The sequence below is a fragment of the Rana temporaria genome, chromosome 11 (assembly GCF_905171775.1).
Source record: "Rana temporaria chromosome 11, aRanTem1.1, whole genome shotgun sequence".
NCBI lineage: Eukaryota > Metazoa > Chordata > Amphibia > Anura > Ranidae > Rana > Rana temporaria.
The window spans coordinates 65,074,762-65,146,850 of NC_053499.1; positions in this window are offsets into that span (position 1 = coordinate 65,074,762).

Here is a 72,089-nt window from a genome sequence, read left to right on the forward strand (position 1 = left end):
TCTTCAGATTCAGCCCTACTGCCATCCTGGAATTAACCACAACCTTGAAAGATGACATCACCAGCCAGACACATCGCTCACATGCAGTGGAGCCACTGGTCAAGGTACTGGCAACACTCCATTTCCTTGCCAGTGGCTCGTTGAAAGGGTTAAACATCCCAGAGAAAAGGTCACAGGTCTTGTCCGCATTCTCCAAGCATAAAGTCCAGTTCCTCTTCCTCCAAGAGATCCATTTCAGATCAGATTCTGTACCCAAACTTAGGTGATTACCTGTACCAGACAGTAATCCATTCAACTAACGCCTCAGTAAAAAATAAGGGAGTATCCATTCTGATTACCAAATATGCCCATTTCAGTATGAAAGATTACCTCATAGTTCCAGAGTAGATTTCTATTCATCAAAGGCCAATTCACTTCCAAACCAGTAACACTAGCCAACATATATTGTCCAAATGAACACCAAGTTTCATTTATAAAGAAGGCATGCAATCTACGATCTACCTTTAAAGAGGGAGTAATCATCCTGGGAGGGGACTTCAATGTGTCACTGAACCCTGACATAGACACTTCTTCAGGTACTTCCAATTTGACATACAGGGCCTTATGTCAGATCAAATTGCAACTCCAGAATTTAACTTTGCACGATACATGGCACACATTATTCCCATCAGAAAGAAATTACACGTTCTATTCTACCACCTTCCAAAAATATTCTAGAATAGATTATTTTTTCCTAGAGAGATCTAACCTATCTCACACAGGCAATGATAGAGCCAATGTTTTTATCGGATTACCCCCCGATCTCTTGCACTTTGACCTTCCCTGAAACAGTGTGCAGAACTAAAACCTGGATATTAAATCCTTCCTTACTAAAAGACCCTGACAATTTTTTTAGACTCAAATCGCAAATTCAGCAGTACTTTATGGAAAATAACACACCTGATATCTCCCCAACCTTGCTATGGGAGGCTCACAAGTGTGTGATCTGGGGAGAAGTTTAGCAGCAGATGCTAAACGAAAACACCAGGAAATGGTCCAGACACTAATAGACATAATTCATAGACTAGAAACTCTCCACAAACACTTGCATTATCAAAAAGTGTTTCAGGACCTACTACTTACTCACTCCCTCTTGCTAGAAAAACTGGGGAAATGTACAAAATGTATATATGTTCCGTCAAAAAGTATTCTACGAGCACAGTAATAAAAGTGGAAGACTCCTAGGAAGGGCGGTGCAAGCTTCGAGAGCATCTCTCACAATTCACAACATATGAGACCGACATGGTACATTGCACACAACTAATGAGGACATGGCTAAAAGTTTTGAACGTTACTATTCTGGGCTTTATAACTTACGTTCAGAAGCCACAAACCCAATATCCCCGGAATCGAAGAGGGAAGAAAGTGAGGGGTTTTTAAGCCAATTTGACCCACAAGCAATTACTAAACAGGCTGAGGAGATGGAGAGCCCTTTTCCAAACAGGAACTACAGACCGACGTGAAACAGATGAAACCGGGCAAGAGCCCAGGCCCTGATGGGCTCTCATTACAATATTATAAGTGTTTCATGGATGTCTTGTCTTCCAGGATGCTTTTTTACCTTTAATGCCCTCTCAGTACTTAATACATTCACAGGACACATGTTAGATGCATATATAACGGTCCTCCCTAAGGAAGGTAAAGATGCCATGCAAGTATCAAATTATAGACCCAATTCCTTGCTTAACGTGGACATAAAACTATACGTGAAGATCCTGGCCAATAGACTGCTACCCCTTCTTCCCGGACCCATCTCTTTAGACTAGGTGGGTTTTGTCCCAGGTAGAGAGGCCAGGGACAACAATATACAAGCATTAAATGTCCACCATTGGATGACATCATCTAAAAGCCTGGGTTTCTTTTTGTTGTCAGATTTGTACAAATGCAATTTTCATGTAACGTTGAACAAAACAAAATGAGATCTAAAGGATTGGGCAGGCTTAAATGTCTCCTGGTTTGGCCGTTCGGCCTTGCTTAAAATGACTATTCTCCCACGCTTTCTTTACTTGATGCAGACCATCCCAATACATCTCCCAACAGCCGTCTTCACAACACACAGACAGGCCTGTTCAACGTTCATTTGGAAGAACTCTCCACCGCATATCAAATATACTCGACTGACCCGTGCTAAGACTTGGGGAGGAATAGGCTTACCTGATCTTTATAAATATTATTTGGCTTGTCATCTCACTAGAATAGTCGACTGGAATATTCACAATGATAAAAAGTTATGGGCATGTGTAAAAAACTCTTTCACATAATTCCCAGTCAAAAGTCTCCTCTTGCTCTTGCCTAGACACTGACACATCCACTTATACACCCATCCCTGGTGGTCTTCACACGGGCAGCTAAATCTACAGTCCTTTCCTCTGTTCCGGGGCCCTTAAACGGAAACCCTGATTTCCCACCAGGCAATGTAGGCCGAACGGCCCTACAAAGATATGAGGATGCAACACTTCTTCTTGAAAGGTGACCCCTGCTCTTATGACAACCTGGTTGACATTTCATTAACCAAATCTTTCCCCTTATGGATGTTTAGACAGATACAAAATTCCCTGTCTACACAAGCACCACAATCAACATGGACAAGACAGCTCTCACCATTTGAATCCTTTTGTACAAGAAAAATGCCACAAAGGCATTTAATATCCCTCATTTACACAATGTTACTGGAAGAGCCTAACATCAACAGAGATCGTGCATGCTTCGCATGGGGTAGAGAACTTCAGATTTGCTTATCCGATGAGGAGTGGGAAACTATACACAAATACGCACACAAGGGCTCCATGAACGTAGCTATTCAGGAAAATTGCAATTAAATCAAAACACGGTGATACAGAACTCCCTCCCTACTCCACAAATTCTCACCATCCATACCTAACACGTGCTGGAGATGTGGTAAAGCAGAAGGCCCTATGTTCCATGTCTGGTAGGACTGTGACTCCATCCAGCCTTTCTGGAAAAAGGTACATGATATCATCTCACATGTCACCATGTATACCTTAAATTATACTCCAGCGCAATATTTATTGCATCACACAACATTGTCTAAAAGTGCTTATTACAAATCCCTAGCTATGAAAATGGTGAATGCGGCTAGACTGTGTGTTCCGATACATTGCCGATCTAATACCCAACCATCTGTTAGAGAATGGTTCGCCAAGCTTTCCGAACTAGAAGAGATGGAGGAATTGATACACGTCTCCCAAGAACGGATACATGGGCATGCTGGACCCACTTTAAAACGACCGATCACTTACAAATTGCTAATTCCTAGACAAGGTGTTGATTTGTGCACTACACATAAACCTTATGATTATTTAATCAAAAAGGATATGGCTGGGGGGGTGGGGGAGAAGATGCATACTCCATTTTCCAGTGTCCCTCCTTCCCCTTTCTTTCCCCTTCCCTGTTTCCACCCCTCCCTTTTTTTCTTCTCTCTTTCTCTCTAATTTCACCCTCTGTTCAGCCTTTATGTCTATTTCCTTTCTCATTTCTTCCCGTTTTCGAAATCGGGCCCCTGATATTATTAACGTACCAGACATAGCAGGGTTGCTGACCATGTACATATAGCAATGGTTAGATATGTCACCAATGTGCCAAATGGAGATTGTTGTGCATTCTGATTATTTCTCTGGTACATAAGAATACCTGAAAGACATTTGTAGTTCACAATATTTTTGGAGGAAAAATAAAGTGGATGGGTCTTAATTCGCACCTGAGCCAGACCGCACTGCTCAGAAAACTGACAGAACTCTTTTTCAATTCAGGCACAATAGAAAGCAATGTTCTTTCACATGTCATGCGAATTGGATGCGGTTCAAAACACATCCACGTCGCAAATGTGTGAACCTAGCCTCAAAGAGAAAAAAAAATACTTACCGTATATATTTACTCACTTGAAGGTTTACCCCCTTCATGACCAGGCCATTTTTTGCTACTTTAACTGGCGATTGCGTGGTCATGCTACAATGTAAAAAATGTTATCATATTTTTTAATACAAATAGAGCTTTCTTTTGGTGGTATTTAATCATCACTGGGTTTTTAAAAAATATATATTTTGCCATATGAATGAAAAAATACCAAACATTTAAAAAAAAAAAAGTTTTTCTTAGTTTTTGTTATAAATATTTGCAAACAAATACAATAATCTTTCTACATACATGTAGGACATACAGTAATGTATTCTACTACACCTCTTGGGTAAAAATAACCCAAGTCAGTGTTTATTATTTAGTCTGTGCAAAAGTCTACAAATTTGATATACAATATATATATATTTGAAAATTGATCTACTGTAGATGGCCTCATTTCTCATCTTATTTCTTGAGGCCATAAAATGCCAGGACAAAACAAATACCCTCCAAATGACCCCTTTTTGGATAATAGACAGTCTGAGATATTTAGTAAGAGGTATGGCAAATGTTTTGAAGTTGGAATTTTTTTTTGTCCTAATTGATTGGTAAATGAAGAAATTAAATATAATTTTTTTTTTGTTTTTTTCGCACTTTATTTTACATACCATCACGAGTGCTTACATGGTGACAGAATGTAAATACAAATAAAATAATGTTTTGTACAATTAAAATTGTTTTTACTATTCTTTTTACATCCAGTCATCAGAGTAGTTCAGGGTCACTGTAGTGAACACTGAACACTAGTAGTTCAGCATATTTGTTAGGTGTCCAACAATTTTAGCTTTTTAAGGCTTTTCATTGTATAACAGCACATCACTTTTGAGAGAGTGGGTAACCGCTCAAAGAGAACCAGGAAATCTGATTCCTGTGGTCCGAGCCAAGGGTGCAGGCAGTGCAATCAAAATGCAGGTTAGGATGAAGGAAAAAAGCTGGGACAGCCGCACTCCAAAAAAACTCCTCCTTTAATTAAAAATCACAAAATACATGCCACAGCAAAAAACAGCACAACAAAAGAAAAGCTGACGTTTCGCACTATGCCTTAGTGCTTCTTCATAGCTATGAAGAAGCACTAAGGCATAGTGCGAAACGTCAGCTTTTCTTTTGTTGTGCTGTTTTTTGCTGTGGCATGTATTTTGTGATTTTTAATTAAAGGAGGAGTTTTTTTGGAGTGCGGCTGTCCCAGCTTTTTTCCTTCATCCTAACCAGCACATCACTTTTGCTGGTATTGCACTTAGCAGGGGAAGTTATGTTAGCAAGAAGCAAAAGAGAAGAAATATGTAATCACCCAGTGCCCTAATTTAGCCATTAATGGAAAAGTCACCAGCTCTGCAGGCTCTTTACTTAAAGTGATTGTAAAGTCTTGTTTTTTTTTCCTTTTAAAACAACAAACATGTTATACTTACCTGAACTGTGCAGTAGTTTTGCACAGAGGAGCCCAGATCCTCCTCTTCCCTGATCCCTGGCTGGAGCTCCTGGCTACCCCCTCCTGCCAAGTGCCTCCGCAGCAAACAGCTTTCTATGGGGGCACAGAGCTGAAGCGCAGCTCCGTGTATCCATTCAGAGCCACGGTTCCGCCCCAGACCCTCTGTCCCCTGATTGGCTAACAGAGTTTGACAACAGTGGGAGCCAATGGTGCCACTGCTGTGTCTCAGTCAATCAGAAGGGAGTGTCCTGGATGGCCAAGGCACTCATGGACCGAGAGGGGGCTCAGGAAAGTATTAAGAGGGCAGGGGGGGGGGGCTGCTGCACACAGAAGGCTTTTTATCTTAAAAGGGTTGTAAAGGTTCATGTTTTTTCTCTTTAATGCATCCTATGCATCAAGGTGAAAAAACATTCGGCAATTGCAGGCCCCCTGTTTACTTACCTGAGCCCTCAAAAGCCCTGTGTCGAGAACGCGTTTGATGTCGGCCCAGTCTTCTCGGCTGTTCTCTAATCTCTTCTTTTGATAGATTGATAGCAGCACAGCCATTGGCTCGTGCTGCTGTCAATCAACTCCAATGACACAAGGGCCAGTTTGCGTGGCCGCGTCCTGTAGTCGGCGGCTTATGGATGCCGGATACAGGACTCGGGAGCACGCCCGCAAGCTAACCCTCTTGGGAGAGTGCTTACCAGAGGGGATTAGCTGATGCGGGGAGGCGCCAAGACAGCCGCCGAGGGTCCCCAGAAGATGTGAATCTATGCCACTCTGTGCAAAACGAGCTGCACAGCGGAGGTAAGTATGACATGTTTGTTATTTTTCTTTAAAAGGTGAAGCTTTACAACCACTTTAATGCATAGAATGCATTAAGATAAAAAAATAAATAAAACAAACTTCTGCCTTTACAACCACTTTAAGAAGTCATAAATAGTTTGGATGATATCATTTATGTAAGCAAAAGGGTTCTCAAAGGATGGCACAGTGAACTATTGTTTTCATAGTTGGATTTGCTGGTGAAAACATGACAACAGTTTATGTGGATTATAACACCATAAGGGTTATAACTGAAAAATGTGTATTGTATATGAAAATGATTGAGCTTTCAGTGACAGTTGATAAAAATAAATCATAGTGTCAAATAAGTATTTTCTGGTAATTAATTACAGAAAAACTCACTTTGTTACAATAAATGTTTCAATGAGTTTAAAAATGTTAGTGCACTGTCTGTGAATCTGCAACACATAAAAAGCAAGAAGGTCTGCATAAAGTAATTGTATAAAATGCAAATCTCCTATGGTACATGTAAATATTGTATTTTAGAATGGTGTAGATACATACCACAATTATTATACTTGGTGTATGTATAACTTATAAAGTATACAACAAAAGACTATTTATGTTTTACCATAGTAAACTTTTCAACACCAACTGGAAGTTACATGTTTACTCAGAAAAGACATTCAAAACTCATAAGTGCTTGAAAAAAGTGCTATAACAATTGTTTGTGAATATTCGTGGGTAGACCTTACATAAATTGAGCACAAATTCTCGAGAAAGCTATAGTTTCTGCTTCCACCATTGCTACTGCCACTTTGCACATACTGAAATCACATACTCATTACTTTTAGCCATTTAAAATTATATACTCCCAATAAAGTATAAAAAAAGCATGTATTGTATGGAAAAATTGTGTACCTAAAAGGTCCTGGAAAATTTTCTGAACTATTGTTGGTCAAATAAAGGATTCATCATCTTAAAAGTTGCTGATTGCCAAGTACTCTTCTGTTCAAATCTATGAATAAAATTAATCTTTTAGGTAGACTCGGATAAAGTGTGAGCTAAGTTGATGCTATACACAGAAAAGTATGCTTAATTAAAGACTACTATATTTTTATAAAATTATCATTGGTTTATATGTGTCTATTAGGTTCTAACTTGCTGCATACATATGTAGTGTATACAATGAGAAGGTTCATGCTGTATTTGATTATGTCCGTAAAAAAAGTAATGGCCACTGTAAACTGCTTGGTAGCTACAAGCACAATAGGCTAAAACATGTAACAAGATCAAATATAAGCAATGATCATATAATACATACAACTGAAGATTCCCTTGTAACTTGCATAAGGTACTTGTCATCCTTAAAGTGGATGTAAACCCTCCATACACCCAGTGAAGTGAACAGACTCAGATGATACACAGAGATGAACCATATCTCCCTACATAGATTTTACATTAATATCTTCCATCTTCATATTTATATACTGTTTAGAAAGTTCAGATTGTGTTAGGAAATGTTATCTTCCTTTTTAACACAGAGTGTGATGTCTGGGCATACAGCCAAGATAGCTAAAATTGCTGATTGAAGGAAAGGCACACTCTCCACATAGGCAGAGACTCTCAGAGGTATTTTGTAACAGGGCCAGCTTCCTGCTAATCTATTTATAGCAACCTCCGCAGACAGAAATGTCAGGCTGCTTTTACTGATTGATTGATTGTTGAGCTTAGTTAGGCGCCAAATGCCCACTGTCAAGTGAGCGTCTAAGCGCCGCTGGTGAGATGTTACTTTGAATCAATCCGTGGTGAGGAAGAGAGAGAGAAAAGGGAAGAGAGGGCGGTGAAAGGAAAAGGTATCCAGCCCTTAGGGGAGCAAGAGGAAAGAGCCGTGAAGTATGAGAGAAAAATAGAAAAGAAAAAAGGAACAGTGGGGATACTAGAGGAGGGGTAGAAGACATCATAGTTATTAGAGAGGCAAGTGGCCCCTTCAATGAGGGGGAAAAAAAATTATCCATAAGCCTGGACAAACAGCTCCGTCTTCAGTTTTTTTCTGAAGAGGAGCAGGTTAGGTGTCATCTTAAGTTCCAAGGAGAGGGCATTCCACAGCATGGCACCCCTACTCTGGAGACGTTTGCCTCCTATGGAAGAAAGTTTAGATGGAATAACTGTGGCTAAATGTTGGGTCTTGGATCTTAATAGGTGCGAGGGTTCATAGTGCACCGCCAAGCTGTGTAAATACTTGGGACCCTGTCCCCAGTATGCACGGAAGAAGATACAGAGCGTTTTAAAGATCACTCTCTGCTCGATAGGGAGCCAATGAAGTGATCTCCTGGCCAGGCTAATATGGTCTTGTCTCGCTAGACCAAGTACAAAGCGAGCAGTGTGGTTCTGAACCACCTGGAGCTTATGGGCCCATTTCTGCGGGGCACCCAATAGGAATACATTTGCCCCGTCTAACCGGGAATGGATAAAAGCCTGGGCAAGTAGTGATCTGTTATTTTGCGTGAATAGATGTTTTACTTTTCTGAGGAGCCTTAGATGGTAATTGGCATTCCGCAGGATGTTTCTAAAGTGGGGCACAAACGAGAGGGTGTCATCAATTATGACTCCTAGGTTTTTTACCTGCTTGGCTGGAATGGGTGCAGGTCCGAAAGATGGAGGCCAAGCAGCCAGCAATAGGGGGCTAGTAGGACCAATTGATAGAACTTCAGTTTTGGCTGCGTTCAGTCCAAGCTTATTGCCAGCCACCCAGTCCTGTATTTCTACCAGGCATTTTGCCAGCTGAACTGGCTGCTGAGGTCCTCTTGCTGAATCAACCAGAATTTGTGTGTCATCGGCATAAAGCTGGCACTCCAAGTTATTGTTCTGGATGATGTCAGCAAGAGGCCGAACATAGCAGTTAAAGAGGAGTGGCAATAGAGCACTCCCCTTTGGAAATCCGCATGTCAGAGGTCTTGGGGTAGACCGGTGTGTTCCCATCTTGACATATTGTGTTCTCTCATGGAGAAACAAGCGTATCCAGCTCAGGACCACCCCGTTAAGACCAAAAAGATTTTTTAATCTGTCCAACAGTATATCATAGTCGACAGTGTCGAATGCTGCAGAGAGGTCTAGCAGAATCAGGGCTGCTGACCCCCCTGCGTCACGGATTGTCAGTAATCTTTCTCGCATGGCCAGCACAAATATCTCGGTTCCTCTTCCCGGGCGAAACCACCGACTGGGTGTCATGGAAGAGGTTTCCCCCCTCAAAATAGTTTTGTAGCTGCCTGAAGACTACTTGCTCTAGGATTTTTGCCAGGAAGGGGATGCGGAGATGGGCCTGAAATTGAGCGAGTCATTTATGTCTAGGCCCATATTTTTCAGAAGGGGTGTTACTATGGCATGCTTCATTTTTCCTGGGACGATGCCTAATTGCAGAGAAAGGTTAATAACTTTGCAGATGTCCGGGGCCAATGTTTTTGCATTGGTCTTCATGAGCCATCCGGGACAGATATCATCCGGATATGATGATGCTTTTAAGTCTCTCATAATTTTCAGTATCTCACCAGGGGTAGTATCTGTAAATTGCATAAGACCTGAATGGAAGCCAGATGATATTGGTTGGTCTAAGGGTCGCACAGCCTGGATGTCCGGATTTTCTGTACTTTGGCTTCAAATGACAGAAGAAGGCTGGAGCACATTTTATCTGAGGATGGTATGGAAGAAAAGTATTTTTTGTTGTTAAAGAGGCTGGATGTGATTTTGAATAGTTCAGCCTCTTTATTAATTGCTTGGGCTATTTGGGCATTATAATAGCTTGTTTTTTGGAATTTTACGTGCTTGCTATACACTCTGCACCGGTTCCTATAGGCCAATTTGTCCTGCGGGTGGTTAGTTCTGATCCATTTTATCTGATGTTTCTGAGAATTTGACAGAAGTTATCAGGGTGATAACAGAGGAACTGGTCACGAGAGAGCTACGGGACTTAGCTCTTTGAAGAGAGATAACAAAATACTGCATATATATGTGCCCAGCTCAAATTTCATGTTTTGGGTTTACATCCACTTTAAACCCCTTGTGCCTTGAATGTTTGCACATGTGTGTACCCATTTTGGCACAGCCTTCAGAGACCACAATCACTGTCAGAGCTGCCAAGCTCACTGCAAATATCTTTCCCAAATAAAATTGTATTTTGCCACACACATGGGGCCAAATTCTCAAAAAGCTGTGCAAATTTAGTATTACCTAACTTATGTCATTTAAGTTACGGCGCCCTAAGTTGGTGTCGTAAGTGCCGTATCCACAGCGCATTTGCGCACAAAATTGCGCCATCCGTAACCTAAATTCCGAGGCGTAAGGCGTGGTTATGGCAAGTGGGAAGGAAGTGGGCGTGCTTCATTGTAATGAGCCGTGACCCCATGCAAATGAAGGGCCGGCCGTACTGCGCATGCGCGCACGAATCTGGACCTCACTGGGCATGTGCAGAACTTTGCTCATCGCAATCAGTGAGATAGGTAAAAGGTCAAGCGTACTTAGTTTGAGGATCGCCCTGTGTCTAAATAGCCCCAGTCAAACACACTTCCCTTGCAAAAGTATTTCCCTGTGTTCCCTTCCTAAAGCAAGTTGCTTCTGCTTTGAACGTTTGTCAGTGTTTGTTGGTAAGATTTGTTTGTGAGAAAAGTTGTTGAGGAGTTGTAGAGTATAGTTGGTGTTTGTTTTTGATAATTTGTTATTTGTTTTGATTTTTTGCCTGTTTGTTTTTTGGTGTGTGATTGTTTTTTGTTTCCGTTTTTTGCCTGTTTGTTTTTGAATTTATAGTAGCTGTCTGTTTGTGTTTTATTTTAGTTTTTGCTGTGATTTTTTTTCTTTGTTGTGTGTGTATTGTTGATTGTTTTTTGGGTGAGTTTCCTGTTGCTGGGTGGTGTCTGTGATGGCCACCAAGCGCAGGAAGCTAAATTTTTCAGTGGCAGAGAAGCATATTCTTGCTCAGGGCATCATAAAATATGGTCGTTTTCTACATGTCCCTGAGAGCCAGAACACCACCCCGGCCAGGAGGAAGGAGATCCTTAAAAAGATCACCGATCGGATCAATGCGTCGGGGGGGGAGACCAGGACTATCGCTGGAATCCAAAAAAAAAATAAACGACTTAAAGAGCGTGTCCCGGAACAAGCTGGCAATGCTGCATGCCCATACCAGGGGCACTGGAGGAGGGGGACCCTGCCCAGTCAGGATGAGTGAGGAGGAATGGGCAGTGGCCCAGTGTTTCCACCCACAGCAGGTGGTGGGCCTGCCTGGCTTTGACTCTGATGCTCCTGTGAGGACAGGTAAGTTTTTTATTTTTTCTATCTGGTGATTAGCATGTGTGGGTGGGGGAAGGGAAGATGTGCCAAGTGTGTGGATCCACCAACCTGTGATTGTTTTGTGTCCTCCCCAGATGGCCATGAGGTGGCAGCCCCATCAGCCCAGGAGGTTGCTGGGTCATCAGCCCAGGAGGTGGCAGCCCCATCAGCCCAGGAGGTGGCAGCCCCATCAGCCCAGGAGGTGGCAGCCCCATCAGCCCAGGAGGTGGCAGCCCCATCAGCCCAGGAGGTTGCTGGCCCATCAGGGCAGGCTGCTGCACCACCCCCAAGACAGGCTGATGCTGAGTCCCAAGAAGGGCAGGATTCGCCATGGGAGCGGAGTGCCCACAACTCCCCTAATTTGGATGTTGAGTGGGAGGAGGATGAGGGGGAGGAGGATGAAAATATTGTGATTGGCCGGCAAATCCTGATGGGCCAAGATAGGACCTTTGAGTCATCCCCTGAGGGTACCCCAGAGGCTCCCAGCAGTCAGGCCACCATCAGGGGTGGCCCCTCCCAACCCTCCTCCAACATGCAGCAGCCCCCATGGGTCACTCCAACCCCTCCTCCAAGGCCACAAGCCTCAGGGGCAAGTAGGAGGCCGACCCCGAAAACCAGGGGGGGGTTTGAGCATCTGCCGGTCAGTCTGCTGAGGGACAATGCCCGGCAGACCCGCAGTCTGGGTGAAATAAAAAAAACAATGACCAAGGTGGAGCACAGCCTGGGTTTAATGAGGGATTCACTGGGTGATGTGGCCACCAACTCAGTGGGGGTCATCACCTGTTTGTGGGACCTGAAGAACACCACAACAGGCGTGGCCCAGGAGGTGACTGCCCTGACCCAGGCTGTGCAGGCCAATACCCGGGCTGTGCAGGCCAATACCCAGGCTGGCCAGGCTAATACGGCTGACATCACTGCCTGTCTGACAAGGATAGCCGTGGCCTTGGAGGGCAGGCCAGCAGGAGGACAGACACCAGGGGAGGCTCCTTCTTCCCCTGCACAGACCCCCCCGTGAAGATACTCCCTCCCCTGCACAGACCCCCCCTGAAGATACTCCCTCCCCTGCACAGACCCCCCCCCGTGAAGATCCGCCAGTTGGCCGTGGCCGTGCCCGTGCCCGTGCCCGTGCCCGTGGTCAGCCCAGAAGGAGCACTCGGCAACATCACTAAGTTGCAGGGGTACTTTTTTTTTTTTTGTTTATTTTATTATACTGTACTTATGATTTGGTTTATGTGTGTGAATGATGTGTGAATGTGGGGGGTGGCATTCCTGATAACATAAGGGTGTCACCCTCAGTTTTGGTGGAGTAGGGATCCCCAGGACCAGGGAGAAGTCATCCCAGGCTCCTGAATGGTGTATGAATGCACAGTGACATAATTGGAGCCGTGGCGGGGCGTTACTGCTCCCAAGTACCAAAGGGGGGGGGTACTTGGATCTAATCCAATTCGATGTGATGTGTCTGTGCTAAGGACCACAGTGGTGTGCATTCATGCATTCTCATTGTGAGATAATTAATGTGCGTTTTATATGAAAAAAGACATTCTCATTGTCATATAATTATTGTGCATTTACTGTGCAAAGAAACATTTTACATGTCACATAATATCTGTGCGTTTATGGTGTAAAACCAAACAATAAAGTGAGATAATGAAGGTCCATTTACTGGGAAAAGATGCCTTCAGCAAGTCGTCTCTTTATTGCTGTGCCCTCAGCAGACCGGGTAGAGGTGGTTGGGGGGGGGGGATTGCCTGGGTGGGGGTCAGGTCAGGACATAACTCAATATGCAGGCGCCTTCTCATTGCAAAATTGTGGAGTATGCAACATACCCCAATTAATTGACAGACAAAGTCTGGGGAATACAAGAGTGTACCCCCAGTCTTGTCAAGGCATCTGAAGCGAGACTTGAGAAGCCTGAATGTCCGCTCTACAATTGACCGGGTGCGAATGTGCACCTCATTATATTTGTGTTCTCCTGGTGTTTGGGGGTTCCTAAATGGTGTCATTAGGTGGGGTCCCAAGGCATATCCAGAGTCACCTGTAAGGGAAAAGACAGGAGGATATTAGTCATGCATGTGCCCCTTGTGATGTCTGCATCATGGGGGGGGGCATACCTGACACCAATGTCACTCACCAATCAGCCAGCTGTCTCCATACACATTCTGCTCCAAGTCTTGGTAGATCTTGGTCTGCCGGAGAATGAAACTGTCGTGGCACGACCCTGGAAATTTGGCACAAACGTGCCAGATGAGGCAATGAGCATCTACAATAGCTTGGACGTTGATCGAATGCCAGCCTTTTCTGTTCCTGAACAGGTGCTCAGTTTCATGGGGGGGCTGTAGTGCCACATGGGTGCAGTCTATCGCCCCGATGGTCCGTGGGAAGCCACCAATGTTATAGAAGTCAGTCATGGCTTGCAGACGCTGCTCCTCCTGGGTGGGCTTTTCAAACTGGTTGACCATGCGCCGCAGTATGGCAGGGACCACCTGATGGACACATCGGCTCATTGTCGACTGCACCATCCCAGCCAGACCTCCAGATGCACGCTGGAAAGACCCAGTGGCCAAAAAATGAAGGGTTGCCATAACTTTTTGTAGAGGTGGCAGGGCATGGGATCGTTGGGTTGGGGTGGTGAGATCCTCCTGAAGTATTTGGGTGAGCTCCAGGATGGCTTCCCTGTTGAATCTGTAGTTGCCATACACCTCATAATCAGGCATGGCAAACAGATCGCGCCGTGGGCGGTAAACCCTCTCCTGTGCCCGCATCCTCCTCCTCTGTGCCCTCCTCCTTCTTTGTGCCTGTAAAGTGGCGAGTGCCGTTAGAATCATTGATGTGCCGGGCATTTTGGCAGTCAGATTGTTGTCCTGCAGAGATGTGTTGTCAGCTCTACCTCTATTTAGTTGCTTGAGCAGACCCTTACACGGCATGTGTAAAATTAGGTCTGCTTTTATAATGTGTAAATTTGCCCAGGGAAACTAACAGGTGTGCACAGGGCGTAATCTACGGCGCACACACTTAATTTTGTGGATCGCCCTATCTCCCTCATTTGCATCTTTGCCTATCAAAAACAGCGGCGTGACTAGCGTAATTTGCACCCGGGGATGCGCAGGTGTAATTATTTTAGGTAGGACTGAAAATCCGGAAATCTAGGCTTAACTCGTTTTGAAGATCGGGCGCAAATATACGCGCCGTGTAAATTTAGAAAACTTTAGTTAAGTCCGCGTATCTCTTTTGAGAATTTGGCCCATGGTGAATATCTAATTTATATTCCTATAGAGAAAAGGGGCATGGTTTCTGATGGAAAACAAAAAACCCGCGCTACCACAACAAAGTCTATAGGCAGCAGCTAACGCGTGATAAACAGAGATAATATACAATATAGAAAAAGCCGTGCCCAAAATTAAAAAGTCTATAATATTCAGCAGATGGAGGAATGATTAAATCCTGTGTAGCATCAATCAAATATTTTAGGTGGAGCCTTCAGAGTTGATTTGTATGTTGAAACAATGACTGGTCAGAACTACAAACCACCAGGTGACATGCATGCGATCTGTGCAATCCCTCCACCATAAGCATAAGCAGCTTACCAGATGGCAAGCCTTTAACACAGTTGGCTATAGCCCAGCCACGGCCTTTCAATCCCCTGGACACTTGGTTAAGACACTTCGTTATTAACAGCAGGATCCCAGGCTCAGGTGTTAGTGGTAAAGGATTGCGGTTCACCCGCAATTACAACCCATCAGCAAGACGGCAGCAGTCAAGCGGTCCACAATACATGTATCGGGAGATAGAGAGGGACGCAATAGCGTGATACCGCAGGGTATAAAGATTTATTTAAAACAATAATGTACTTACACAAATACAGATAAAAACAGCGTGTAGCAAACAAAATAGGTAAAAGCCGGCCGGCTTGAGGAGCCCTCCTCCTTGGCGTGGTGACGTCACTGACGCAGCCTCCCAGACGCGTTTCGTCACTAATGGACGTTATCAATGGGGGTAGGGCTAGCAACAGTGAGGCACCATAATATAGCAGCCACTCAATGCAAAGGGCGATCCAATGGAAACAGACCCCGCCATCTTTGTTGAGGGAAAAAATGCCCATACAGCCGCGCATATCACACGTAGCCAAGGACTAAAAATTTAACCTGCATCCGCATTACGTTATTACAACTGAGTGGACTCCCACTCGCTGCAAGATGGTAGCAATAGATTAAAAAAATTAATGAAAAATATATAATAAAGGTTGGCACACGGATAAGCTGAGAGAAAAAAGTTTATATCCGGCACAAGATAGTTATCCTCGGAGCTCACTGTGGCCATCTTGTGGATAATTTTGAAACCACTCGTTAAATATAACTATATAGTAATACAAGACCAGGAAGAGGCCAAAACCTACAGCCCTGGCAAAAAGAATATAATTTAATTCAATATAATAAGAAAAACTAAATTTATATACATGGAGTGGATATAAACCACCTCAAGTGACAAAAATGTATTTTAAGTGTAGTATTTAGTGTTTAGATGTTAACTATATGATAATAGTCCTAATAGTATACTAAAATACTAATGAGGAATTAATCAGTGAGTAAGTATATATAAAAATAAAATAAATAAAATTAATTATTTAGTTATACTATGTGAATCATGTGATTAATAAGTCCCAACTGAAGGCGGGAAAATTATTAGCGTATAAAAAAGAAAAATATATATATATGTGTCTAACCTTCCTTCAAGGGTAGGAAAACCCTAAGGCGGGATAAACCAATGTGTTATAAATTGGTCATAAATGAATGTGCTCAATATGGAAAAAAGTAAAAATTTCATACAAAAAGTGAAGGAGAGATTCTCCTAAGAATTTATGAAAATAAATAAAAAAATAAAAAATAAAAATATAAATAAAAATAAAAATAAGAATGAAAATGAGGGTGCGCATGCGCGGGACTTCCGTGAAGACGTGCTGAACGGGAGCTCCGGACCGCCCCAGCACATCGTGGCTCATAGCGCCTGAATTGCTGGGAGATTTTGTCCGAGGAAGGACCGTGTGAGTAGCGGAGGACAAGGAGCATAGCCCTGGATGTCTGGCGGCAGTGAAAAGAGGGGTTCCAGCCGTCAGCTGGACTTCGGCCTAGCAGCTCCCTCACACCTCAAGATGGCGGCCGCGGCACCTCCTCGTGGAGACGCTGCGGACATAGAGTCTATTGCAGACCCCTCGTCCTCAATCCAGCATACTCTACCCTTGCTGGCAACTCCTGTGAGTAATGATTCCTCCATCATGATCTCCCCAGCATCCACGGAATCGCTTATTAAGCACACTATGGCTAACATTCTGGGCACATCCATGTTGCAATCCCCCATGAGTCAGGCTGGCCTTCAGACACCATCTCCCAATCCCCATCCCTCTCAATCCGATATGGCTCAGCTTCTGAACTGTTTTTCTGACATGCTGTCAGCAGGATTAACACAGACTGCAACACAGATTACATCCTCTATTAAAGCTGACCTGCAGAATATAGGAGCTCGCATGGAAGCTATTGAGCAAGCGGTTGATAATACAGCAGCACGCACCAACCAAAATACAAACTGTATTCAGTCATTGCAGGACCAACTTGATATAGCGCTTGCCAAAATTGACGATTTAGAGAATCGCAACAGGAGATATAACTTTCGCATACGGGGTATACCCGAGGGGGTAGTTAATATCCCTGAGACGGTGAAATTATTCATTAAAACCATTATCCCTGACATTCCTGAACATAAGCTCGAACTGGACAGGGCCCACAGAGCTCTACAGCCTCCTCGCCAAGATGGACTCCCGAGAGATGTGGTGGTTAAACCCCACTACTATAGTGTAAAGGAGGAGGTCATGAGGAGATCCCGTAATATTGATGACCTCAATGTTCAGGGGACCAAGATACAACTGTTTGCTGATATATCTCCAGCCACTATACAGAAGAGGAGGTCCCTGAAGCCCCTTTTAGGGATCCTTTTGCAGAAATCCATTAAATACAGGTGGTCCTTTCCATTTCGTCTCCAGTTTGATTATAAGGACAAATCCTATAGCTTCTCAAGCTTCAGAGATGGTGAACAACTATTACTACGTCTCGGATTCATCAACCAAGAACTGCCCCCTCAGGAAGCTTCCTTCCGTTCCGGTTCATCTAAAAGGCCCCCCACTGGCAGTCCCGTCTCCCCGTTGTGGAATAAACAGCAAACAAAGAGATCCAGAGATTCTCGTCCTCCAAGATGACTGTTTTTTCTGGATATACTTTCTTAATGCCTAACTCTCCCTTACTAGGGTGCTGTGTTTCCTGCCGGTATAGTGCTGCTTCCTATACCCAACGACTTCGTGCTACTTAAGTTGACATTAGTATTTTCATTTTGCAGGCATAGTCTTCTCACTAAGTTTTTTTTTTTTTTTTTTTTGGCTCCTGTTCTCCTTATGGGGGTTACAAATTCATGTTTTGTCCTATAAGCTAATATTTGTCTGTCTGCCATACTGATATTGTTCTTGCTTTAACCTTCTTCATTGACGCTATATTTTTGATGATATATTTTTTACTTTTAAATTTATTTTTTGATGTTTTTATCTAGGCCTATGGCCTGAGCACCTCCCAGCCTGAGTTTCAATGCTTTTATATTGGCCTTTAGGCTGGGGCGGTCTAGCACGCCACTCCCTCTGCGGTGACAGGTTAGAGTTTGCTCTTCTTGTTACTGCAGGTATACGACCCCTATTGGGGTTGTCACCTTATAGGGTCCACCTTTGATTTGGACCCAAATTCAGGACTTGGTCAGCCAGTCCTGTCTAAAATTTTTCTCCTAGACATTTTTATCTAGGTCTTTTCTTCTCTTTCTTCTCTTTTTCCTTTTTCCCTTACTCTAATGTCTGCTTATTGTTTCTCATATTTTTCTTTTTGTTTCCCTTTATATCCTCGGAAGGTTACACGGAGAGCCTCTGCTTTAATGGGATCTAACATACGTCTTCCACCTGACTCCTCATCGTATGGTCCTGGACTTTCGCGGGTTACGGTAAGCCTTTCTCCAGTGTGCACGTCCTCACCCTTTTTGGTCCATGGCTGATACACCTCCCAGACTGGCTGCGCTTAAGGTAGCCTCACACAATACACAAGGTCTAAACTCCCCACTAAAACGACGTAAGGCGTTTCAGAGTTACCAATCTAGGGGCCTGGACGTTGTCCTACTTCAGGAAACCCATTTCCCCATCACGTATAATCCCCCTTTTCTGCACCATGGATACCCTACTTTTTTCCTGGCGAATGCTGAATCTAAAAAAAGAGGAGTAGCTATCCTTTTCTCGAAAAAGACCCACTTCGTACATTCTATGACTGTCACTGACAAGGACGGACGTTACATTCTTGTTAAGGGTTCGATAGAAGGTAAGGTCCACACCATAATCTCTTATTATGCTCCCAACACTGGGCAAAATCACTTTTTCTCTAGGTTGTTTACCATTTTGGCGCCGCATTTTGAAGGAAGGGTGATTTTGGGTGGTGATTCTAATGTCACCTTTGACAATATCCTTAACAAATCTGCAGCTGGGATCCCACACCTTAAAAGACCTCCCAAACATAGCCTTCAAATTGCCCGTCTTCTGCATTCATTGGGTCTTGTAGACACATGGAGGGAATTTAACCCTACGGTAAAAGATTACACGCATTACTCGGCTCCGCATAAAACTTACGCGAGAATTGATCATATTTTTTTACATGCCTCTGAGGTTCACGATGTGTCTTCCGCATCCATTTTTGAGGTTCCTTGGTCGGACCATTCTTTGGTGGTCGTTAAATTGGCTAATTCGATTTCTTCTCCCGGGTTTCGTCCATGGCGCCTTAACGCATCTCTTCTCTCCAACTCGGTCCATTGTACCATGTTGGAGAAGGAGATTAGAGAATATTTTGAAAACAATGACAATAATGAGACTTCTCCCAGTTCCTTATGGGGGGCTCATAAAGCGGTAATCCGGGGTAAGATCATACAGCTTTCGTCAAAATTGAAACGGGAACATAAGATAGACATACTGACACTTGAAAAAGATTTTGAAATTCTAAGCAAGTCCCACAAGCGAAACCCCTCTCGGTCTTCCCTTGCCAAGCTTGATTCGGCCAGACTGGCGCTTAATTTAGCTCTCACATCCTCAGCGAATAAACATTTGTTATGGCGGAACAGTAAATTCTATATGCGGGTTAATAAGTTCGGGCCACAGTTAGCAGCCAAACTCTCGCCTAAATTGAGGTCGTATGCGATTCCCAAGATTAAGGCTTCGAATGGCCACTTGACCCAAAACCCCGAAAAGATTCTCAAGGCCTTTCAATCTTTTTATTCAACTTTATATTCCTCCGATGAACGACACTCCCAAGCGGACCTTGACACTTTCTTGAAGAATGTCCCGCTCCCTAGACTTTCAGACTCCCATCGCTCCATCCTTGATTCACCATTTCAATTAGCAGAGATTCACAATGTTATTAAAGATCTTAAGACTGACTCGGCCCCAGGACCTGACGGTTTTTCAAACCATTACTACAAGACTTTCTCCGAGATTCTGGTTCCCTATCTGGTTCGGTTCTTCAATTCCATGCGTAAAGAACCATTATTGGATCCCTCAGCAAACCTAGCGTTTATTTCAGTCATTCCCAAACCGGGGAAGGACCCTAGTGAAGTGAGCAATTATAGGCCAATCTCGTTGATAAACAACGACATGAAGATAATGACTAAAGCCTTGGCCAATAGACTGGCCTCCTTTATTGGATCTTATATTAATAAGGATCAGGTGGGTTTCATCCCGGGAAGACAGGGACCGGACCAGATACGGAGAGCAGTGGACGTTATCTCCCTAATGAGGTCGGGCTGGGATGGAGGGTCCCCCCAAGAAGGCTACCTGCTGTCTATTGATTTGCAAAAGGCATTTGATACGGTAGAATGGCCTTACCTTTTTGAGTTGCTCCGTCAATGGGGTTTTGGGCCTGACTTTATAAAAATTTTGGAAGCACTGTATTCCCAACCGATAGCACAGGTTAGATTTCAGGGTTATTTTTCGGCGAAATTCCCCATCAGAAAAGGAACGAGACAGGGTTGCCCCCTCTCCCCCCTTCTTTTCGCGGTGGCCATAGAAACTTTGGCCATCGCGATCAGAAATCACCCGGATATACAGGGGGTTCAATGCGGACAAACAACACATAAATGTGCCTTGTTCGCTGACGACGTACTCCTTTTTCTTACAGCCCCATTTACCTCGACCCCTAACGTAATCCACCTCCTTAATGATTTTGGCATCATATCAGGTCTAAGAGTTAATATGTCTAAATCGGTAGCACTCAATGTATCCCTCCCGCAATCACAAGTAGATAGCTTGAAAAGTAACTTCCCATTCTCCTGGAACTCTACATCTATCCCTTATTTGGGTATTAACCTCACTTCACAGACTGAATTTCTCCACAAACATAATTACCCACCCATGGTTAAAAAGTTAATGGAAGATCTACGTCAATGGTCTTTATATAATCTTTCTTGGCTAGGTCGTGTAAATGCAGTTAAGATGACCCTCCTACCCAAGATTTTATATCTTTTCCGCTCCCTCCCTATCCCGGTTACTAAATCATATATTGATTCTCTCCAATCTGCTATAACTAAATTTATTTGGGAGAAAAAAGGGAATCGCCTTTCTAAATCCGTGCTTTTTAGGCCCAGGCTGAAAGGGGGCCTTGGTCTACCGAATTTATGGTGGTACTATCGTGCTGCCCAACTTAGCCAGTTTTCCATAATTTACCTTAAAGGTCCCAAGCCAGACTGGGTCTCCATGGAAAGAGCAGCGACCCCGGGATTCACCCTAGATTTCCTTTTATGGACCCACCCTAGGAACCGACCTCCGATTTTAGCTCCTACACTATCCCATTCTATGTCTCTTTGTGACTCATTGCATAAACTAACTTCAGTGGTGTCTCAATGGCACCCTCTTGCACATATCTTCCATAATCCTCGATTCCCACCCGGTTTAGATATTACAGCCTTCAAATGGTGGCTGGACAAAGGTTTATACAGAATTGGCCACTTTTTTAACTCGAACGGACCCCTCACATTAAATTATTGCTCCTCTAGACTAAAAATGCCCCCTTCTGAGAAATTTCGCTTTTTTCAAATTTCCCACTTTTTACACCAGATTAAGAAGACCTGCACGGAACAACCTTCTGTGACCCCTTATGAGCAGTGGTGTTCCTCAGCCATGGACACAAAGGGGGGTATATCTTTAATTTACTCAGCTTTGGCAGAACCTCTGGAGAAAGCGCTTTACATGAAGAATTGGGAGCGTGACCTTGATCTGGATTGGTCACTGGAAAGATGGCACTCCAATTTGGCTCGCTCCTTTAGGGGCATTTTGAATGTATCACTTACCGAAACGTGCCTCAAGGTCATGACCCGTTGGTATTTAGTTCCCACCCGAATTGCCAAATTTTACCCACAATCCTCCCCTCTGTGTTTTAGGGGTTGTGGACTTTCTGGCTCATTCCTTCATATATTGTGGGAGTGCCCCAGGATTCGTTCCTTCTGGCACAAAGTTTTCCACCTTATTAGGAAAGTCACGGGAATAGGGGTTGCTTGTGATCCTGTAATTGCCTTACTCAACAGCCCTATCCCCAAAATTCCCAAAAGCTCACAGGCGCTGATATTTTTTATTTTACTAGGGGCAAAGATGACTATTACCAAGGCTTGGAAATCCCCGTCGGTCTCTATTTTAATGGCCAAGAGAAAAATCTCGTGGATGATGTCCAACGAGAGGATTTCCAACATGATCCTTGATTCCGCTGATAAATTTAAGCTTATCTGGGAACCTTGGGCAACGTATGTCGGAGTCCTCCTCTGATTCCATTCGTAAGCCCTTGAAATATATGATTTGCTAGGCTCTCCGTGTAACTCCGTTATCCTCTTACTTCTTGATCTTCTGTCTTCTTCTCTCTGTTCTGTTTCCCCCTATCTTTTTTCATTTCTTTTCTTTTCTTCACTGTACTAGTATCTACAATGTGATTAACGTTATAGTTCAGGCCCGAGAGGGTCCACTTCGTTCTGATCTCTTATTTGCACTCGGTTTTGACTTTTATTTGTTTTGTTTTTTTTTTGCAATAAGGGTTTGTGAAGCTTTTTTAAGGTCTTTGAAAGTTTTTATTTTGTTTTGTTTTTTGTTGTTTCATTGGTCATAACAATCTCTTATGACCCATATGTTTGGTTGACCCTCAGGTCCTCCTCGAGCTTGTTTTAGTCCAAGGCTATACATAATATAAAAGGCCCATCCTTAGTTATGGTGGATTATTTAGGCTATATGTTCATTTTGGAGGATTCTCGGTTCCCCACTCCCGGGACAGTGTGTTCCCTCTAGGGGCTCGGGGGGAGGGTGGACTTGGAGTTTCCGTCACTATGGTCGAGTCTATATGTGATTTCTAGCTTATGTTAATATGGATAAGGCTATATTCTGTCTTCTTTTGATCGGGACTTATTGTACCTTTATGTATATTGTGCAAATCTTTTCAATAAAAACATTTAACATATAAAAGAATGAAAATGAGAATAAAAAACACGCGTCTGTTCCCATAGGACCCTTTCCAAAGGTTCACATCAGGCGTTGTTAATAAAAGCATTTATATCCGTTTCAATGTTAAGGCCATGGGGACTGTATGATTTCAACCGATGGATCCACCCCATTTCCATTTGGGAAATTTCCCTAACCAAATTGCTACCCCTCCAGTGCGCCTTGAATTTGTCGATTCCGAGAAATAGGGTGTTAGAGGGGTCCTTATGATGTTTAAGTCTATAATGATTAGACACGGAGTGGTTCCTAAAACCTGCTAAAATATTCGTGATGTGTTCATTTACTCTAATTTGGAAGGACCTCTTAGTCCGGCCTACATATTGTAGCCCGCAAGGGCATTGTACCAAGTATACTACTCCCGTGGAAGCACAGGTGATGCACGGCACAATCTTAAACTCCTTCTGGGTGACTGTAGAAGTGAATGTTGTAACACATCTTTGCTGGTTACTACTAAGGGCGCACACTCGGCACTTCTTACATTTGTAATAGCCCCTAAGTTGGTCAAAAAAGCCAATGCTTCTATAGGGGGGGGGTCAATCACATTGACAGAAATTTTGTTTCTAAGGGACTGTACTCCTTTAAAGATCACCTTAGGTTTTAATGGCAAAATTTCCCTCAGTACCGGGTCACTCCTGGCAATATGCCAATGTTTATGGATTAGGTGTGAAATAGACCGGTGTTGGATGGAATAAGAGGTGATAAAAGGCACACCCTCAAAATGTTGATTTCCTTCTACACGCTCTTTCTCACGTAATAGTTCACCTCTATCCATAGCTGTAATTTGATCTAGGGTACCTTTTAAGGTTCTCTCACTATAACCCTTTTCTAAGAAACGCTCCGTAAGAACCCCAGCCTGGTTTAGAAACTCCTGGTGGTCCGAGCAGTTCCTCCTTAGCCTAAGGTATTGACTCTTAGGGACTCCTTTAAGCCAGGGAGCATGGTGACAGCTATCGATAGGGATAAACGCATTACGGTCAGTATCCTTAAAGTAAGTGGAGGTAACAAAGGCACCATCCCTAACACTGATCGTCAGATCCAAATAGTGGACACTGGTTTGACTGGCCTCATATTTTAACTCAATCCCTCTAGTGTTATGCCGCGTACACACCATCACTTTATGTGATGAAAAAAAACGACATTTTCTGTGAAGTAAAAAATGACTTTTTTGAAACTTCAATTTTCAAAGACGAAGTTGCCTACACACCATCGTTTTTCTCACAATGTTCTAGCAAAGCGAGGTTACGTTCTCACCACTTTTTCCATTGAAGCTTGCTTCATAAGTAGCTTCTGGGCATGCGCGGGTGAAAAAACGTCGTTTTAAACGACGTTTTTTACTACACACGGTCAATTTCTGTGAAGTAAAAGTTGACGTTTTGAAAAACGACACATAAAATTGAAGCATGCTTCAATTTTTTTTGGTCGTTTTTTAGAAGACATAAACCGACGTTTTCCCCCACACACGGTCAATTAAAGTGACGTTTTTAAAAACGTCATTTTTTTTCATCACATAAAGTGATGGTGTGTACGGGGCATTAGAGTTGAGATTGTTGATGAAACCGATGAGATCCTCATGCTCTCCGGCCCATAGGAGGAGGATGTCATCAATGTACCTTGCCCATAGGGTAACCTGGGGTACATTTTCTGAATAGATGACATCCTCCTCCCACCTGGCCATAAATAGGTTAGCCAGGCTTGGGGCATACTTAGCCCCCATGGCCACCCCCGTGTCCTGCTTGTAGAACTCGTTATCAAACCAGAAATAGTTTGATCCGGCAGCAAATTTTAGTAAGGCCATAATAAACTCCACTTGTTTAATGCATAGCCCAGATTCCTTTGAAAGGAAATAGAGGACTGCCTCCATACCTAGGGCGTGGGGTATAATGGTATATAACGACTTCACGTCGATGGTAACCAACCATGGTTTCTGATGAATTGCAAAGGCTTTCTAGTATGAAAACCTATGCAGTAATTACAAAACACTTATGCCTAAGTATCACAAGAAATGCCCAGTGATATGTCACTATTGAAATTAGCCCATGAATAGGTGTCTCTATATACAGATAAATGGGATGAGGAAGCTTCTCTTATAAATACTGGGTTTCATTTAATAAAACGAGTGGAGGCAGTTAAAGTAAATGTTTACTCTGTGGACTATTTATAAAAATTTGTAAATAAGGGGCCATATTCTTGTACATTTGAGGCGGGCGGCACGTAAGCCATTTACACTACGCCGCCCCAACCTACAGGAGCAAGTGCTGTATTCCCCAAACACTTGCTCCGTAGTTTGGGGCGCGTAGTGTAATTGGCCCGGCGTATCCCCGCGTAATTCCAAGGGGGCGGCTTGTATTTAAATTAAGTGTGCCCCCGTTTCGATTGGACTGCGCATGCGCCGGGCTAAAAATAGCCCAGTGCGCATGCTCCAGTTCTCGGCGGAAAAGTCAATGACGCCGACGTGTGCGTCATTGACGTAAAGTCGTATTCAAGAACGACTTAGGGAAATGACGTACCCGACGGGAAAAGACGACGCGGACCCGACGCCATACTTAACATGGCCTACGTGGGACTGGCGTAAGGTTACCCCTCATATAGCAGGGGTAACCTTACGCCTACGCAAACGACGTAAGCGACGGTTACGCGACGCAAATTTTCGTTCAGGAATCGGCGTATCAGGCTCATTTTAAATCAAATTGACGTTTATTGAGCATAGAACAAGGGGTGGTTACAGACAGTGTAATAAACGGTGCAACATGCACCACAAGCAAGGATACATGGTAATGTCAAAAGTACAGGCATAACAGACATAACAAAGACAAGATGAGTGGCATATGGCAATGCGAAACAGAGCTAAGAGACATGTCACGTAGATGATGGGGGCCTTAACCCGGGGGTATCCAGCAGGTGCCTATGAGGGGAGTCAACCAGTAGGGGAATCACAGGAGGAGGCTTCCCCCAGCCATCTATCCCAGATCTTGTTGTATTTGCCGGGGCATCCCCTATGGGTATAAAGAAGCTTTTTGAAAGGCAGGGTGTCGTTGACAGCCTTGATCCATTGTTGCAGGGTGGGAGGGGGACCCCTCAGCCAGGTTTTCGCTATCTGAAGCCTTGCGAGGAACAGAGTCTCTTGCAAAAATGTGTTGAGGTATTTCTCGGCCTCAGACAGCGAAAATATCCCGAACAGACATTGTCGGGGGCTAAGGGAGAGAGGGGAGCCCATTCGGTCGTGGAGAAACCGGACCACCTGGGTCCAGAAGCCGTTCACGCAGGGGCATTCCCAGAGGAGGTGGTATAGGGTAGCTTCAGGAGAACCACAGCCCGGGCAGTTAGGGTCACTACCCGGCCTAAACTTTGAGATCCGGCGGGGCGTCAGGTAGGACCGGTGCAGGATATATAGTTGGGTTAGACGGTCTGATATTTTAGGAGAGACTAACTTACAGTTAGTAAGGAATTCGTCCCATTCACCCGGCGACAGCACCCCCAGATCGGGCTCCCAACAGGACTTAGCCCGCTGAAGGGTGGCGTCCGCCGAGGGAACTAAGAGGTATGAATAAAATTGGGAGATCAGTTTCTTAGGGTCCGAACCCAAAACAATATCAACGGGAAGTGGGATTTCGAGCTGTGGAATACTATTACCGAATTGTGTGGTGATTGCATGACGAAGTTGGAGATAACAGAAAAACATGTGATTGGCTAAGGAGTGGGCATCTTTGAGGGATTGGAAGGACCTGACCGAACCGTGCGCGACGACTTGTGTAAGGTAAATAATTCCGCTCCTGATCCAAACACCACGGTCAGGGACCGTGGCAAGCTCGGGCACGAGAGGATTATCCCAAAGGGGTGTATGGGAATGTGGAGAGGGGGCCTTACCGACTGACATGGCGATGTGCCAGATTTTGCGGTGATGAAAGAGCAGTTGGCTCCCAGCGTCCGCCCGCCTGGAGCCGCGGGGCTCGCAGAACATAACCTGGAAGGGGTGCGAAACCGGGCCCGGGGTTTTGGAGCACACCATGGCCAGGTAACGTCCCCTATCGGAGTGATGGATATAATAAAAATGGGAGAGCTGGGATGCAACATAGTAAAGAAAAAGGTCAGGAACTGAGGCGCCACCTTGACTGGAGGGGCACCTCAGCACCCGCCATGATAATTTATGTCGAGAGGGGCCCCAGATAAATGAGTTAATGATGGACTCCATAGCTTTAAAAATACGAGGAGGGATATACAACGGGGCATGCCAAAAGGCATAGAGTAGTTTCGGGAGGAGGATCATCTTAACCAGGCTTATGCGGCCCATCACCCCAAGAGGGAGTCGGGACCATGTTTGCGTTTTGGATTTTAGGATGTGGAAAAGTGGCTCGACGTTAAGATGTATATAATCTGAGGGGGATCTGGTAACATGAACACCTAAATATTTGATAACGTCCGTGCGCACTAATGGGAGAGCCGCCTGGATCGCGGTGGGTGGGCCTAGATCTAGAGGGAGGATATGTGATTTAGCCCAGTTAATCTGTAAACCTGAAAATTCCCCGAACTGAGTTATTACTTGAAGGGCCGTCTGTAGGGAGGGGCCTGCATCCGATAGGTAAAGGAGCATGTCATCTGCGTATAGGCTCAGAAGTTCAGTGACACGACCGCAACGCAACCCGCTGATCCCAGGGTGGTTGCGTAGGGCTATACTGAGGGGTTCTACGGCGAGAGCATACAGCATAGGCGAGACGGGGCAGCCCTGACGGGTGCCACGGGACAGGGAGAAGGGGGGGGAGGTTCTACCATTGACTCTAATACGCGCCGTGGGGGCATGATATAGTAGTTGAATCCATTTTATGTAGCGGGGGCCGAATCCAAACCTACCCAGGCATTCCCACAAGTACTTCCATTCAACCGAATCGAAGGCCTTGGCCGCATCAAGGCTAACTAGTACTCTGGAGCCCACCTCCGCATGCTGGGCCTGGAGGTTCATGTACAGCCTATGGAGGTTGAAGGCCGTATTTTTGTTGGGCATGAACCCAGTCTGATCAGGGTGAATCAGGCTAGCGATGACTTTATTGAGACGCAGGGCAAGGATTTTAGCAAGGATCTTCACGTCCAGCTGAAGGAGTGAGATGGGACGGTAGGACTCAGGGAGTAGGGGGTCCTTTCCTGGCTTTGGTATCAGGACAATATGAGCTTCACTCATGGAAGGGGGAAGCGCACCCGCGTCAAAAACATAATTATATAGCGCGCAGAGCCTGGGAACAAGGGTATCTCGAAAGGATTTATAAAATTCAAGGGGCAGCCCGTCCGAGCCCGGGGCTTTAGAGGTGGGGAGGCTGGCCAGGGCCGTCTCGACACAAACAGTGGTAATGGGAGCCTCAAGCATAGTAACTTGGTCTGGAGATAGTGTAGGGAAGGTGACACCCTGCAGGAGGGCAGTAAGGTCTTCCGCGGAGTGCTGCGCCGTAGAGGTGTAGAGCTTCGAATAAAAGGCCCTAAACTCTTCCGCTACCCGATCGGGGTCCGAGAGTAAAACCCCGGACTCCGCGCGGAGGGCCACAATCACTGGGGGTTTATGGTCTAGGTGTGCCATATAGGCAAGGAGACGACCGGCCCGTTCTCCGTGCTCATACGTACGCTGTTTGCTGAAAAAGATACCCCGACGAGCCTTCTCGAGGTGTAGTTGATCTGTCAGCCTGGTCTGTAGACGCAGCTGAGAGGCTGTAGTGTCCGACGGGTCAGCCTGAAAGGCTCGTTCGAGGGCCCTAAGCTGTGTCTCGGCCTGTTGGATCAACAGTCTGGAAGAGGCCTTGTGCCTGTTGATGCGAGAGGAGAGAAACATGCGGACGTGAAGCTTAAACGCTTCCCACACAGGACCCGCCGAGGCAGAGCCGTCGTTCGTGTTAAAGAAACGGTCCCATTCAGATCCTATGGACGCCAAGTCCGGTAGAACACTCAACCAAAATGGGTTGAGGCGCCACGTCTGGGACGTAGGGGGTGACGGAAGCCTCAGCCTGATCCAGTAGGGGGAGTGGTCAGAAAGCGTCCTAGTGTCAAATCCTGCCTCAAGCAGATGTGGGAGGAGGGAGGGGGTCAATAGGATGAGGTCTATACGTGACATTACTGCGCGGGAAGGGGTAAAACAGGAGAATCCTAACTGGGTAGGGTGCTTATGTCGCCAGGTGTCAACTAGGGCGAGCTCAGCAAGGAACTTGCCAAACCTAGTAGTCTCCGGCACGGGGCCCGCAAGGGCACTCTGGCCCAGTCTGTCAAGTGACGGGGAGATAACCATATTAAAGTCGCCTGCCCATATGGCCGGCACTGACGGATAGGAAGTCATGAAGGCAATCCCCCGCTGAAGCACCTCAAACTGGAAAGGGGGAGGGACATAGAAGGCAAGGAGCAACATCTCGAGGCCTCCAATGGTGGCGTGTAAAAATAAATAGCGACCCAGCGGGTCAGATTGTAGCGTGTGCAGTTGGAACTGCTGTGATCTCGCCACAAGTACCGCCACTCCCCGGGAGTTAGAGGTGTGGGGGGCCTGGTAAACCCACCCAACCCAGGCCTTTTTAAGGCTCAGTTGTTTTTGACCTACAAAATGTGTCTCTACTAGCACGGAGACGTCAGCATGTTGGGATTTCAGGTGGGACAGGACTGCCGAACGTTTAGCCCGATCTCCTAGGCCCCAAACGTTCCAGGTCACTATCTTTAGGAGCGCCATGGGCAAGAGTAAGAGCGTAAGGGGCGGATTCGCCCCCCCCAAAAGCGAAGGGGCGGCAACCAGTCCAGGGCACCCCGAGCAGCCCCGAGGACCGCGCGAGGTGACCAGGAGGCAGCAGGCGGGGCCCGCTCCCCCCCCGGGGACCAAAGGGGACCCGGAATAGGGAGGAGCGAGGCCCGCTCAGCACATGAGAGCCCACAGAATCCCATCAAGAACATAGCAGAATATACATTAAAGTTTGCATAACACTCTGACATTATCATAATGAAGAAAGAAACAAAAGAAAAAAAACAATAAACAAAAATAACAGCACTGCGATGAGCGCATAGAACATAACCTGCGATGGCACTGGACCGACATAGCAGGCATAACACCCCACCACCCACCAAAAGTCTGAGGGCAGGGGCTGGCCAGGGAAACTGTAGCTTAGCAATGGTTGCCTGGGGTGTTGGAGGTACCCCAAGTTCAGGGCAACCAGCGGGGTCGGGGGGCGACCAAACTGAAGAGCATACGCTGGTGTAAGAGGGGGGTATCAGTTCAGGTGAGATACCAGCATGAGTGAGCCGCTTGCGACTCGTGGCAGAAGGGGGAATGATCGGGGGAAGCAGGGAGGAAGGAGGAAGGGAGACGGACAGGATAAACAAGGGTGGAAAGGGAAGGGGGAGCCCGAGGGCAGCATGGCCAACTCACGATCAGTAGGTTAACGCTGTAATGGCGGCGACGTCCAGGAGAGTCAAGGCAGCTTGACTCTCACGGCGCTCCTGCCAGGACAGGACAGCTCGAGGATCCTCAAAAAACAGAGTTAATCCAGCTCTGAGAAATCCTCTTTTATTGTTCAGTGAAATAAAACAGACTTACAGAGAAAAACCTTTGTTCCACCCCCTTGCTGTGAGTGACAGGTTATATACATATCTTGTGCACTAGCCTGGAGACAGGCATTATTTTTTAATTCCCACCCCCACTCCTTTTCTAAAGTCATGTGGTCACTTTTCTGGATTTTGACTGGATGTTAGTGATCATAGCAGAATTTTGTGTAAGGAATATATAGGAAAAAATGCATGTTGACAAGGGGAGTATAGAGGAGGGCGGGGAGTCTACTGACATCACGACTTAACCCACCGAGCTCCAGACAACAGAACCACCCACAGAATCTGCAGTGTTTCAGTTCTTATAACAGACAGAGGGGAAACATTTGACAGGTAAGGATACATGCAGGAGGCATGTATATCCTTGTAGATTAGCACTATGGCAGTAGTTTAGAAAGGATGAGAGTGGATTTACATCCACTTTAATACAAATGTACTGTATGCCTTGGTACAATCATAAATGCAAATACATTAAACAAGTTCTCTTCTGAGCATGCATACCTTGCTATTATCAGAAAATAATCCTCCCAATCATTGAGTAATGTACAGTATTGTACAACTAAATGATATAATGCAAATACAGGTGTTATGCAGTTCAAAAGTTAATACTCCAATGTTACTTAGTTACAAGATGACGTGCACATTTTCAATTTGTCTAGTATAACGTCCCAGTATCATAATAAAGTAAACAACCATATGAACCCAGTGATTCCTACTGTATTAAAGTGTATTGTATTTGTACTATCTACCCTCAAGTTGTAAAGCGTTCCATAAACTGTTGGCGCTATATAAATCCTGTATAATAATAATAATAATAATAATAAACAAATGCAAGCAGACAAGTGTGCAGGATCTCCAAAATCCATAGGTAAAGTTACATAATGGGTTTATGTGAACTATCCATTAACAGCTGTAAATAATATTGCAATTGGAAATATATTTCAGTTAGAAGGAAATATAATTAAAGTATTGAGTGTTGTGTTGGTGTTACTGTAATTAGTTCAACTTCAAAGGTTGGCCTTTTTATTCCCTGATCGCATCTCACATGAGTAATAAACAACAGGCTTTTTGACTTATCTAATCAGGCTGTGCACAATAGACATGTGCATTTGTTTTCGTCCGAATGCATTTTCGTCCGAATGCATTTTCGTCCGAATATCAGGTATTTTCGTTATAGTTTTAGCAAACGAAAATGAACGCATAGAATACAAAAACCGAAAGATCTGACATAAATAAATGCATTATTTTCATTTTCGTTGGTCGAATGTGCCTAACCTTAACTCTATTGGCCAGATTCACATACGGCGGCTTAAAGTTGTGCGGGCGTAGCGTATGTAATTTACGTTACGCCGCCGCAAGTTAGAGAGGCAAGTGCTGTATTCACAAAGCACTTGCGTCCTAAGTTACGGCGGCATAGCGTAAATGTGCCTGCGTAAGCGCGCCTAATTCAAATTGTGAAGAGGTGGGCGTGTTTTACGTAAATAAAGCATGCTTTCGACGTGAACATAACCTACACCCAGCCCTATTCTGAATCGACTTACGCAAACAACGTGAAATTTGACGGCGGTTCCGCCGTCCATACTTAACATTGGCTGCGCTATCTTTTTGGTGGTTTATCTTTACGCCTGAAAATGCCTTATGTAAACAGCATATCTTTACTGCGACGGGTGAGGGTACGTTCGTGAATAGGCGTATCTCGCTGATTTACATATTCTAGGTGTAAATCAGCGTACACGCCACCTAGCGGCCAGCATAAATAGACAGCTGAGATACGACGGCGTAGGAAGACTTACGCCGCTCGTATCTTAGCAACATTTAAGCGTATCTCAGTTTGAGCATACGCTTAAATGTAGGACGGCGCGGATTCAGAGTTACGACAGCGTATCTACTGATACGCCGGCGTAACTATACCTGAATCTGGCTATATTAGTCCAAGATTATTCTACATAGAGAGAAAAGATTTGACATTATAGAGGGAAAAGATTCAACATCATACAGTATATACGAGAAAATATTGGACACTATAGAGAGAAATGATTTGACTTTATAGAGAGAAAAGATTCGACATTATAGAGAGAATAGATTCGACATAGAGAGAAAAGATTCAACATTATATATATGAGAAAAGATTCAACATTATATAAAGAAACGATTTGACATTATGAGAAGAGATTCAACAACCTAACAAGGAAAGCAAAACTTAAGAAAACAATTAGTTCTAGACAAATTTATTTTTATTTTTCAAAAACATTTTTATTGAGGATTCAGCAAGATATACAACCATTGCTCTTACTGGATGCAACCAGTAGTCCAGTATGTGAAGTACAGGGCAAGGTACATATAAGTAAGGTCAGACTGTGTCAATCATAAATACATAAAAGAAACAAAAGAACAGTACAGAAATTATACCATAATATCCTGAAAACAAAAGGTCGGGCCACCTCTATAAGTCTGTGGTAGAGGAGCTTAACAGGACACCTAAAAAATTCCCGCGCCCATCCAGGGCCCTCCCCAACCGTCAACCCCGAAATGAGCTGTTTGTGGGTGGAGCGGGCCCCCGGATCAGGACACCGGCAGTAAGCGATGTGGGTAAGGGGTAAGGGAAACGGGGGGGGGGGGGGGGGGGGAGAGCGGGAAAGGGGAGGAAAAAAAAAAAAGGGGGGGGGGGGGGGTAGTGGCAGGAACCTCAAGCCGGGAGACAGGAGACCATCTAGCTGTGGGACAGAGACATCACTGTCCCAAAGGCAGGTTCGTGGATACGTCTGTAGGGGATGGTGGGTCCACCAAGGCACCGGATTCCCTGTAATGGGTCCAGCACGCCCACGTTTCTCGGTATTTGTCATGGGTGTCATTGGCACGATGGATGAGTTGTTCCATGTCGATTTATTTTTATTTTTAACATGAATAAAAAATTTAATCCACAGCTGTCAACGTGGACACAAAACATATTCATACTGCTGCTTCAAACCACAACACCTTTATCTAAACTCGTTAATGGAAGCACTACGGGGTATGGTCAGCCTCCCCACAACATACCAAAGGACTACCTAGATCTATTCTTTCTCGCCTTCCCATCAAAGCAAAATAATTACAATCAAAGGACTTATCTCTCACAACCTGGATACACAGGGGGCTCAGCAACTTAGGGCTACTATTCTCCATTTCAGGGATGCATTAATTCTTACACTAGCAACAGACATATGGCATCCCCCCATGCCATTCTTATTATACCTCAGAATTCGATTAATACTCTTCAAAGTCAACCTCACAGATAAAGACTTTCTACCAGTTGCTCTCTTAACATTTTATAAAACCCCTGTTCCAACAGTTAAATGAATCTCATTTGCATACAATCTACTAACTACGCCTCCTATCGACCAGCCATCACCTTCAATCAACTTTTGGTCCTCACTCACAGATACTCCGCCCTCGCCTAAACTATTGCACCAAGCCTTAACCTTATCCTTTTGCTTGTCACACTGTACCGCACATTGGGAATCCATACAAAAACTATACCACAAGTGGTATTTCATCCCCACCAGATTGGCTGTAATCTACCCCTCAACATTACCTCAGTGCTGGAGAGGTTGCAGAATTTGGGAACCTTACCCTAAATTTAGTGGAACTGCCCTAACATAAAAAAAAAATATTGGCAAGAAGTAGCTACCTTCATTTCTACTATATGCAGTGTCTCTTTCACATTAACCCCATTGGATCTTCTCCTGGGTCCGATGATCCCCACGTGGCTTGGACAACTTAGGCCACGTACACACGGTCATTCCAAACCGATGAGAATAGTCCGACGGGCCATTTCCATCGGTTCACCGCTGAAGTGGCCTGATGGTCTGATGTGCGTACACACCATCGTTCCAAAAAAAGATTGGGTCAGAACGCAGTGACGTCAAACACACGACATGCTGAATAAAACGAAGTTCAATGCTTCCAAGCATGCGTCGACTTGATTCTGAGCATGCGCGGGTTTTGAACCGATGCTTTCTGTACTAACCATCGGTTTGGACCAATCGGGCAGCGGGCCATCGGTTCGATTTTGAAGCATGTTTTAAAATTTTGGACCGAAGGACAACAGACCGATGGGCTATACACACGGTTGGTTTGGACCGATGAAACTGAACCTCGGTCCATTCTCGTCGATTTTGTCTGACCGTGTGTACGCGGCCTCAAAGTACTGGAAACTCATATACTTATAGTCGCACGCCTAGCACTAGCAAAGAAATGGAAAACAATACGGCCACCCACTGAGTCGGAACTTATTAAACTATTAAACACACCTTTCCAACTGGAGTTCGCTTTCGCTAAAGCCAAATTGACCACCTCCTCTTTCTACAAAAATGTGTCACCTTGGATTGCTGATCAAAGGAGCATAGCCCTATAACATAATAAACAAAATAAAACTGATCAGCAGCTCAACCCTTTGCTCATATCTCACCCCCAGACCAATACCACCACCAGTGGTACGTGCAAGATCCTAATAGAGTTGAACTTTATAACCTCTCTTATTTTAAACCAATGAACTAAACCTACATCCTAGGTGAAATACCTACCTCTTTCATCTACTCCACTGCTTTTGACAATGTTATACTGTTATTATCCTTGTTTTTAACCAATGATATGCTCAGTACTGTCACTGTATAATCTCTAATTAGTATAGGTGAATCCACGTTATTGTGATGTATTATTGTACTATGTACTATTATGAACTATTGTCTTTCATCTGTTCGTTACAAGATAAAGAACCACTAGTACCAAAATAATGGTTGTCTGAACTGCCTCCCACCCCATGGCACAGTTAGTTCCCAAGATGAGGTGTCTGGGTGTGGGAAAAGTGCCGACACCATTCAAATAGTACCATTGAAATAGTACCATTCAAATAGTACTAACACCAAATTTACCATTCACGTTTCAGCACGACAAATGTTATACCTAGTAAGTAATTCTCTACCATCCATTATAATGAATAATAAGAAATGTCATTGATTTCTTATCCTTCTGTATTGATACTATTTTAAAATCTCAATAAAAACCATCGTAAAAAAAAAAAAAAATCACCATCTAAAAAAAAAATCTTCTGCCTTTAGAACCACTTTAAATCTTTACTATATTAGTCTCAGTATACTGAAATAAAGCTCTCATCCCCTTGAATGCAAAGGAAAATAAATGTGAGCTCTTTCTACAAAGAATACATTGTTAATTATTGGGGGAAATTATGATATCCTTTTTACATAATCTTAAAGAGGCTACACCCTTTAATGCATAGATATCTTTAAAAGCAAGAGTCAAAATAAATGTAAAAATAGTAAAAGAGCTGACTCATTATTTTGAAACCAGTATAATGTGAAATATTCTTGTGTTTTCATTATATACAGGTTTAATGACATATTATGAAATATCTGCACATTTCCTCCAAGAATCTGGGCCAGAATAAATTGATGTTACTATTGTTCCTTACAGTAAAGAGTACCTCATTCCTGAACTTATATCTAGATTTTATTTCTCAACTACAGTGCAGCAGCATTTTGTAATGACATTGACTGATGATATCCATTAAAAAAAAGAAATATGGCAGCCTTCACATGTCTTGTTAGTTTAAATTGAATTTATTTTGAAAGATTAACTTAGAAAAAATTCCCCCCCCCCTTCCACTGCACTTCTTTAGAAAAGGTGAACCTATATGGATGTAAGAAAAACAAACACTATAAATTATTTATACTGGTAACAGATATACAGATGTTTGATAGATAGATAGATAGATAGATAGATAGATAGATAGATAGATAGATAGATAGATAGATAGAGGGACAGAAAGAGTTGATCCTGAAGATGTTGGATTTGGACTGAATTTCTTGAATTCTCATGTCCCAATCCAAATCTGAAGTTCAATGTTACAGAAGGGTATTTCGACAACATTATCTCATCAGGTAGGGCAGACAGAAGCTGCCTCAAACAATATAACTAGTAAACTAATATATTTATTTGTTTTACACTATTTGTATCTTGTTAAGCTTTAGTTTTTTTTATGTTGTCATTGAGACAGGTAAATTGAGTGTAAGGAGTTGAAGGTCATTTAATAGTCAGACAGTGTGGGTATGCCAGGAATTTCCAATTTAGCACCCTGAAAAAAAAACACTTATGGGTTCCATATTCAATAAAATTTTCTGACTACCTATCACAGTTTTGAAGGCCCTGGAGCATCTGGACAGTAGAAACACTCACAAAATGTAAATTTTCTACACAAGTTGTTGAACAATGTGAAACGGAAATGAGTTATTAATTTTTTTTACACAAAGTTGTCAATTTAAAGATATTTCTAACCCCTAGCATATGCATACCAAGAAATACACCCCAAAATATATTCTGCTACTCTTGGGTACGGTGATACCACATGTGTGAGACCTTTTCACAGCCTGACTACATAGAGAGGCCCAACATCCAAGTAGTATCTTCAGGCGTTCTAGGGGTATTAATTACAGATGCATTTACCGGACTACCTATCACATTTGTGGGGTCCCTGGAACACCAAGACAGCAGAAACATGTAAGGTACCTGTTGAAAGTTTTGGTCCACAGTGGAGCTTGACTGGGGGTTGAGGCATTAGCAAAGTTAAGCAGGCCGGGTCAGCAACAAGTCTTGACAGCAAGGTACAAAGTCATCAGGCAAATAAAGTAATCCAGGAAATAGCCAGAGGTCAAAGTCCAGAAGTTCAGTAGATCAGCAGTATATCACACATCAAGGGAAACAAATATAAAAAATGAACACAGTCCATAGGAAGTCCTGCAATTTAAGCTTTTCTAATTGTGGATTGATTGCAGCTGGGAGACAGGTGGGACTAGAGCGCATTAGGAGCAGAGCTACTATGAAAGGTGTATACTACAAGGCTCAGGTTGCACAGTGGCAGAGCAAACAGAGCTGCAGCCCAAAGACTGATGGACCCAAGTTCAATCTTAGGCACATAACAGCCCCCCTCCCCCATGGACTCCTCTGGGGGCCTAGCAATGCTTTGTGGGAAAAGTGGCATGAAAGTCCCAAATTCAGGCAGGAGCATGTAGATCTCTAGCATGAACCCAAGATCTTACAGCCACAGGGTATTCCTTCCAGTTCCATAGGTAATGTACACCTCAGCCCATGTCTTCCTAAATCCACTACTTTAGATACCTCGTACTCATGCTGCCCATCCACGAGAAGAGGAGGAGGTAATTGTTGAGGTCTTGAGTACCAGTTGAAGATTGCCTTATTTAATAGAGAAACATGGACAATTCGATGTATCCGCAGAGAAGGTGGCAATTTTAGACAATAAAAGACTAGTCTAAGATGAGAAATTATCCTATAGTGACTAATAAATTGTGGGCTCAACTTAGAAGACGTTTGCTTTAGAGCCCATTCACACTTATACGACTTGTCCCATGATTTTGGACTGCAAAATCACATGACAAGTCATTCTCCATGATTTTCAATGACTACCATTCATATTGGGACAGAAATTGCAGCTTCAGGAAGGTCTTGTTGGGTGCAAATCGTCTTCTCAGGAACTGAGGGTGCTAGCAATGCACATGGCAAATAAGAACAAAAGATGATCAGGACAGCCGCACTCCAATCCAACGTAACTTTAATGTAAAAAACTTGAAATAGGCACTACAAATCACAGCAACGAGTAAACACTGAAGTTTGTGTGAAACGCGTCAGCTGTCCTAGGTTCCGTTGCTGTGATTTGTAGTGCCTGTTTCCAGTTTTTTTCCATTAAAGTTACGTTGGATTGGAGTGCGGCTGTCCTGATCATCCTTCGTTATTACCATTCATATTGGCACGACTTTAAAGTGAAGCTCCGCCGTTTAAAAAATATTAAAAGCCAGCAGCTACAAATACTTAAAAAAGTATCTGCCATTCAGGTGCGCCTCTTCAAGCCACGCAAAGGAAGCTATGCCACTTGATATTTACCAATATTTAATGTCATTTTTTTGCCAGTTTTTGGAAAATATGGAAAGAAAATGAATTTTTTTTTTAACACAAAGTTCTCAATCTATAAGAAATTTCTAACAAACAGCATGGACATATTTAGAATTACACCCCAAAATACATTCTGCTACTCCTCCCAATTATGGGAATACCACATATGTAAGACCTTTTTAATTTCGAAACAGATTATGTACTCAACATTGCAACCTGTGTAACACAAAAATCAACCAACAATGTATAGAAAACAATGTTCTGTAATGGTCACCTCTGTAAAAGGGGTCAGTGAATATAGCATTTTGTAGCTTCTCCTACAGAAGTTCCTGTTCCTAAAAGCCAAGCAGCAGGCAGAAATATGGTCAGCACAGCACATGGATGAGACCGCATCTTCTGGGAATTTCCACCAGGGTGTCATTGTGGATGGTGGACAGGACATACACATCTCTCTTATCCCTTTACTTCATGGCCAACACTTTGCTGTTCCTCTGACCTGCTGAATTACCCCTTTGTAGCCTTGTGTTCACTAAACTTTGTGGGAAGCTCTTCCTATTTGTTTAGGTGCTACCACAGGCCAAGGTAGAGGTACAGGTTGAGAAAAATGGGCAAACTTGTATAGAAGTTATCCAGGTAGATGTGTTAAGCCTTTTTAAAAGTGAAAAAGCCAGGTCCCAGACAGTTTTTCCACTTGTTATATATATATCAAACATTGATCCCAGGTAAATGCAGGTGTGTGCCCCAGAGAAAGTGTTCCTAGGCTACCTGGCTTCATCTATCTGCCCTTCAGGTTAGATACAGTATGTGTGGGCACTAAGGATGAGCCGAACACCCCCTGGTTCGGTTTGCACCAGAACTTACAAACAGGCAAAAAATTTGTTCGAACACGTGAACACTGTTGAAGTCTATGGGACACAAACATGAAAAATCAATAGTGCTAATTTTAAAATCTTATATGCATGGTATTGTCATAAAAAGTGTTTGGGGACCTGGGTCCTGGCCCAGGGGACATGTATCAATGCAAAAAAAGTTTAAAAAACAGAAGTTTTTTTGGGAAGCAGTGATTTTAATAATGCTTAAAGTGAAACAATAAACGTGAAATATTCCTTTACATTTCGTGTCTGGGCTAGTGTCTATAGTATGCCTGTAAAGTGGCATATTTTCCCCATGTTTAGAACAGTCTTGCAGACTTTTCTAAAGGGAAAAAGTAATTTAAAACCTGACTCGTGGCTGTAATGAATTGTCGGGTCTTGGCAATACAGATAAAACTTATTGAAAAATGGCCCCCCAGTCCATTACCAGGCCCTTTGGGTCTGGTATGAATATTAAGAGGAACCCCCAAACCAAAATTATAAAATAAATTGCGTGGGGGTCCCCCCAAATTCAATATCAGTCCCTTCAGGTCTAGTATGGTTATTAGGGGAACCCTGTGTCAATTTAAAAACAATGGCATATGGGTCCCTTCAAAATCCATACCAGACCCATCAGACCCCAAAGCATCCTCCCATGTTGAGGGCATGTGGCCTGGTACGGTTCAGGAGAGGGGGAGGCCGCACTCTGTCCCCCTCCATGCTTCTGTCACCCTTCATTCTCCTGTGTCCTTTTCCATGCTGCTGTCACCCTCCATTCTCCTGTGTCCTTCTCCATGCTGCGGTCCCCCTCTGTTCTCCTCCATGTCCCCCTCCATGCTGCTCCGTGCCCCCCCTCTTCTCCGTGTCCCTCTCCGTGCATCTGTCCCCCTCTCTTTTCCCCCTCCGTGCTGCCATTCCCCTCGATCTGTCAGGATGGAGAGTGGAGGTAGGAGCTGGTAAACCTGGCTCCTTAGTTTTCTGAATGAACAGAGTCAGTGATCACTGACTCTGTCCATTCACATAACTGAAACATCGTAACCTCCTGTGATTACGATGTCTCAGTTAATGAATGAAGAGGAGCCACTGTCTTCTCTCCATTCATTTTCAGTGCAGTGGAGGCTACTGAGAAAGGGACTGGGGAATGTGTGTCCCTAGACCCTTTCCCTGTCTCAAAGGGGAGATGTCAGAGGTCTGTTAAGACCCCTGGTATCTCACCATAGCCCCCCAACAGGGCTGATAAAAAAAAATAAAAAACATTGCAATAAATAATAAAAAAATGATTGTAAAAAATAATAATAATAATTAAAAAAAAAACACTGACAGCGTCCATTCCCCCCAACCCCCTTAAAAAATAGAAAGCATTGTAAAAAATAAAATACAAGTAAATAAATTAATTAATTGTAAAAAAAACTGTAAAAAAAAATACTGACACATGTGCCACTGTCACATGAGATTAAATAAAAGTATCGGTAATCGGTATCAGCGAGTACTTGAAAAAAAGTATCGGTACTTGTACTCGATCTTAAAAAAGTTGGACAACCCCAATCAAAAGTTCCTCTAGAAGGTTTCGGGGTGGAGTCACCACCAACACCTAAAGACCAATTTTCCGCAAATTTTTGACCTGGCATCAATTTTTTTTTTTTGACAACAAGGCCAATTCTTTCTTTAACAATAGATTACCGCTAAAGGGTTATGGTGTGAAGGCACCACCAACACCAAACTCTTCTTTTTTTCTCAACTGTTTGACAGGGGCATAAAATTTAAAGTTTTTACAACAATGCCAATTTTTGCTTTCATCAAGAGTACCTCTAGAACACAGGTGTCATACTATGGGCCCTCCAGCTGTTGCAAAACTAGAAGTCCCATGAGGCATTGCACGGCTGAGAGTTACAAGTATGACTTCCTCTATATGGTTACAGCGACTTCACGTTACTTCAAAAGAAGGGCGGTGCCACCGGCAAATAGTATAACTATTCACCAGTTCTCCAACCTACTATCCATCTAAAGCAATGGTCCTCAACCTTCTTGTGCCGTGACCCCTTGATAAAATTTCCCAAGTTGTAGGGACCCGTGACAGTAAAATGTAGGTTTTCAGCATCCAGGGCAAGACAAGTAATGTGTGCCCCTAAACCCACAGATATTTAGCGCTCCTTGAGTCCCTTCTACACGTACAGTATTAAAACCCCTTATGGTAATTTTTTTTCTCTTTTGATCTTCTTTCTTTTCCTTTTATCTTTCTCTATCCTAATTTCTTGTTTTTTTCCCCCCATGCCTCGCCATTTTTCTTTTTCTTTCTCTCCCGTTTTCTTTGTTTCTCCCCCTCTTTTCCTCTCCCTTCCATGTATTCTCTATTTTTATTCCTTCTCTTACTCCTTGGTGGGGATGTGGGGGGAATAGGATGAGTGGCAGTGCTGGTGGGAGTTCTGATCAGCCAACTTGGATGCTCTTGATCAAGGTCATCTGCTGATCTGAGAACTGTAGTGGGGACTTTTAATGGCAACTATAATAACAGGTAGTGTTACTCACAGTGTCTCCGACTTTGTGGTGTCTCGTAGCAGTGACACCTATGCTGAAATCAGGAGATAGGGTCTCCCCAGCCCCTCCCACTTCACATTCCTCACCGGTCTGCTGACCTCTAGTCTCTGCCTCCCGGCCATGCAGTGAACTGAATGGGCTGCTGTGAAGAGGCTTTGTTGGCGGCCATGGGTTCCAGGAACAGCCCAGCTGGGCGGCTGCAAAAAGGCTGGAAGAGCAGTGCGGGCTTCAGGAACAGCCCAGGATTCAGTGACCCCCTGGAAAATCATCATTTTATCCCCAAGGGGGTCCCGACCCCCAGGTTGAGAATCACTGATCTAAAGGGAACTAATAATAATTTTCTTGGAGCACTACATGAGAAAAAGCCACACATTGTAACCAAAGTGTCACCAAGGCATGGTAAAATGAAAAAGCCATACCTTATAATATTTTGTTATTTATCTTACATAAATAATCAAAAATGTTCTTTTAAATAGGGGTTAAATAAAATCAAACACAACTGACACATCCAGAATATGTTTCATTAGTTTATAATCTGCCATAAAAAGGAATACAAATAAATCCTTACACCATTATCTTCTTTAGCGAGATCTTATTTTATTAACATGGCATTCAGCACTAGTTAATCCCTTCCAAATTATGCCTCTTATTTTCTAGATTTCAACCAGTGGCAAAAACTCAGTGTGAAGCCAATGAAACATGCCAAATATGTGTAATCATTATGTAAAACAGGCATTAATATGTAAATGCACACTGCAAATCAATATATTGCAACAGAGGCTTTTGAAGCCAAAGAAAATATGACTGTTCAGTTGCACTTGTTCTAACCTATCTGAGATTATAATGCCTTTACTACAAATACATAAATGCATATTGTATATAAAAAAATGTACTAATATCTTCTAATATACCAACATAAGGTGGAATGCCTTGCATTATATCAGAAGGAATATCAGCTTAAACAGTAACTGTAGTAACAGGGGTAACCCAATAATAAACACAGGAACAAACAATTGGTAAGAGAGGTTCTAACACTCTTCTTCCCTCTTATCGCCTGTGAAATGCCTTGTCAAACTCACTGGGCAGAGAGAAGAAGAATGACCTGGCTGACAGCTATGTAATAAAACACAGTAGAGAATAGCTTTAAAAGAAACACCATGGCCCGGATTCATGTACGACTTGCGCGGGCGCAATCGCGATATGCGCCACGCAAGTACTGATTTGCGCCCAGGCAAATATGCGGATGACCTGATGAGGAATTATTACTTATAAACTCAGGGTTATCCATACTACCGGAAGATTTCAAAATGGCTATGGGTGCAATCAAACTCAGACTACATGATGCTCACCTCTCAGCTTCGATCCCAACAGGAAGAGCAAACCCTGCTGGCCCTTTATTTAAAACACAGAGAATATCACACAAATATGCATACACGCCCCCTTGTAAGGCTGTCATTGGACAGTTCATATCCAAATACATCAAAGAGTTAGAACAGTCCAATCAGAGCAGCTTCTTAAAGTCACAGAAATTAATGGTTTTCTTTCAAACGTCACACAAGTTCCTTCTTGGGTCTGTAAAACACAGGATGTGGGGGATGGGCAAAGTCAGTTTCCTATAGAGAATCCACAATTGCTTATCCAAAGTGAAGTTTCCAGGAATGCAGGGGGGGGGGAAATGGGTTAGCTTCCTTTGAAAAGTCCACACGAGCCTCTGCTTCTTAATTTGGAAAACAGTTCTGCTTTTCACAAAACATCAAATCCCTTTAAAACGATCTCTGATAGAACTTATCAAGGAAAATAAGCAATATACTAAAGAAATATTAACCAAAATACACTTTAATATTTCTAATCATAACATAAAATTTTCATTTTAGTTTCACGTCTATCACAGCCCCCCCTTGAAATGAATATTTTATCAGTTTATTCTCTTTGTTATTTCTTAACAGACAAGGACGGTAATGGAGGACACGGTCAATATAACAAAACATTATCATAACCAATATAAACAGAATTGCTATACCTATTTGAGTACAAATGTGTTATCACCCAAAATATTGTCCGCAGGTGACATTCTAAATGCCCCCCCTTGTTCACCTAATATCCTGTATAAGGCCATAATTTTATACAAAGTCATTTGTGAAGTGGCCTCTAGGTGTTCAGTAATATACTGGAATGCATTCTTGTTTATAGTTAACAAACCTCTATTGACCATAGCAACCATAATTTATCCAATCTACATTTACATTACTAAGTTAAATTTCAAAAAAAAGCATCCGTTCCCACCAAATTACTATATTTCCCTTCATTTGCATTTTAAATTGGGCTCTGTCCTAAATATTTTATTTCCTAAAGAAACTTTATTTATTACATTACACTGGTTTTCAGGACTGATCATGCAGCATGAATATTCTTGTCGCATGTCTGTTTAAACAAACATAGCAGCCTTTGGTTCAGTCTTAAAGATTCACTGTATCTCATAGGGATCCTTCTACAAAACACAACTTCCCTCTCTGACTGAACACCTTCGTCACTCCAAAACCTGGAAGATGACCCTTTAATCCATAAATATGGCTGTATCATACCGCATAATCTATCCATGTATTTTATTTTTAAACTATTTTAACTGACTTTTCTTAAGCTATGCAGATTAACACCATATTTCATTCTCTTTAAAATGACACCCTCAAAGTAAGGTATTCTTCAAACCAAATGGTGCAAAAACCCACAGTTTAGTAACATATGAGAGAAAGAAAGAATGAGAGAGAAAGAAAGAAAGAAAGAGAGAGAGAAGGAGAGAGAGAGAGAAAGAAAGAAAGGAAAAGAAAGAGAAAGAGAGAAAAAAAAAATATTTTATTAATAAGGGCTTTCTTTCAGATCTTCTAATGATTGTGTACTAATTACCTTTTATTATAAAAGAAAGATTTACCCTATAATAGGCTTTATAGTCTACTTAACATAAACTCTGATATTTATTTATTTTTCCCTTCAAACTTGGCAAAGAGCCATTGTAAAGCACAGCAGCTGAGGATGCTTAAACTGGGAGTCGGATTTCAAGCTAGCACTCACTCCTGTAAACCACCACAGCCTGTAACCTGATCTGCTGTTAATGACCTCTAAGGGAAAACATCTGTCCCCCCCCCATGCTTGGAGCAGATTGTACAAGTTTTAGACCATATACAATCCAATCGAATTGCATCGTTTTTCTCATTTTTAACTCTTTTTCAAAAATTTTAAAACATATTTGGTTTGTACATCTGCCAAAAATCATGTACACCACATTATAACATGACATTCCTTAACTTCCAATAGCGACAAAAGATCGCTTAGAGGACAAATCTCATGAAATCCACTGACCAGTCCCTGCGCATGAACCGACCATTGTTTTCTACTGATAAAGTCACTCATAATTACTCACAATCTATATTTTATCAGAAATGTCACTTTATAATAACTTTTAACACTTGTTTATTTTTTAATTTTATTTTTACAATTTTTATAATAATATTTTTTATAAAGTTTTTAGATTGAACATAACTTTCATATTTTAATATTTTTCCTGGGGAACCCTATAATAAACCAAACCCAAGTTTAGAATCTGTTGTAAACATTGCTCAAACCTCTACTTATTAATTCTTACAACCAGATCTGTAGGATTTCAGTTAAATATAAAATACCATGTTGTTTACCATTGACTGAATTGTATACAATTCTTCACACAATCTCAATCAACAATTTTCCCATTAAACCTTTTTTCTAATCCCATGTTTATGCTTTGACATGTCATAATACATTTTCAGTTGTTGGGGTAAACATATTCATAAACATTAACAGGCAGAATTAAACTTAATTATCTCATTAGAGAACTTATTTACACTCTGACATTAATTAACTAATTACCCCATGTAACCGGGACCCCCCTTTGAGATATTCCAACCCACAAACCCCAGTGGTCACAATCCCATGTATTTGAAAAAAGATATATAATTTCATTCAGATTTGGGCGGCACAATCCATAATATCACTTTTATAACATCTTCCAGAGAATATTTTCGAAGGGACCTCTTAATCCTCACCCAGGGGATATTGGTAATTATCGGTACCTACATCAGGAATGCGAGAAAAAACTCGTACACGAATATTAGTTACCTATTTTCAAAAGCGGTCACATAATCATAGCTCATAACAATCTAATCTAGAGACTGTCTCAAACAAGATTTCAGAAAGGGATAATGTATTGAATGCTCCCCCCTTGGGGCCACTTACCCACGTAACCCTGAGGATGGCATGGCACAGCATGTGGAATAAAACCATTTAAATGTACTATGTAAAATGTTCTACTGTTCCAATGTGATACCCAGAATCTCCTCATCCCTCATGTGTGACTTGTGAACACAGCTTCTGTAGTCATGAACGCCAGGATTTACACACTCTCTCTACCGCTTTTGGGCACCCCATGAGGTCAAGGCATTGAGGTCGGGGCACACATGACAGCATATGAGCGGATTCTACCTTCAGGTAGGTCTGCCACTCCCATCTACATCATTCTCCTCCCTTACGTGTCTGTCCAGCGAAGTGGCATTGTAGTTACCCCCCCCTGGACAGACTAAGGAGGGCATGAAGAAGAAGGCCCGTGGGCCGGAGGGCACAGAATCCAGTATGGGCAGCGGGCAGCGGGCAGCGGGCAGGAGGCGACACCATATGCGTTCAGAACGAGGCAAAGCCTTCAGCAGGGAAGAGCATCCGGGCAGGCCCATGCTTCCTCCAGCGGGGCATACAGTTGGGCAGAACGTGAGGGGAAAGAAGGGGCACGGCCTCAAGCAGTCGGGCGGGGCAGATGCTTCCAGCAGGCATCGTGGGCAGAACATGAGGGAAACGAAAAGACAATAACAGGCCCTGGGTATCACATTACAACAACCAAACTGGCAAAAAGCCCTCTATGTATCAAGTCAAAATACAGTGCATGGCATCGTCAGTGTAAGTGTAAGTGGGCAACCCAGATGGGACAGGTCCCCACAGAACACGCATTCAATCTATCCGATTAAAAGGATAAAAAAAACGGGACGAAATAATTCACCTAAATTAATTCTCCGTAGAAGATTTTAACTGTAAAATAAAGACTTAACAATTGCTTATTATGTGCATCAAATGTCTGTTCCATATTTTTTAAACCTCAGGAGAAATATCCCATTATTTACTGATTACCGTTTATTAATTGCGACAAAGCAACTGAAATCGTAGACTCTAACGGACATAGACAGTGCAATATCCCAAGTCAACCTTTTGTTAAAAAAAACTCTGTGTTACAAAAAAAACTGTCTCCTAGGTTGTCGTCCCTGGGGGGGGGGGAGAGGGGGGCTATCCTCCAACTTGCAAATGTGGCAGAGCTCAGGGCGGGCAGGATGCGGGGGTCCGGACCTCCCACATTCCTCACACACCCAGTTCTATCCCCCCACCAGGGAGGGGGCAGGAGTATATATTATATCAACGTGATCAGGGAGGCTTCCGAGAAGTATATTAAAAAAAACAGCAAAAATAACAATAAGCCCCATTGTACACATAGATTCGGATATAAAAATAGTCTGCGTTATCCCAAAAACCTCAAAGTTCTGTGAATCAAAAAGATACATCTGCAGCTGCTGAGAACACCAGACCCATGTGTTTTAAAAAAAAAAAAACTATTTCACTATGTTTTTCTGTTTTTCTGAAATCAATAAAGGCAAGTTACCATTATCTATCAAAGAAACAGAAACACAAAAAAAACTATCAGCTACACTCTCGGCTGTTATCACACAGCCAGCTTACGCTGCAAAAGGGGGGGGGGGAGAGGGTAGGGGCCATCACTGCCTGCGTTACTCCAGCAGAGAAATCTGAAACTCCAAAAAAAAAGTCTGCTGATAGAACTCCACACAGCCTGGAGAGGGGAGGGAGGGGGGGGAGGGAAAAAGGTAAAAAAAATTGGCTGCAGAGCGTGTGTGCTCGTCTCCCATTTAAAGTGGGCTGCTAACAGCCCTCAGAACAAGAATGCATGTAAAAAAAAAAACGCACGGACAGACAATAAAACAACACAAAACACACAAAATACACGGCTCTTTCAGCCCCTAATTCTTAACCCCTAACCCCAAAAATGTAACCCCAATTTAGCTTAATCCCATAAAGTTTAACCACTAACCCCAAAAATGTAAAACCCTCAGTGCCCCCCCAAAAGAAGGCAAAACGAACCCCAATCTTCTAATTTCGACTAGAGAGATTTGGTACACATATGGCACAAGCCATATGCATAGCAAACCCATAAAGATCCAACTTCCTTAGTGGCTATCTTTATTCCGTTTTGACTAAAGAGATTTGGTATAAATATGGCACAAGCCATATGTATAGCAAACCCATAAAGATCCAACTTCCTTAGTGGCTATCTTTATTCCGTTTCGACTACCCAAGCCACCACCTTGAACTAACTTCAGTCAAGGAAAAACTCAGTCCGCTCGTCTTAGCGACTATCGAACCCCCAAATCCTCTTCTTTCAGACCAGACATATTGACATGTGCATACTACCTCACTTAACCAAACACCAGTAAATCACTGATGCTTATAATAGGAAGGAGCCCGGGACAGACATGCACACATAAACATCTCCACCCCAAGACACGCTTACCATGCGTCACCGGCTCAGGACCCCTGAAAGAAAAATACTGTCCGCCACCGCCTACAGACATAGACCCCTGAAACAGTCACATTCAAACTAACACAACACTTAAACATAAAAACACAGGTATCAACCGGCAGACGGGACAAAGGGTTACAAGCGTTGCTCAAGAAATCTCGTCTTTGATTTGAGGAAGTGCAACGCCTGCACCGAAGTGTAGGTGATCAGCCTGTCTCCACCCGCACAGACGCATTGCATTTCCCAAATAAAGCAACGAACCCACGTTGGGGCCAATTGATGAGGAATTATTACTTATAAACTCAGGGTTATCCATACTACCGGAAGATTTCAAAATGGCTATGGGTGCAATCAAACTCAGACTACATGATGCTCACCTCTCAGCTTCGATCCCAACAGGAAGAGCAAACCCTGCTGGCCCTTTATTTAAAACACAGAGAATATCACACAAATATGCATACACGCCCCCTTGTAAGGCTGTCATTGGACAGTTCATATCCAAATACATCAAAGAGTTAGAACAGTCCAATCAGAGCAGCTTCTTAAAGTCACAGAAATTAATGGTTTTCTTTCAAACGTCACACAAGTTCCTTCTTGGGTCTGTAAAACACAGGATGTGGGGGATGGGCAAAGTCAGTTTCCTATAGAGAATCCACAATTGCTTATCCAAAGTGAAGTTTCCAGGAATGCAGGGGGGGGGAAATGGGTTAGCTTTCTTTGAAAAGTCCACACGAGCCTCTGCTTCTTAATTTGGAAAACAGTTCTGCTTTTCACAAAACATCAAATCCCTTTAAAACAATCTCTGATAGAACTTATCAAGGAAAATAAGCAATATACTAAAGAAATATTAACCGAAATACACTTTAATATTTCTAATCATAACATAAAATTTTCATTTTAGTTTCACGTCTATCACAGACCCAGAAAACAAGCTAAGCCTGAAATTAGGCATTTTTCCACGGACGCGGTTTCTCTGCCCCGGCGCATGTAATGTGCATTTTTGCGCAGGGTGCAACTTGCGCTCTCATTGTTTTCCCTCAGCAAATATGCAAATAAGGAACTAACGCTGATTCAAAAACCTGCGCGTGTGAGGCGCAGTTTGCACACCAAGCGCGCAAGCTGTTTGGCCAGGACAAAATTGCTCCTCATAAAAGCAGGGGCAACTTGGCAACAGACGTCCACAGGTCAGCTGGAGAGCAACTACAGCAGCACCGTTACGGACAAGCTGAGCAAGCAGAGCACCCACACTTTCTGGACCTCACATCTGTGTGCCAACATGCCAGGGGCAGCTATGGTTCTAGCAATATTACTGAGTGAACCGACTCGTAGGAGGGCACAGGAGAGGATATACCGAGTGCGCAGGAACATATTTGCCATGGGGGATTCGGAGGTGTATCGCATGTTTAGATTCAGCCCTGAAGTCATCCTGGATTTAGCCACAATCCTGCATGATGACATCACCAGCCAGACACATTGTGGACATGCAGTGGAGCCACTGGTCAAGGTAGTGGCAACCCTGCATTTCCTGGCCACTGGCTCTTTTCAGCGCACAGGTGGAATGGTGGCTGGGATATCACAATCCTCCATGAGCAGATGTGTTCACCAGGTTATTCCTGCAATCCTGAGACACATGTCCAATCAATTTATCAAACCCACCCAGGAGGACCTGCGGCAGAGGGCAGTGACAGATTTCTACCAAATTGCAAGATTCCCATGCACCATCGGCACCATTGATTGTACCCATGTGGCACTACAGCCCCCCCATGAGACAGAGCACATATACTGTAATCGGAAGCATTGGCATTCCATCAATGTCCAGGTCATTGTGGATGCCCATGGCCTCATATGGCACGTCCGTGCCAAACACCCCAGGTCCTGTCATGACAGCTTTATATTCCATCAGAGCAGCATCCCAACAGAATTTGAACAGAACATGTATGGGGACAGCTGGCTGGTTGGTGAGTGACATGGGTGTCAGGTATGACTGTCCCCCCCCATGATGCAGACATCACGAGGGGCACATGCATGACTAACATCCTCCTGTCTTTTCTCTTCCAGGTGACGCGGCATATGCACTGGGACCTCATCTAATGACCCCATTCCAGAACCCCCAAACCCCAGGAGAGGAAAGATATAACGAAGCACACGCACGTACCCGTGCAGTGGTGGAGTGCACATTTGGCATCCTGAAGTCACGTTTCAGATGCCTGGATAAGTCTGGGGGTACCCTGTTGTATTCCCCAAACTTTGTGTGCCAGATCATCGGGGCATGTTGTATTCTGCACAACTTCGCCTGGAGATTGACATATGTGATGACCTGACCCCCCAACCACACAACCCCCCCCAAGAAACTCTACCCGGTCTACTGAGGGAAGAGCAGTCAGGAGAGGTCTCGTGGAACTTCTCTTTTCAGGTTAAACACACATTAATCATGTCACAAGTAGAATGCACGCGTGCACACCACTGTGGTCCCTAGCACACACACCCCACATGCACCCAAAATTGGATTAGACCCAAGGATACCCCATGGTATTAGGGAGCAGCAACGCCACATCAAGGCTCCAATTATGTTGCTGTCCATTCATACACCTTTCACATGGCAGAGGGTGACACCCCTTTTCCAGCAGGAGTGACACCCCCCCATTCACACACCAGTCACACTGTAGTATACACTCCTCACCGTGTGTAGGGACTACAAAATAAAATTAAAACTCAAACTTTGAGCATAAAATAAATATAGAAAAGCTCATAATCTGAGCATAAAATAAATAGAGAAAAGCTCATAATCTGAGCCCAAAAAAATTATCAAAAAAAAACAGATGAGCATAATCAAACTAAATAGAAAAAGCTCCTTATCTGAGCACCAAGAGATATGTTAAAAAATAATAAAAGGCACAGGAAAATAATTGTTTTATTTTTTTCGACATCCTCGTGCCAAGGGTGCCCTGGCTCTGGCTCCTCAGTCGGCGTGGTTGAGCCTGGGGTGGGGATGGAGCATGGGGTGGGGATGGAGGGGGGGGAGGAGCAGCATCCCCTACTTCCTCACTCCTGGCAGGTGGTGCCTGCCTGCCCTCCATGGCGTTGGCCAGGCGGGTGAGCACAATGTTGGTTTGTGCCAACATCCGCAGCTGCCGGGTGGTAGTGTTCCTTTGTTGCCGCCGGTTTCGTCTACCCTCCTTCCGCACAGCATCAGTGTTGGCCTCCACCGCCCCTGCCAACCTGCTCACCTCCACTGTGAGCAAAGCGGTGGCGTCCTGCTGCTCCACCATACAGGTGGCCATGGCTACACAGTTGGCGCTGACTTCCTCCAGGCTCACAGGCTCACTGTGTCTCTTTTCCCCAGGTCAGCATGCAGGGTGAGGGCCTGCTGCACTGAGCCCCTATATGGCGGGTCTGCCGGGCCTGTTCCTCCTGCAGCCCTTCTCGGAGGCTGGAGGGTACACCCCTCGTTTTTGAAAGAGCCTTCCTGGGAGGAGAGGCTGGGGCAAGTCCTGAGGGAGAAGAAGGGGAGGGGGTCACACTGGTGGGAGGGACACTGGAGGGGGTGACAATGGTGGGAGGGACAATGGTGGGAGGGACACTGGAGGGGCTTGCCCTGGAGGGGGATGACGTTATGGTGGGGAGGTCAGGGATGGTGGGATCCTCCTGGAGGTAGACAGAGTCCCCCTGGTGGAGGTCAATAGACTCCTCCACCACTTCCTCCTCCATAGATGGCCTATGGGTGGTCTCCTCCTCCACCAACATACCAAGGACTTGCATGGGGGTTGACTGGACCCCATGATGATGTGGGGATGGCGTGGGTCGCCCTGCAGCCGACGATGGCCCAGCTTCATCCTCAACATCTGTGGATGACACAAAAAAACACATGTTGCTGGAGCCACACACTTGTTACATGTTCCCATCTACCCCCTCCCATGATACACAGCAAATATGAGAAAAAAAACTTGTTACATGTTCCCTTCTACCCACTCACATGTTCCCTTCTACCCCCTCCCATGATACACAGCAAATGTACTAATATCTTCTAATATACCAACATAAGGTGGAATGCCTTGCATTATATCAGAAGGAATATCAGCTTAAACAGTAACTGTAGTAACAGGGGTAACCCAATAATAAACATAGGAACAAACAATTGGTAAGAGAGGTTCTAACACTCTTCTTCCCTCTTATCGCCTGTGAAATGCCTTGTCAAACTCACTGGGCAGAGAGAAGAAGAATGACCTGGCTGACAGCTATGTAATAAAACACAGTAGAGAATAGCTTTAAAAGAAACACCATGGCCCGGATTCATGTACGACTTGCGCGGGCGCAATCGCGATATGCGCCACGCAAGTACTGATTTGCGCCCAGGCAAATATGCGGATGACCCAGAAAACAAGCTAAGCCTGAAATTAGGCATTTTTCCACGGACGCGGTTTCTCTGCCCCGGCGCATGTAATGTGCATTTTTGCGCAGGGTGCAACTTGCGCTCTCATTGTTTTCCCTCAGCAAATATTCAAATGAGGAACTAACGCTGATTCAAAAACCTGCGCGTGTGAGGCGCAGTTTGCACACCAAGCGCGCAAGCTGTTTGGCCAGGACAAAATTGCTCCTCATAAAAGCAGGGGCAACTTGGCAACAGACGTCCACAGGTCAGCTGGAGAGCAACTACAGCAGCACCGTTATGGACAAGCTGAGCAAGCAGAGCACCCACACTTTCTGGACCTCACATCTGTGTGCCAACATGCCAGGGGCAGCTATGGTTCTAGCAATATTACTGAGTGAACCGACTCGTAGGAGGGCACAGGAGAGGATATACCGAGTGCGCAGGAACATATTTGCCATGGGGGATTCGGAGGTGTATCGCATGTTTAGATTCAGCCCTGAAGTCATCCTGGATTTAGCCACAATCCTGCATGATGACATCACCAGCCAGACACATCGTGGACATGCAGTGGAGCCACTGGTCAAGGTAGTGGCAACCCTGCATTTCCTGGCCACTGGCTCTTTTCAGCGCACAGGTGGAATGGTGGCTGGGATATCACAATCCTCCATGAGCAGATGTGTTCACCAGGTTATTCCTGCAATCCTGAGACACATGTCCAATCAATTTATCAAACCCACCCAGGAGGACCTGCGGCAGAGGGCAGTGACAGATTTCTACCAAATTGCAAGATTCCCATGCACCATCGGCACCATTGATTGTACCCATGTGGCACTACAGCCCCCCCATGAGACAGAGCACATATACTGTAATCGGAAGCATTGGCATTCCATCAATGTCCAGGTCATTGTGGATGCCCATGGCCTCATATGGCACGTCCGTGCCAAACACCCCAGGTCCTGTCATGACAGCTTTATATTCCATCAGAGCAGCATCCCAACAGAATTTGAACAGAACATGTATGGGGACAGCTGGCTGGTTGGTGAGTGACATGGGTGTCAGGTATGACTGCCCCCCCCCATGATGCAAACATCACGAGGGGCACATGCATGACTAACATCCTCCTGTCTTTTCTCTTCCAGGTGACGCGGCATATGCACTGGGACCTCATCTAATGACCCCATTCCAGAACCCCCAAACCCCAGGAGAGGAAAGCAAGTGGAGGGAGTGGAGGGCTATGACTCAGTTGAGCCGGCCTTGAGGACAGGTAAGTGTGTTTTTTCTCCTATCTGGTGTGTAGCATGTGAGGGGGTGGAAGGGAACATGTGACAAGTGTGTGAGTCCACCAACATGTGAATGTTTTGTGTCATCCGCAGATGTCCAGGAGGGAGCTGGGCCATCTTCTGTCTCTGCCCGTCCCACACCTTCATCCCCTGAGCATCATGCCCCTGACCCCCTGGGAAGCCAAGAGGCATTGGTGGAGGGGAGTGGTGCCCAGACCTCCAATGAAGAGGTGGTTGAGGAGGATGGGGTCCATATGGGTGAGGAGGTGTGCCTGTATTTGGAGGAGTCCTCCCTCTTGGCTGATCCGTCGTGGACGTCAAGCCCCATCTCATCCAGCCCCTGAAGATCCATCCCCAACACACCCACTCCCTCAAGTGCCTCCCCGTATCTCAGGTCTCAAGCCTCTCCTGGCCCCAGGAAGGCAACCAGAAAGACCAGGGGGGTTCCTGTGTTCCTTCCGGAACATTTAACCAGGATTCCCAGACCCGCCATATGGGTGAGATGGCCGTGGAGATGCGGCGTGTGGCAGACAGCCTGGCCTCCACGGGCCACATCAATGACGCCCTTCAAGATCTGTCTGGCAACAGTGCAGCGGTGATCACCTGCCTGGGGGAGCTGCAGGCCACAACAGCTACCCTCATGGCAGAGGTGAGGTCCCTGACTGAGGCCGTACAGGGCAACACAGCTGCCATTGAGGCGGAGGGGAGGCAGTCGCGGCTGGTGCAGGCAGAGACTAATACAATCCTTACCCGCATTCCCGTGGCTTTAGAGAGCAGGCCTCCAGCCTGGGATAGACCAGGGGATGCTCCTCCACCTGATGCCCCCCACCCACCTGAGCCTTCTACCAGGCAGTTACGGAGCCGTGGCCGTGGCAGCAGGCTTGGCCCACGACAGGGCAACTGATTTTTTGTTTTTTCCCTTTTTTTGCTCTGGTGAAGAGCGTTTTTGTTTATTTTTGCTCAGGTCATGAGCTTTGTTTCTTTTTCCTCAGGTCATGAAGTTTTTTATTTTTACAATTACTGCACATGGTGAGGCGTGCAGAATATAGTGTGACTGGTGTGTGAATGGGGGGGGGGGTGACACTCCTGCCAGCAAAGGGGTGTCACCCTTGGTCGTTGGGGAGAAGTTATTCCCACGACCGTGTGAATGTGATATGAATGGTCAGCGACATAATTGGAGCCTTGGCGTGGCGTTGCTGCACCCAAGTCCTGCATGGTGGACTTGGGCTAATCCAATGTGATGTGGATGTGGTGTGTGTGAGCTAGGGACCACAGTGGTGTGCATGCGTGCATTCTCCTTGTGCCATGATGAATGTGTGTGTTTAACGTGCAAAGATACGTTCCACGAGACAACTCCTGACTGCTGTTCCCTCAGCAGACGGGGTCGCCTCTGGCAGGGGGGGATGTCTGGTTCGGGGGTCAGGTCATCACGTATGTCAATCTCCAGGCCCTTTCTCTCGGCAAAGTTGTGCAGAATGCAACATGCCCCGATGATCTGGCACACAAAGTTTGGGGAATACAACAGGGTCCCCCGGACTTATCCAGGCATCGGAAACGGGACTTCAGGATGCCAAATGTGCGTTCCACCACTGCACGGGTACATATGTATGCAGCATTGTAATTTTGCTCTCCTGTGGTTTGGGGATTCCGGAATGGAGTCATGAGATGGGGCCCAAGTGCATATGCAGAGTCACCTGGAAGGGAAAAGACAGGAGGATGTTAGTCATGCATGTGCCCCTCGTGATGTCTGCATCATGGGGTCGGACAGTCATGCCTGACACCCATGTCACTCACCAACCAGCCAGCTGTCCCCATACACATTCTGTTCAAATTCCGCTGGGATGGTGCTTTGATGGTATATGTAGCTGTCGTGGCTGGCCCCTGGGTGTTTGGAACGGACGTGCCATATGAGGCCTTGGGCATCGACTATCACCTGTACGTTAATGGAATGCCAGTGCTTCCGATTGCGGTATATGTGCTCTGTGTCACGGGGGGGGGGGCGTAGTGCCACATGTGTGCAATCAATGGCCCCCACGGTGTGTGGCAATTCTGACAAAATCCGCCATTCCCTTATTCTGAAGGTGCTCCTGGGTGGGTCTGATGATGTGGTGGGACATGCGTCTGAGGATTGCGGGGACAACCTGTTGCACACATCTGCTCATACTGGTATGTGACATCCCAGCCACAACTCCACTTGTACGCTGAAAAGATCCACTGGCGAGGAAATGCAGTGTTGCCAGTACCTTGACCAGTGGCTGCACTGCATGTGAGCGGTGTGTCTGGCTGGTGTTGTCATCCTGCAGGGTTGTGGCTAATTCCAGGATGGCATCAGTGCTGAATCTGAAGATACGATACACCTCCAAATCCCCCATGCCAAAGACGTTCATGCGAGTTCGGTATATCCTCTCCCGTGCCCTCCTCCTTCTACGCGCCTGGGCACACACTAGTAGTGCTATGACCATGCTTGCCCCTGGCATGTTGGCATACGGATGTGTTGTCCTGCAAGTGTGGTTGCTCAGCTCGTCCGTAACGGTGCTGCTTAAGCTGCTCTCCAGCTGACCTGCACATGTCTGGTGCAAAGTTACCCCTGCTTTATGAGGGGTAACTTTAGGCCGGACGCACAGCTTACGCGCACCACTCGTAGCCTGCATCGGGCGTACGCACGTTTCGGGAATCGGCGTATCTCCCTCATTTGCATATTTGAATACAAAATCAATGTGAGCGCCAGATGCGCCCAGCGTAAATATGCGCCCACGCTACGCCGGCGTAGAAAAGTTACGTCGGTCGGAAGAACCCTATTTTCAGGCGTATCTGGTTCTGTGGGTATGACGCATAGATACGCTGGCGTATATATACACTTACGCCGCGCATCTCGAGATACGCCAGCGTAACTTCTTTGAGAATCTGGGCCACAGTCTTCATTGGTGTGCCCTTCAAACTCAAATTTTAGCGCATACTCACTTAGTAAAGCCCTGTACACATGATCGGTTTGTCTGATGAAAACGGACCGATGGACCGTTTTCATCGGACAAACTGATCGTGTGTGGGCCCCATTGGTGTGTTTTCCATTGGTGAAAAAAAAATAGAACATGTTTTAACATTTTCCTATGGATAAAAAACTGAAAGAAATAAAGTGTGGAACTTCATCGGAGAAAAATTCACGCATGCTCAGAATCAAGTTGACGCATGCTCAGAAGCATTGAACTTAATTTTTCTTAGCACGTCATAGTGTTTTACGTCACCGCGTTGGACACGGTCAGATTTTTGACTGATGGTGTGTAGACAAGACTGATGAAAGTCAGATATCCGACGAATTCCATCAGATATCCGATCGTGTGTACAGGGCAAAAGAGTATGGAGTTGATAGGTGGTGACGGTTGTAACGGGGCGTACGCCCACTGGAATGACAGGGGGCCACACACGGGACACATCTGTGCAGACAGTGGGGGGAGGAGGCTAAGACCAGGAAAGACATGGGAGGTTCCCAAGTCCAATCACCACCTTTTTTTTTTTCAAAATATTTTTATTCAGATTTTCATAGTACAATCATACAGGGCAAAAACAAACCCAGAGCAGTTGTAAGTATGCAATATAACAGAACAGTATGACAGACAATCGAAAGTGATGACTTATAATACAAAAACAAATACAGTAGTAGTAATAATACCCTCAGGAGCAGAAGCATGGTATAGATATTAAAGACTGGTTGTCGCATATAGTGGTCTAACCATAGCTAGCATAGCTACGGGGTTAAGTAGCTGTAAGTCTAGGAGAGTCATGGAAGTCAAGGAGCTCCAAGAATCTATGGACGTTCTGCGGTGGCCGAAAGGCAGATGGGTCAGATAGATCAGAGATCTTGAAGTGGCCCAGCGAGTTGGTGAGATCTCTTCTCAAATACCAGTCGGTATAGCGGAATGGTTGCATGACTTCTTGCAGGATTTTCTGGGTTAATGTGGCCTCAATATAGGTACGCCATCTCGTGAAAAAGCGTGAGGTAGAGCGAAAGTTTAGCGTAATAGTGTCAAGCCTCTCCAGGTAGAAGAGCAATAGCATAGTTCTTTTCACTTCCCCTAGCATAGGTGGCGTTGGTGAGATACAGTGGGACATAATAGTTCTGCGAGCAACTAGGAGGCACAAATGGGCCCATTGTGGAATATTGAGGGGTGCCACTGCGGTTATAGAGGATGCTGGTGGTGTGTAGTCAAACAAGCACAATAAACGATCCTTCGGGATCCTAGTGTTGTTGATGTCGCAGATGTGAGCAATTACAGAGTCCCAAAATTTGGAGATATCTGTACAGTCCCAGAGACGGTGTAACAGTGTGGGCGTGGCAGGGAGCACCAGGGGCATTGCGCTTGAGTTGGGTCCGCTTTATCGAAGCGAAATGGATAGTAGGCTCTGTGCATGATCTTAAATTGTGTTTCACGCCATGTTTCTGAGACAATAAGGTTGCGTACGTGTCTGTATCCCTCAAGGATTTTTTTTCGGCAGTTCCTTGTCATCAAATAGGGTAGACCATTTTCGGAACGGTGCAAGGTGATATTTTTCTGATTGATGTTGAATAGGTAGGAGTAAAGACTGGAGATGGAATAATCGTCTCTCTTTAGCACAGTATCAATGAAGGACTTCTGGAATGGTTCGGAATTAGAGCCATGGCAGGATCTCAGATAGTCAGTCAATTGAAGGTAATAGAAGGAGTGCGACGGTGGCAGGGAGAATTCGCTCGACAGGGCCCCGAAAGGCCTAAACTTAGCAGGTTCACCATTTTAAACGGAAGTTACTTTCGTGAGGCCCTTGGTTCGCCAGTGGTCGAATGCTTTGTGAAGAGTAGATGGGAGAAACATAGGGTTGCCCTGGATTGGTAGATAGCACGAGATACTGGATGGTAATCCCATTAGTTTCCGTACCTCCCTCCAAGCGGTGACCGTATCTCTGATGAGTACACTCGATTTGAAGTGAGATGGTAGAGCATTAGGATTGGAGTGAAGGATGGCTGACAGGGTGTGTGGGGTGGCGAAAGCACCTTCGAGTAAGATATTGCAGTATTTTGACTTTCCATTCAACCAGTCCAGGCCCTGTCTAAGTAGGCATGAGAGTTTATAGAACCAAATATTGGGTAGACCCGCCCCACCTTCAGACTTCGGGAGGCACAGTTTTTGCAGCGCAATGCAAGGCTTTTTGTGGGACCATATAAAAGTGGTTAGCGCCCTATGGATTTTTTGCACATCAGAATGTTTTAACAATAGAGGTATGGTCTGCATTGGATAAAGTAGACATGCAAATGACACCATTTTAAAAAGGTGACATCTCCCAAAGAGTGAGAGGGGGAGGGCCGCCCATGCCTCAAGCTCCTTGACAATTTTTGCTAGCAATGGAGGATAATTGAGTACATACAAAGAGGAGGGGTCACGTCCTATGCGCATGCCAAGGTATGTGATATGTTGAGTTGCCACAGCAAACGGAGATAGAGGTCCCCACCTAGCAGACAGTCGGGGGTTGAGTGCCAGAATTTTGCTTTTATCAAAATTAATACGAAAGCCAGAGCATAGTCAAAAGGCCGCAAAAAGTTATTGTAGTCTGTCAAAGTCTGCAAGGGGGTCAGTGGAGAATAAGAGTATGTCGTCTGCAAACAGGGCAGAGCAGAAAACGTGGTTACCCACGGAGACTCCACTGACCCCTTCATGCGAGTTGAGTAATCTGGACAGGGGCTCAATGGCAAAATTGAAGAGTATGGGGGATAGGGGGCACCCCTGCCTTGTTCCTTTTGTAAGGGGTATTGAGTCCGAGACAAAATCAGGAGTAACAAGACGCGCAGTTGGGGATGCGTACATTTGTTGCAGGAATCGCATGATTGGGCCCGAAAAACCAAATTGATCCATTACATTGAATATCCAGGACAAACTGACGTTGTCAAAGGATTTTTCGGCATCTAAAGAAATAATAGCTACGTCTTGATTGGGATGCGTTTTAGCGTGCTCCAGTGCCATCAGAACTTTATGGATTTTTAGAGTCGCCGAGCGCCCTGGGACAAAGCCAGATTGAGCTGAGTGTAGCAGACAGGGGAGCAGTGGGGCCAAGTGTGATGCAATGATTTTAGAAAGGATTTTGACGTCCACGTTAATTAGGGAAATTGGGCGGTATGAGCCTGGCAGTAGGGGATCTTTCCCCTTCTTTGATATCAGTTTAATGTGCACCTGTGTACCAGTAGGAAGGTAAGGGCCCCCATCCCACATGGCTGCATATACATGTTGTAGGGTGTCAGGAATAAAGTCATTGGTCAATTTATAAAATTCCGCCGTGTAACCGTCCGGACCCGGGGCCTTAGCAGATGCCAAGTCTTTTATCGTGCGGCGGACATCTTCCGAGGTAATAGGGGCATTAAGCTCCTCAAGTTGTGTAAGTTTAAGTTTGGGCAGACGTATCTTAGCCAGGAGAGCTTCTGTAGTAACACGGTCTGTCTGGTCAGCCGCATATAGGTTTGTGTAGTACTCCGCGAGCAAATTACTAATTTCGGCAGGTGAGGTGACCAAGGAGCCAGTCGCATCTTTCAGGGAGGAGATATGAGTGGATCGTCTTGGTCCCGAGCACAATTTGGCCAATAACTTGCCCGCCTTATTACTATACCTGTGGTAATGTAGATTAACGTATGACATTTTAGCTGCTTCCTGTTGTTCTGCCCAAAGGTCAAACGTACGCTTAGCCTGACGCCACTCCGGTATATTATCAGGGGTGTGATTTAGAATTAGGCGTTCGTGCGTCAAACGTAAAGCTTCACTTGCTCGTTCGTATTGCTGCCTGGCATGTTTTTTTAAATTGGGTGGTATATGTGATGATCTTCCCTCTCAGGAAAGCTTTACCAGCTTCCCAAAAGAGGTTCGGATCGGTGATGTGTTCTCCGTTAGTTGACGAGTATTCAGTCCATGCTTCACTTAGCATGTGACGAAAGTCAGCATTGTCCGCTAGATATGAGGGAAAGCGCCATGTGGGCGAGGGGGGTGAGAGTTTAGTATGTGCCATGTGTATAACGATAGGACTGTGATCTGAGATTCTGGCATCTGTGATTTCCGAATCCGAATTGGGGGGATAAAATTACGCGCTCCGCGACGTGCGTCGCTTATACGGTCTGCTAGTGTGGACATGACAGAATTGAAGTCCCCACCTACCAGGTGAAGAGTTTCAGGGGCAGTAAGTATCCACTGCACCATGTCCTGGAAAAAGGAGGTGTCTGGGGCGTTAGGAGCATAAATGTTGGTAATAGCAACTTGCTTGGTTCCTAAAGTCAAGTGTAAAGTCAGTTTGCGGCCTGTCGAATCTGCCCTAACATCTCTAACAGTGTGTCTTAGATTCTTCTGTAGCAAGAAAGCCACTCCTGCCTTATGGCCTATTTCCGGGGAGGCGTACACCGAGCCTACGCATAGTATACAAAGACGTGTTAGATCGTCTGCGGACAGATGCATCTCCTGTAGCAGAGCCACATCCGCCCGGAGACGCTTCAAATGTCTAAGTATTGACATACGTTTGCATGGAGAACGAAGCCCCTTAACATTCCATGAGACAAACCTAAGGTGACTCCCTCCGGCTGACAAGGCCATGTCTGAGGTAAGGCTATGCATTGAGGCGGGGGCTTGCCATGGAGCACCCCTGTAGGCAAAGCGTCTGCAGCATGAGAGTCACCAAAGTGTCCCAGATATCCCGAGGGTATAAGCACAAAACAGGTAAGGATGGACAGTAAACAGTCATCATCAGTGCATAAAAAAAATAGTAAAGCAACATTTGGGTGAAGAAAACACCCAATAAACTTCAAATACTTCACTTTTTTCCACATGAGGTTCCACTACCGAGTTAGGCTCCCGCTACTCACCAGCTCCTCTCCTGATGCCTGTGAATAGGCTACGGGGAGGGGGAGGGGGGGAGAGAAGTGGACAACATGAAAGCCAGCTATACAAGGGCACATGGAGCGGGCATAGCGACTCCAGACAGAGGTGTAGATGCTAGTGGGCGAGTGGTCAGCACACGGGTGTGATCAAGAACGGACCGGTAAGCAGCTGGAGCCCCTACGGCATACTTTTTTATTGAAAGCTATAGAACAGCCGGATGGTAAAAAGAACAGAAACAGTTAAACGTCAAAGAAAATCAGGCACAGGTTCCGGACAGCAGTCAATGTCAATTACCGCAGCATAAGGTTCAGCCAGATAGATAGATTAAATAAAAGAGAAAACATTGTAGACCATGAATGAAGGGCTGTGAGAAGGAAAAAAAAAAGAAAAAAGAGGGGATAATACTACCCGTTTCCAACGCTAGTCCGATAAGAGAGTTTCGACGTGGATTTTCAGCGATTTCCAGAGCGGTCTTCCTTAGGAGTGACGCGGCTGCGTTTATAAGGAGGCTTAGTCGGGCTACGTTGATTAGGTAGTGTAGATGGAGTAGGCGCCGATGGAGAGGACGAATTCTCTGCCGAGTTGGCGTGCTCCATGTCCGTTCCCAGGGTGTTGACATAGCTTTCTGCTTCTTCGGGTGTGGCAAAGGTGAGTTGTTCTCCATCATGTGATTGGACACGAAGGATTGCCGGGTAAGCTAACGAGAACCGGACTTGGGCATTATGTAGGGTGGTACAGATCGCAGAGAAGGCTTTACGCTGTTTCATCACCTCTACGGAGTAGTCCGCAAAAAGCAGTAGTCGTGCCTCATCTATGGACAGCGTGCATGTGCGGCGAAACCTCTGCATAATGGCGTCTTGTCAGCAAAGTTGAGGTACTTAACTATGACTTGGCGGTTTTCTGAGTATTGCCCAATGCGATGCGCCCTTTCAACGGTGCATGCTATGCGGAGCCCCAATTGCTCAGGAATGATTTTCGCACAGATATTCATGAGCTGAGTAGTGGGAACTGCTTCAGGGAGTCCAATAATGCGCAAATTGTTCCTTCTCGAGCGATTCTCCAAATCGTCGAGTTTGCTCCAGATATCCCTATTTGCGGCATCAATGCGTGCCAATACAGCTGAGGCGGCCGTGGATTCATCTTCTAGCGATGATATCCTGTCTTCCACATGTGTAAGTCTCTGTGCCTGTACCTCAATGTGGAGCTGCTCCAGCCCTCTGTGTACCGCAGCATCTACAGTGGCAGTGAGTGTGGGGCCCAGCAGAGGTACAACTGCCTGTGCTATACCCGCAGGAGAGGCAGGGTCAACGGCAGCTGGCGGTACAGGGGCCGTGGGAGGCTGCGGCGGTGTCTGTGTCAGCATATGCGCTAACGGCAGCTCTGCCTGAGAGACAGCGGTGGTCATCACCTGCCGTCGGCTCTCCCGCTGGATGTATCGCGGCGGCTGCCGCTCGGGCGTACGATTGCTCCACAAAGCGATCCATCCGTGCCCAGGATGTAGTGGGGGCGGAGGGGGGTCTCCCCGAAGCGTTTGCCGGCGAGTATGTCCGGTTTAAAGAGGAGCGCGGCGGGAGCTGAGGATATCTACCTCTCCCTCATGCGGCGCGGGAACCGGAGGTATCACCACCTTAAGGTAGGTATTTATGGCACACTCTCCACAGGGAACTGTCTGTTGATTCCCGGGGAAAGTGTTACATTGGCCATTTTTCCTAGGAGAGGTAAGTGTGGAGCTAACAGACTGTCACCACAGACCATATTAAGCCCATGGGGCTGATAAAATGATTATTACTTATCCTGTAGTAAAAAAATCCCCCTTTTCCTCTTTTATAGGCCTTTGTTTACACTGCCTTTCTCAGTGCAATAATATCATTAGGTCTACTTACGCAAGTACAATTTAAAATCAATTACATATTTACAGCACTTTATAACCAGCATATAATAGTTATTAATTTATTTATTTGATTCACCTTTTATTTTATTTCATCACCAATTATCACTTTGGATACAAGGACTCACCTTTATCCAAGTGTCTTACATTTATATTATTCAATAACCATTTTTACTTACATTTCTTTTGCACTTTATTCACATTTTCATTATTTGCATTTTAATTTATTTTATTTTATTTTATTTCCATTTTAATTTTTATCCTTTATTTTATCTTATATTACTTTTTGATTATCATTCACCTCTTACTCAATCATGCATTTACCCTCACCATCATTCAAGGCATTTAACCTTATTTATTATTTATTATGTTTCAGTGTTGCCATAAGCAAAATTATGACATATATATTTAAATTTTCATATTTATCTACAATGCACTTTATCAATCTGTGTTTTTTTACCACCTAATATATATAGACTACTAGGTGGATTCAGAAAGAGTTAGGCTGGCCTATCTACAGATATGCGGCGTAAGTGTAAATATGCACAGGCTAATTTTTGTTCCATACCCACAGAACAAGATATGCCTGAAAATAGGCTTCCTCCGACCGACGCAACTTTTCTACGCCGGCCTAACTTGGGCGCATATTTATGCGCGACGCATCTTGCGCTCACATTGATTTCCTATTCAAATATGCAAATAAGGGAGATACGCCGATTCACGCATGTAAGTGCGCCCGACGCAGGCTAAGCCCGGTGCGTGCAAGTCGTACGTCAGGCCTAAAGTTATTCCATCAAAAAGGTGGAATAACTTTGCACCAGACGGGCACAGGTCAGCTGGAGAGCAGCTACAGCAGCAGCGTTACGGACGAGCTGAGCAAGCTGAGCACCCACACTTGCAGGACAACACATCTGTGTGCCAACATGCCAGGGGCAGGCATGCTCCTAGCACTACTAATGGGTCCACCGACTCGTAGGAGGGCACGGGAGAGGATATACCGCACGCGCATGAACATCTTTGGCATGGGGGAATCGGAGGTGTTTCGCATCTTCAGATTCAGCCCTGAAGCCATCCAGAAATTAGCCAGAACCCTGCATGATGACATCACCAGCAAGACACGCCGTGAGGATTTCTACAGAATTGCAAGATTCCCACGCACCGTGGGGGCCATTGATTGCACACATGTGGCACTACAGCCCCCCCCCCCCCCGTGACACAGAGCACATATACCGCAATCGGAAGCATTGGCATTCCATCAACGTACAGGTGATAGCCAATGCCCAATGCCTCATATGGCACGTCCATGCCAAACACCCAGGGTCCAGCCACGACAGCTACATATACCGTCAAAGCAACATCCCAACAGATTTTGAACAGAATGTGTATGGGGACAGCTGGCTGGTGAGTGACATGGGTGTCAGGCATGACTGTCCGCCCCCATGATGCAGACATCACGAGGGGCACATGCACGACTAACATCCTCCTGTCCTTTCCCTTCCAGGTGACTCTGAATATGCACTTGGACCCCATCTCATGACTCCATCCTGGAATCCCCAAACCACAGGAGAGCAAAACTACAATGCTGCACACATACGTACCCGTGGAGTGGTGGAACGCACATTTGGCCTCCTGAAGTCCCGTTTCTGATGCCTGGATAAGTACGGGGGTACCCTGTTGTATTCCCCAAACTTTGTGTGCCAGATCATTGGTGCATGTTGCATTCTACACAACTACGCCATGAGAAAGGGCCTGGAGATTGAACTATGTGATGACCTGACCCCCGAACCACACAATCCCCCCTAACTGAGGGTACCCCATCTGCTGAGGGAGCAGCAGTCAGAAGACGCCTCACAGAAGACATGTTTGCAGGTTAAACACACACATTCATCATGACACAAGGAGAATGCATGCATGCACACCACTGTGGTCCCTAGCACACACCCCACATCCACATCACATTGGATTAGCCCAAGTCCACCAATCAGGACTTGGGAGCAGCAACGCCGCGCCAAGGCCCCAATTATGTTGCTGTACATTCATACACCATTCACACGGTCGTGGGGATAACTTCTCCCCAACGACCGAGGGTGACACACCTTACTGGCAGGAGTGTCACCCCCCACATTCACACACCAGTCACACTGTAGCAGCACTCCTCACCGTGTGCTTTCCAAAAAAAAAAACTCATCACCTGAGCATATAAAAATAAAAAAAACTCAAAAAAAACTCATCACCTGAGTATATAAAAATAAAAAAAACTCATCACCTGAGTATATAAATAAAAGTCCGGGAAAAAAAAGGCAGTTATTTTGCCTGACGGCGGCTGCGCCTGCTGGCACCTCTCTGGCTCCTTAGCTGCCTGGGGGGAGCCTGGGGTGGTGGGGTGGGACATCTGGAGGTGGCTCATCCCCGGGTGGGCCACTCCTGGCAAGTGATGGCTGCCTGCCCTCCAAGGCCACGGCAATCCGGCTGAGGAACAGGTTGGTTTGGGAATGCATCCTCAGCTGGCGGGTGAGGTTAGACTGCTGATTGCGTTTCCGCTGTCTCCCCTCCTCCTGGATGGTAGCCGTGTTGGCGTTTACGGCCTCAATAAGGCTATCTACTTTGTCCACCAGGTTGACAGTGGTGGCCTGCAGGTCCACCACACAGGTGGCCACTGCAGTGCTGTTACAACTGACATCCAGCACTGCCTCACGGATTTGGCCAGTGTTATGAGCCATCTGCTGCAGGTGCCCGGCTATCTCCCCCATATGCCGAGTCTGCTGGCTCTGGTCCAGGGCTATTTGGTCCTGGACACTAATGGGTACACCCCTCGTCTTCCGCGTCGCCTTTCTTGGGGCAGAAGACTCAAGGGAGCGGGTGTAGGGTGAGCCCCTTGAGGTGGTTCCCCTGCTGGTGGGAGACGCAGAGGGGCTTTCCCTGATGGGGGTGGAGGTATGAGAGGGCCCAGCCATAAAACTGGACTCCTCTATAATGAGCCCGATCTGCCCAAGGTCCACCGACTCCTCCACCACCTCCTCGAGAGGAGAGGTGTGGACAGTCTCCTCCACCGCAGCATCTTGGGGGTCTTCCTGAGGCTGCTCCGGGGAAGATGTGGTGGGACGGCCACCGCCAGCAGATGGGCCCGCTCCCTCCTGCACATCTGTGGATGACATAAAGCAGTCACATGTTGGGGGACCCACACACTTGTCACATGTTCCCTTTCACCCCCTCACATGCTACACACCAAATAGGGGAGATAAAACACTTACCTGTCCTCGAGGCATCATCCCGGGAATCAAACCCCTCAACTCCCTCCAAATGCTCCCTCTGCATGCACCGGGCGACCTTCTCCTCATCCGGGGTCAGTGCAATGTTGCAGGGTGGTTCATCCCCAGTGCCACTCTGGTGCTTACGAATAGTCGCAAGCTTCTCCTGCACACGGAGCCGCAGGTCATTAATTTTTTTGTTAATGTCCTTGCCGCTGCAGGTGGCATTGCCAAGGGCATTAACTTGAGTGGCTATTGTGTCCAGGATTTCTTTCTTCCTGGCGCGGGTGGTATCCCGACTCTCCGCACCATGGAGGAAGCGATCATACTGCTCCATACCAGCAATAACTATTTCCCCCTGTGGAGAAAAGTTCCTTTTCCTTTTGCTGACGGGAGCAGCCATCGTACAGCAAAAGAAGCAATACCAAACGAACAGCAAAATTACCTTGCTCAGGGGGGGAAAAGCAGGATGTAATTTTCCGTTGGACGGACACATGTCTGGGCGTATTTATGCGCTCGGCGCAAGCCGGTAGGCCGGCGTACAACGGGAAGTTCGGCCGGCCTAGTTGTGAGCATGCGCACAAGGAAGTGATCATACTTCGACATCACTGCGCATGCTCTCTTGAAGATAGGCCGGGCGTAATCCACTGCACCACGCTCAGACAATCATTTGCATAAGTTCACACCCACTTACACTTACACCGGCTTACACCTTCAAATTTAGGTTCGGCCGGCGCAAATTGGAGAGCAAGTGCTTTGTGAATCATGTATTATGCTTTCTGACTTATGCCAACGTAGCGCATATACGTTGCGTTACGCCGGCACAAATATGCGCCCATCTACCTGAATCTAGCTATACGACTTCACCTGTAACGCCACTGGCGTTATTTACAGAACGAGCGCAGCCTTACCCTGTCCTCACGGCTGCACTCCTCTCTGTACTGGCCGCGTCATTTCCGGTGCGCCGGTGTTTGCGCTCCACGCTGGAACGCGGAAGTGCGCCCAGCTGTGTTGCGCTTCTCCCGCGCTCCAGGGCCTATTTAAACCTCCAGGCATGATGGCAGGTCGTTCCGCTATTTTGTTGGATGCCTGCCGTCACCTGGAACCCGCACAGCAGACCCCTGGAGATCTGTCCGGACCACAGACCCTCATTGAGGGAGAAGATTTGTTCCCTACTCACAGGCATCTCTCTTCAGGGACATCTAATCCTGTGTCACTGACAACCACAGTGAGGACTCATAGATCCTGCAGTCACTGACACACCAGGACGAATACAACCCAGCTTGCAGCAATCTGTGCAGATACCAACAGTACCGCAAGTATCTTTAAGTAACATAAAACAGGATTATTGTAGTTCCTTTGTACTGAACTCAATAGGACTATGCTTGCTAGTTAATCCTTAGTTCAATTCTTTATACATGCCTGAAGTTATCTAAGATTGGATTCACTACTAGTGATACTTACCAGAGACTTTTGTTCACATTATCTGATTATTTCTTAGTCTCCAGTCAAACATATTATTTGTATATATATACATTACAGATTCTCTCAGCTACATATATACGTGTGCATAAACAGCGCTTATGAATTAATAAGCTCCCTTGATTGAGTTGTTCCATACTAGAGGTTGTGATGATTTAAACCCTAAACTCTTTAACCATACAAAAGAGTGAAATAGTGGTTTACACCTGAGAAACCTCCGCAGCTGAGATCCAATCAATCAAGATATTTAATTAATTCATAGTGGGAACCTTACATCACCTGACTGTAGCACTACATAAATATATAATAAAATCACCTTTGCATTTATATTATTTTCAAAATGCACATGCCACAATATTACAAATTTCTTGACAAGGTTCTTAGAGGATTGGTGTATTAAAGTCAATATGCATGTATATTACACCATGAATCACTCTTAATGGAAAAAAGTCTGTAGGAAGGCAAGGTATAGCACTTAATCATAGGGTTCTCCTTGACAAGATCCTGTAGATAGTGTCCCAAACCCACACCACCAAGTGACATATATGGCAAATAGGTGACCCTCCACCGGAAATAAGAGGCCGCTTACCAGAGGGCAAGCAAATCAAACCTTTGGCTATAGCCCAGCCGCGGCCTTTAACTCCTCAGGGACCCGGGATGGAAGAGGTTAACAGCAGACACTCAATGAAAGACCGCTCCAATTCGATCATTTTTAGGACAAGAAAGAGAGGTGTACCATAGCGTGACTCCGTTTCACAAAAAAATGTATTTATATAAAAATGAGATATACTCACAAACACAGGTTTTAAAAGAGCGTGTAAATCCAAACAAATGCGGAGACCCCCATTGAGAACGTCTTTTGATGACAAAACGCGTCTGGGAGGCCACGCAGTGACGTCACCACGCAGAGGAGGACGGCTCCTTGTATGCCGGCCAGCATTTGTTTGGATTTACACGCTGTTTTTAAACCTGTGTTTGTGAGTATATCTCATTTTTATATAAATACACCTCTCTTTCTTGTCCTAAAAACGATCAAATTGGAGCGGGACTGCTTGGTAGCTGAATGGACTGAGTTGTTGTAGGCAAATTCTGCAAGGGGCAACAGAGAGGCCCAATCATCCTGTGAAAAACTGGAGAAACACTGCAGATATTGCTCGAGCTTCTGGTTGGTGCGCTCGGTCTGGCCGTTGGTCTGCGGATGGTACGCAGACGAAAAGGAGAGGTCAATCTTCAGGGCTCCACATAGTGCTTTCCATAACCTTGAGGTGAATTTCACCCCACGGTCAGATACGATATTAGCGGGTATGCCATGAAGTCTCACTATCTCTTTGATGAATATTTTCGCTGTTTCAGCAGCAGAAGGTGTCCCCACCATCGGTAGAAAGTGAGCCATCTTCGAGAGCCTATCCACCACCACAAAGATGGTGGTATAATCTTCAGATGGAGGTAACTCAACAATAAAGTCCATTAAAATCATCCTCCACGGTTTCTCCGGGACAGGCAATGGTTTAAGTAACCCCCAAGCTCTGGTTCTGCTACCCTTGTGTTGGATACAGGTGGTACAGGATTCTACATAGATTTTACAGTCTTGAAGTAACTGCGGCCACCAGAAGGTACGCTGGAGAAGCTCGGATGTCTTGTGTATTTCAAAGTGACCGGCCAGCTCATGGTCGTGACAGGACTTGAGGACTGCTACCCGCAGCTGGTGAGGCACAAAGATCTTATCCTTGTTCCATAGCAAGTCGTCTCTTAACTGTAAGACTGGGTCTGGAGATAGGGAAATTCCTGAGGAGGCCTGCTTAATTTGAGAGAGGAGATCCCCCTGTAGCATGAGGAAATTACCAGGGGCTAGGATGGTGTCTGGGGATGAAGGGGCTTCAGGCCCATTAAACATCCGGCAAAGTGTGTCAGGCTTAGTGTTTTTTGATCCAGGTCTGTAGGTTATATGAAAGGAAAACCGGGTTAAAACAATGCCCACCTGGCCTGGCGTGGCTTCAGTCTTTTAGCAACCTTCAGGTATTCTAAGTTTTTTATCGGTGGGAGCAGGCCAATCCGTAATAGCAGTGACCTTCTGAGGGTCCATCTTGACACCTTCTACTGAGATTGTTAGACCTAAGAACTGAATGCTCTCACGCTCAAACTCACATTTCTCGGCTTTAGCGTATAGGCTATGTTGACGGAGCTGAGCTAACACCCTTTGGACATGCTTCCGATGGTCTGACAAGGAGGACGAAGAGATCAGGATGTCATCCAGATAGATAATGACGAATAGATCGAGGTAGTCTCTGAATATGTCATTTACAAAATGTTGGAATGTGGCGGGGGTGTTGCAAAGACCAAAGGGCATAACCAGGTATTCAAAATGCCCAAGTCGGGTGCGGAACGCGGTCTTCCACTCATCGCCATCTCTAATACGGACAAGGTTATATGCCCCGCGGAGGTCAAGATTGGTAAAGATGACAGCTGCTCCTAATCTGGAATAATTCGGGAACCAGAGGAAGGGGATACCTATTTTTAATCCCGATTTTATTCAAATCCCGGTAATCTACGCAGGGACGTAGAGAATGGTCCTTCTTCTCCACAAAGAATATTCCAGCTCCAGCGGGGGATGTGGAAGGGCGTATGAAACCCTTCTCAAGGTTTTCATCTACCGTATTTATCGGCGTATAACACGCACCGGCGTATAACGCGCACCTAATTTTAAGAGGGAAGTTTCAGGAAAAAAGACTAAATTTTAAATAAAGAACTTTGAAGCAAAACAAAGGTAGCTCAAAACTTGTTTTTATTAATAGTTAGGCACTTATCAAAGGAATGAACATAACATGAAACTAAAATCAACTGTTTTAACGAATAAACTTGGATAATAAGGTACGGTACAGGTTTTTGCAGAAGTTTAACATTTAGAAATCGTTTTCTGAGAATCCAAGAAACTCTTCATCTTCACTATCTTCCAGATCACACTCAACACTGCTGCTTTCACTGCTACTGTCTTCATATAGCACCTCATCTTCTTTCCCATCCAAAGCATTGCTTATGCCACATTTCTTAAAAGATTTGATTACAATGTCTTCGTTAACCAAGGCCCACAAAGTCTTTATCCACTCGCACACAGTTGTAATGCCAGGTCTTTTCAATCACCCAGAATTTGTAAGTTCGTGTTGGCTTTCATCACACATGTATTTATTCCATTCTTCACGCATAAAGCCTTTGAAGGGCTTGTTAATAGAAACATATAATGGCTGTAATTGTGATGTTAGTCCTCCTGGAATGACTGCCATCTCTGTGTTGCACATTTTAAATTCGTTCTTTGTTTGCTCTGTAAGATGAG